The sequence below is a fragment of the Pristiophorus japonicus genome, chromosome 2, assembly GCF_044704955.1.
Source record: "Pristiophorus japonicus isolate sPriJap1 chromosome 2, sPriJap1.hap1, whole genome shotgun sequence".
NCBI lineage: Eukaryota > Metazoa > Chordata > Chondrichthyes > Pristiophoridae > Pristiophorus > Pristiophorus japonicus.
In genome coordinates, this window is record NC_091978.1 from 20,592,435 (window position 1) to 20,664,523 (window position 72,089).

The 72,089-nt window shown below is 46.4% G+C and overlaps 1 protein-coding gene across 1 annotated transcript; it reads right to left on the reverse strand.

Moving 5' to 3' along the window:
* Positions 1–2,779: 2,779 nt before the first annotated feature.
* Positions 2,780–59,999, reverse strand: LOC139229648 (5-hydroxytryptamine receptor 7-like). The gene is made up of 2 exons (XM_070861172.1): positions 59,494–59,999; positions 2,780–3,551 (listed from the first exon to the last, which is right to left on the reverse strand). The coding sequence occupies exons 1-2, from the start codon at positions 59,997–59,999 to the stop codon at positions 2,780–2,782; spliced, it is 1,278 nt and encodes a 425-aa protein (XP_070717273.1).
* Between the last annotated feature and the right edge of the window lie 12,090 nt (positions 60,000–72,089).

Below are 72,089 nucleotides of genomic sequence, written 5' to 3' on the forward strand. Positions count from 1 at the left end.
CCTCTGAGTCAGAAGGTTGTGGGTTCAAGTCCCACTCCTGGGACTTGAGCATAAAAAAAATCTAGGGTGACATTGCAGTGCAGTGCTGAGGGAGTGCTGCACTGTCGGAGGTACCGTCTGTCAGATGTGACTTTAAACTGAGGCCCTATCTGCCCTCTCAATTGGATGTAAAAGATCCCATGGAACTATTTCGAAGAAGAGCAGGGGAGTTATCCCCGGTGTCCTGGCCAATATTTATCCCTCAATCAACATAAAAAATTCACTAAATATATTCAAAAAGAAGTTAGATGTAGTCCTTACTACTAGGGGGATCAAGGGGTATGGCGAGAAAGCAGGAATGGGGTACTGAAGTTGCATGTTCAGCCATGAACTCATTGAATGGCGGTGCAGGCTCGAAGGGCTGAATGGCCTACTCCTGCACCTATTTTCGATCTTTCTAAGAACAGATTATCTGGTCATCATCATGCTGCTGTTTGTGAGAGCTTGCTGTGCGTAAATTGGCTGCTGCGTTTCCTATATCATAACAGTGACGACATTCCAAAAGTACTTAATTGGCTGTAAAGCACTTTGAGATGTCTGGTGGCCATGAAAGGCGCTATATAAATCCAAGTCTTACTGTTAAACCAATCAGAGTTTCTGAGGGAGACTTTCAACTTCCGGCTGCCTGTTTCTCACCTGAACAAACGGGCTGCAAGTTGCAAGTCTGGCGGAGGTCCTGGTGAACCCATTTGCCCGCCTACATCAACTGATTAGGCAGGCCTTTAAATGGGCGCCTGGCAACGAATCCCATTTCAGAGACTGGAACACATAATTCAGCCTCGCACTCCCAGTGCAGTACTGAGGGAGTGCTGCACTGTCGGAGGTGCCGTCATTCGGATGAGACATTAAACCGAATCCTCGACTGCCCTCTCAGGTGGACGTAAATGATCCCATGGTGCTCTTTTGAAGAGGAGCATGGGAGTTATCCCCGGTGTCTTGGCCAATATTTATCCATCAATCAACATCACCAATAAAACAGGTTATCTGGTCTTTATCACACTGCTGTTTGTGAGCAGTTTGGCTGCCGCCTTTCCTACATTACAACAATGAGTGCACTTCAAAAAGTACTTCATTGGCTGAGGACATGAAAGGTGATATATAAATGCAAGTTTTTCTTCTCCAATATACACCCTCAAAGCCTCTTTGATAAACTGAAATATCCCCAACGACACCTGGGAGTCCCTGGCCAGAGACTGCCCTAAGTGGAGGAAGAGCATCCGGGAGGGTGCTGAGCACCTCGAGTCTCGTCACTGAGAGCATGCAGAAAACAAGCGCAGGCAGCGGAAGAGCGTGCGGCAAACCAGACTCCCCACCCACCCTTTCCTCCAACCACTGTCTGTCCCACCTGTGACAGAGACTGTAATTCCTGTATTGGACTGTTCAGTCACCCGAGAACTTACTTTTAGAGTGGAAGCAAGTCTTCCTCGATTTCAAGGGACTGCCTATGATGATGACAGTATAAATGAGTTTCTGAACCTGTGCTCATGCAGATGCATTGTTTATTGCAATGAGTGACAGCCAAAGCTTTAGCCAGGGTCTGACAGCATGGTGTATCATAAGAACATAAGAAATAGGAGCAGGAATAGGCCATTTGGCCCCTCGAGTCTGTTCCGACATTTAATACAATCATGGCTGATCTGATCGTGGACTATCACCGCCTTAATTACATTCAATGTCCCAACCTCCACAGCTCACTGGGCAGAGAATTCCATAGATTTACAATCCTCCGAGAGAAGAAATTCCTCTGCTTCTCAGTTTTAAATGGGCGGCCGCTTATTCTGAGACTATGTCCCCGAGTTTTAGTTTCCCCTATGACTGGAAATATCCTCTCTGCATCCATCTTGTCGAGCCCCCTCATTATCTATATGTTTGTATGTATCCTTCTGGGTTATCCCGCACTTTGTGTCCAAACATCAAAAATTATCCATTGTCTTGACACAATAACGCTTGTGATTGGTAATATCAAAACAAAGGTAGAATTTTAACTTCAGTTTGTTCAATAGCAAATATTCAATGACCTCCCAGTCCAAGCCCCTAATACCTTCGAATGCAATGAATTTGTCCGTAAGGCTACTTTCTGTCTTCTGTGGTTTTGATCGCTTTTCACAAATAAATCCTGGTTTAGTATTTCAGGACATTACAAACTCCGAAAAAGTCTTCCAGCTTGGTTCAACAGCTGACTCTTCATTTTAGCCTCCTGCTTTCAGTCACTTTTCGACCTATTCTCCTCCATGATTCAGTCTCGCAATACTTTAAAAGTCCATTTAATCCAAAACTTGTTCGCTGTTTGCAATTCAGAACCTTTCCATTTTTCCTGGACAAGCTTGGCCCAGATCAATTGGCTGATCCACTTGATCTCTGGAGAAGGATTGAGATCAATCCAGAAGTTTGGATTCAGAGAGCTGTTCCCCCTTAGAGAGGTTCTGTTTGATCTTCTCATCATATGGCGTGGATGCCTCTCAGTGCAACGACATTCGCTTTTGCCATCTGTCAGTTCTATCGGCCAGCTTTTAAAAGTAAAAATAAATAAAGCGACAGCCTTCATGATGCCTGGCAGTGTTTGGGTCACTCGCAAAAAGAATCGCAGTTTCGTTTTTTGCAAATGTTTGCATCTATACAGGATCGAATGTTTTACGGAATCCCCTGACGGACTATCTGTGGTTCCGGTTCTCTTTTGAATCATTCCCCTTCCTGGTTGGTTGCTAAACTTCCGGATCTGCGGTGGTTAATAGGGCTCGGATTACAAGATGCAATCGTGTCTCTCGGTGGCTTTGAGTGCCTCGTGCATGCTGGCGGCCGACAGCCTCCTGTTGATGTTCCTGTACTTGCAACGCAGCAGGTTCCAGAAAGTAGTCCTCAGGTCCCGGTTGAAGAAGGCGTAGATGAGTGGGTTGATGAGGGAGTTGGTGTAGCCCAGCCACAGCAACGTTCTCTCCAACCTCAGCGGCATGCAGCTGCATTCGATCCCGCAGATGAAAGGACGAGCGGCGGAGAGCAGGAAGAAGGGCAGCCAGCAGAACGTGAAGGCCCCGACGATGATCCCCAGTGTCCGCGCTGCCTTTTGCTCCCTCTTAAAGATAGAAATGTTCTTGCGGTCGTGCCTGAGGAGCTTAGACAAGGTGGCGCATTCCTCTGCGGCCTTGGACCGCTTGGTGGCATGGTGGGCTCGGATGTCCTCCTCCATGTTGTAGACTCCGTCCTGCTCGTACTGCCGGGGAATACTTATGAACTTGTGCTTCTCCGCACTTATTTTAGCAGCTTTGTAGATCCTGTAATACATAATCAGCATGACAGTCATGGGGATGTAAAAGGCCACCCCTGTAGAGTAGACAGTGTAGCCAAAGTCTTGGCTGATGAGACACATCCTGTCCACCGTAACATTTTTGGCCCAACCAAACAACGGAGGTAAGGTTATGGATGCTGAAAGAAGCCAAACAGTGATCACCATTTTGGCCATCGACCTTCCATCTTGTCTCACCGGGTATGTCAGAGGACGCGTTATTCCCAAGTATCTGAAACACACAATCAGAGAAAGGCATTTATCAACTCTAATTGCTCTTTGAACATGTTAATGTAAAACAGAAGGCGCTGCGTATTTCACATCCTCACTCTAAGCTTTAGGCTTATCACTCTTGAATCGATGCCCGTATCTTTTTTTTCATGATGTAATTAAACAATGCAGTTTGATTAATATAACAGGCTCTGAGTCCCGAACTTCATTTAGCTTCTTGCCTGTACAGCATTCTGTAAGCAGGACAAAGCAGCCCGCTTGATTGGCACCCCACCCACCACCCTAAACGTTCACTCCCTCCACCACCGGCGCACCGTGCCTGCAGTGTGTACCATCTACAAGATGCACTGCAGCAACTCGCCAAGGCTTCTTCCACAACGCTTCCTAAATCAGCGACCTCTACCGCCGAGAAGGACAAGGGCAGCAGGCACATGGGAACACCATTGGCTCCAAGTTCCCCTCCAAGTCACACAGCATCCTGACTTGGAAATATATCGCCGCTGGGTCAAAATCCTGGAACTCCCTCCCTAACAGCACTGTGGGAGCACCTTGACCACAGGGACTGCAGCGGTTCAAGAAGGCGGCTCACCACCACCTTGCCAGCGACACCCACATCCCATGAATGAATAAATTCAAAAGAAGTACGGTGCCCAAGAGAATAACCACCTCCCTCACTCCAATCTGTATTCTCCATCATAAAAGTAGGCAACCAGCAACATCTGATAGCACCTTCAGGTTCTGATGAAAGCTGTAGGACAGTTTGAATCTGACACCAAATATTCCTTTTATTGCATTCAACCAAGTCCAGACACACACAAGGTCTTTGCACAGTAGGCAGTAGAGATACGGTAGCATAATGATTATGTTACTGGATTAGTAATTCAGAGGTTGTACTCACACCAACTTACCTTACACCTCCACCCATCCCTCTCTCTCTATCTACATTATCACATCCCCATCTCTCTAGCCACCCCTCACACTCACCTTCACCCTTGCCTAATCATATGAACTAACAACATATAAGGGTAGGGACTTGGGTCTTTTAGCCAATATTCACGTAAAGTTTCTGTTCCTGCGTTGTCAAACATTGAAATCTTTATTTTCAACACTTTGCCTTCTTGGACAGATTAGTGCGCAGCTTTGAAAGTGGCTTAGTGAGTTCTAGTGAATGGTGAGGCATAACGGTAATCCCCGCAATGGTAGAGTGTGAAAGGAACGGCTTGGGCATTGCAGGAATGCTTTATGGTGCTGGTGTGGGGTGGTGCCAACCTGGTGCATCATGTGGCAGCCAGGGTGTACAGCGTCAAGTGAAGTAAATCTGGCCATGGTGAGGCCATCCCTGGCCTCCCGGGCAGCAATATGGTCAGGTACTGATGCCCTGTGTCCTGGGCAGCATCAGTTGATGGCGGAGAAGGTTGGTGTTGGTGGTGGTGCTGCTGGTGCGACTAGTGATGCTGGTGTGCCTGGTGATGCTGGTGTGCCTGGTGATGTTAGTGTTGGGGCTGATCGTGGTGGGATTCTGAGGACCAAGGTGAGATTTTCTCAAGGGCACCGATGCTGCTGGAATAGATGGCAGCTGAAGTTGAGATGACAGAAGCGATCTGCCAATGGTGAGAGAGGTTGCTCCAAGGAGGTGACAAGGGATAGAGAGTTTACTCCAAATATTTCCAACCTGCATAAAGCTCAAAAGTGTCGTCCAAATCATGAAGACTCCAGCTTCTAAGATTGGAAAGTGAACAGCTGTGAAATAGCAGCGTTTATACCACTTTTGCAGCCTCGACTATTCAGAAGAATGGATACTCATTGAAGACCCGACCTATTTACCTGATGTGATCGCCGAGTGCCGTGAAAGCTGGAAAAATGGTAAGTGCATGATAAAATGCTGTTTAAGTACCTTTTAACAAGCTGTTAATGACGGTAATGGAGAAATACCACCAATGATGTCTGCGCAAGATCCTGCAAATTTCCTGAGAGGACAGACGCACCAACTTTAGCATCCTTGACCAGGACAACATCCCCAGCACTGAAGCACTGACCACACTTGATCAGCTCCGCTGGGCGGGCCACATCGTCCACATGCCAGACACGAGACTCCCAAAGCAAGCGCTCTACTCGGAACTCCTTCACGGCAAACGAGCCAAAGGTGGTCAGAGGAAACGTAACAGGGACACCCTCAACTCCCTGATAAAGCCCAACATCTCCACTGACACCTGGAAGTCCCTGGCCAAAGACCAGCTTAAGTGGAGGAAGTGCATCCGGGAGGGCGCTGAGCACATTGAGTCTTGTCGCCGAGAGCATGCTGAAATCAAAAGCATGCAGCAAACCAATCCCACCCACCCTTTCCCTCAAAGACTATCTGTCCTGCCTCTGACAGGGACTGTGGTTCTCGTATTGGACTGTTCAGCCAACTAAGGACTCACTTTTAGAGTGGAAGCAAGTCTTCCTCGATTCCGAGGGACTGCCTATGATGATGATGATGATGGTAAAATGCTGTTTAATAGCTTGTTACAAGGTACTTAATGATGTCAATTGCCTCCCCTGCCGCTTGCCGTCGGGTCTGTAAAGCGCTGACAGAACCGGCACTTGGGAGACGAGCATGGAGGCCGATCGGCAACTGGCTGTCGACCTGCTGTCAATCTTTCCCATTTTGACAGCGGATCTGCCGCCGAACCCGCCCTCACAGCGCAGGCAAAATTCCGGTCTGCGTGACTGAAATAGGAATGTTTTCCAATCTCTCGTACTAACATGCCTCAGTTTGACCGCTGCAAAAACTCACCACCCCAAAAAAAGGTTCAGAAATGGATCGCACAATTACGCAGCAGGATCAGAACTTAGACATATGAATCTCAGATGAAGAATGAAATGATGGAGCCACCAAATATTTATTCGCAGGCACCAACCATCAAATAAAATCCAAATCATCAATCTGATCTGTTTATCACAAACGTGTCATTTCTGATGAGATTATTACAATACATTTCTGTACCACATCAAAATGATATGTTTCCATATATATTTCCATTGTGCACTTGACAGAGATAAAGATACAGGTTTCACCATAACAACAACATAAAGCACCTTCAACAAAGAGAAACGCCCCAAGACACTTCACAGGAGCGACATCAAACAAGATTGTGACACCGAGCCACATAAGGAGATACGAGGAAAGACTTGGTCAAAGAGGTAGGTTTAAGAAGCAACTTACAGGAGGAAATACAGGTAGAGAGGCAGCGAGGTTTAGGGAGGGAATTCCCTAAGACCTGGGTGTCATGGTACATCAGTCATTGAAAGTTGGCATGCAGGTACAGCAGGTGGTGAAGAAGGCAAATGGTATGTTGGCCTTCATAGCTAGGGGATTTGAGTATAGGAGCAGGGAGGTCTTACTGCAGTTGTACAGGGCCTTGGTGAGGCCTCACCTGGAATATTGTGTTCAGTTTTGGTCTCCTAATCTGAGGAAGGACATTCTTGCTATTGAGGGAGTGCAGCGAAGGTTCACCAGACTGATTCCCAGGATGGCAGGACTGACATATGAGGAGAGACTGGATCGACTGGGCCTGTATTCACTGGAGTTTAGAAGGATGAAAGGGGATCTCATAGAAACATATAAAATTCTGACGGGACTGGACAAGTTAAATGCAGGTAGAATGTTTCCGATGTTGGGGAAGTCTAGAACCAGGGGACACAGTCTAAGGATAAGGGGTAAGCCATTTAGGACTGAGATGAGGAGAAACTTCGTCACTCAGAGAATTGTTAACCTGTGGAATTCCCTACCGCAGAGAGTTGTTGAAGCCAGTTCATTGGATATATTCAAGAGGGAGTTAGATATGGCCCTTACGGCTAAAGGGATCAAGGGGTATGGAGAGAAAGCAGGAAAGGGGTACTGAGGGAATGATCAGCCATTATGATCACCAATATTGAATGGTGGTGCAGGCTCGAAGGGCCGAATGGCCTACTCCTACACCTATTTTCTATGTTTTTGTTTCTAAGGTTTAGGGCCGAGACAGCTGAAGGCTAGACCACTAATGGTGGAACAATTAAAATCGGAGATGCGCAAGCGGCTAGAATTAGAGGAGTGCAGAGATCTCAGAGGTTTGTAGGACTCGAGGAGGTTACAGAGATAAGGAGGGGCGAGGTCATGGATGGATTTGTAAACAAGGATGAGGATTTTTAAATTGAGTTATGTTCAGAATAACTCCACAAGACTGTATTTTAAGTTCAAACTGTTGTGACCTTGGTCTCTTTATTCAGACTCCAGAGTGAGGAAGCAGCATGGTGAATCACCTTTTATACCTGATAGCCCAGGGTGCACAGGTGATCCTTGGATCTCCCACAGGTGTGCCCCCTAGTGGCAAGTCTTACATATTGGTGAGGTTTACATACATACATAACATCACTCCCCCACCAAAGTCTTATGTACAAGTTATTTGCAAGTTGAGGCGATCTGGCGCAGTGTGTTCCCGGGTCGATCGCCTGAGTTGAAGTCCTGGCATGGGTGAGTTGGTTGGATCATTGCTGCACGGCCGTGCGGCTGGTCTGATCGGACTGACGGGCATGGTGGGTTCATCCTCGTGGTTGATAGCGAGGTCGATTGAGTTAGTGGGTCGCTGGGGGCCAGGTCCTTTCACAGTGCTTCCTGGTTATCTGTAGTTCGCAGTTTGGTCTGGTCCAAATGCTTTTTGTGTTTGCCCATTACGTGGTTTCACAACAAACACTCCATTTTCATCACAAACACCCCATTCCTCTCTTTGGCTAATACAGTGCTAGCTGCCCACCTGGGGCCATGATCATGGTCCACATCATTTATTCTGATGTCGCGTGGAGGAGCCGTGTGATCATGGTACATTCTCTGTTGATAGCATATGAAAGGCTCAGTTCTGAGTGAGTCTGTCCGGTGACTGCGGAGCACCCGGGATAGCCGGGTCAGTAGGGAGTCTACCATGACACATATGCTGCAAGGCTTTATGATTTGGGCTACCCGCTCCGGACTATTGTCACTGACCCAAAGGTCTGGCAAGCCCAGGATGGCCGATATGGCCTTGAGACTTTCAGTAGTGGGTTGGAGGCCGTGTGGTCCTCGTGGATCCTGGGCCATGGTATGGAGGCCCCGGACCATCAACTTTGTGTAGCCTCCCTGCCTTTCTTTGCAACATTGCAGGATTGCCCCATCTGATGGGATGAGCATTTCGTCTTTGCGACTGATAAGTTGCAACATCCCGTCTAACGGTCCGCCGTTAGCAGGCGGTAACGTGGGATCCTGGCTGGTCCAGGTCCTAAACTGTTACGCTTGACCGCTCGCTTTCTATCACTTCCATAACAACAAGCAGGTATGCGGGCTGCGCCGTTTCCACCCCGGTGATGGGCAATGGAAGCCAACCGAGGGCATCAGTGCCGTTCTCAGTGCCTGGCCCGTGGCGGATCATGTTACAGTGCACAGACAGTGTTAGACATTTTCAAAACAAACCATTGATAATGGTGCCTCTGCTCTCCAAAAACTGTGAGATTTGCAGCTTCCCTGACTCAAGCAAGTATTGCGACACTCTTTGGTACGTCTTTTTTGTCCCATGAACACAGGCTACTGCCTTGGTTAGCTTATTGGATACATGTACAACCCGTTGGGGCTCGACCGCTACTTTGGCTTGCTGCACAACATGCCCGACCCCGTTGATAATACATCACTTGCAATGAATACTTTGTTAGATGCATATACAACTGGTTGGAGTTCGCCCACTACTTTGGCTTGCTGTAAGGTACCCCCGACCCCATATGATAATACATTATTGGCCGCGAAAGAGCGCTCACAGAGAGAGAGGGGATGGGTAACCAGAAGAGCAGTGGAAGGAAGGTAGTGCAGAGGTCCACTGCGGTCATCGCCTCCAAAACAGATACATCGTTTTGGGTATTGCTGGGGGGGATGACTCATCAGGGGAGGGCAGCAGCAGCCAAGTCCATGGCACCGTGGGTGGCTCTTCTGCACAGGAGGGCAGGAAAAAGAGTGGAAGAGCTAGAGTGGTCGGGAATTCGATTGTAAGGGGAATAGATAGATGTTTCTGCAGCCGCAATCGAGACTCCAGGATGTTATGTTGCCTCACTGGTACAAGGGTCAAGGATGTCTCAGAGCAGTTGCAGGACATTTTGGAGGGGGAGGGTGAATGGCCAGTTGTCGTGGTGCATATAGGTACCAACGATATAGGTAAAAAAAACGGGATGAAGTCAACAAGCTGAATTTAGGGAGCTAGGAGTTAAATTAAAAAGTAGGACCTCAAAGGTAGTAATCTCAGGATTGCTACCAGTGCCACTAGTCAGAGTAGGAATCGCAGGATAGTTCAGATGAATACGTGGCTTGAGCAGTGGTGCAGAAGGGAGGGATTCAAATTCCTGGGACATTGGAACCGGTTCTGGGGGAGGTGGGACCAGTACAAATCGGACGGTCTGCACCTGGGCAGGACCTGAACCAATTTCCTGGGGGAGTATTTTCTAGTGCTGTTGGGGAGGAGTTAAACTAATATGGCAGGGGGATGGGAACCTATGCAGGGAGACAAAGGGAAGTAGAATGGGGACAGAAGCAAAAGATAGAAAGAAGAAAAGTAAAAGAGGAGGGCAGAGAAACCCAAGGCAAAAATGAAAAAGGGCCACATTACAGCAAAATTCTAAAGGGGCAAAGTGTGTTAAAAAGACAAGCCTGAAGGCTCTGTGCCTTAGTGCGAGGAGTATTTGTAATAAGGTGGACGAATTAACTACACAGGCAGAAATTAATGAATATGATATAATTGGCATCACGGAGATATGGCTCGAGGGTGACCAAGGCTGGGAACTCAACATCCAGGGGTATTCAACATTCAGGAAGGATAGACAGAAAGGAATAGGAGGTGGGGTAGCGTTGCTGGTTAGAGAGGAAATTAACGCAATAGTAAGGAAGGACATTAGCTTGGATGATGTGGAATCTGTATGGGTGGCGCTACGGAATACCAAAGGGCAGAAAACACTAGTGGAAGTTGTGTACAGACCACCAAATAAGTAGTAGTGAGGTTGGGGCAGCATCAAACAAGAAATTAGAGATGCGTGCAATAAAGATACAGTAGTTTTCATGGGTGACTTTAATCTACATATAGATTGGGCTAACCAAACTGGTAGCAATACGGTGGAGGAGGATTTCCTGGAGTTTATTAGGGATGGTTTTCTAGAGCAATATGTCGAGCAACCAACGAGAGAGCTGGTCATCCCAGACTGGGTAATGTGTAATGAGAAAAGACTAATTAGAAATTTTGTTGGTGAGGCCCCTTGGGGAAGAGTGACCATAATATGGTAGAATTCTTTATTAAGATGGAGAGTGACACAGTTAATTCAGAGACTTAAGGAAAGGTAACTTTGATGGTATGAGATGTGAATTGGCTAGAATACACTGGCAAATGATACTTAAAGGGTTGATGGTGGATAGGCAATGGCAAACATTTAAAGATCACATGGATGAACTTCAACAATTGTAAAAAATAAAACAGGGAAGGTGGCTCAACCGTGCCTAACAAGGGAAATTAAGGAAAATGTTAAATCCAAGAAAGATGCATATAAATTGGCCAGAAAACCTGAGGACTGGGAGAAATTTAGAATTCAGCAGAGGAAGACAAAGGATTTAATTAGGAGGGGGAAAATAGAGTATGAGAGGAAGCTTGCCAGGAACATAAAAACTGACTGCAAAAAATTCTATAGATATGTGAAGAGAAAAAGATTAGTGAGGACTAATGTAGGCCCTTGCAGTCAGAATCAGGTGAATTTATAATGGGGAACAAATAAATGGCAGACCAATTGAACAAATACTTTGGTTCTGTCTTCAGGAAGGAAGACACAAATAATCTTCCAGAAATACTAGGGGACTGAGGGTCTAGTGAGGAGGAACTGAAGGAAATCCTTATTAGGCGGGGAATTGTGTTAGGGAAATTGATGGGATTGAAGGTCGATAAATCCCGGCAGCCTGAGAGTCTGCATCCCAGAGTACTTAAGGAAGTGGCCTGAGAAATAGTGGATGAATTGGTGATCATTTTCCAACAGTCTATGAACTCTGGATCAGTTCCTATAGACTGGAGGGTAGCTAATGTAACACCACTTTTTAAAAAAGGAGGGAGAGAGAAAACGGGTAATTATAGACTGGTTAGCCTGACATCAGTAGTAGGAAAAATGTTGGAATCAATTATTAAAGATGAAATAGCAGCGCATTTGGAAAGCAGTGAAATGACCGGTCTAAGTCAGCATGGATTTATGAAACGGAAATCATGCTTGACAAATCTTCTGGAATGTTTTGAGGATGTAACTAGTAGAGTGGACAAGGGAGAAACAGTGGAAGTGGTATATTTGGACTTTCAAAAGGCTTTTGCCAAGGCCCCACACAAGAGATTGGTGTGCAAAATTAAAGCACATGGTATTAGGGGTAATGTACTGACGTGGATAGAGAACTGGTTGGCAGACAGGAAGCAGAGAGTCGGGATAAATGGGTCCTTTTCAGAATGGCAGGCAGTGACTAGTAGGGTGCTGCAGGGCTCAGTGCTGGGACCCAGCTATTTACAATATATGTTAATGATTTAGATGCAGGAATTGAGTGTAATATCTCCAGGTTTGCAGATGACACTAAGCTGGGTGGCGGTGTGAGCTGTGAGGAGACGCTACTAGGCTGCAGGGTGACTTGGACAGGTTAGGTGAGTGGGAAAATGCAGTATAATGTGGATAAATGTGAGGTTATCCACTTTGGAGGAAAAACACGAAGGCAGAATATTATCTGAATGGTGGCACATTAGGAAAAGGGGAGGTGTAACGAGACCTGGTTGTCATGGTACATCAGTCATTGAAAGTTGGCATGCAGGTATAGCAGGCGGTGAAGAAGGCAAATGGTATGTTGGCCTTCATAGCAAGGGGATTTGAGTATAGGAGCAGGGAAGTCTTACTGCAGTTGTACAGGGCCTTAGTGAGGCCTCACCTGGAATATTGTGTTCAGTTTTGTTCTCCTAATCTGAGGAAGGACGTTCTTGCTATTGAGGGAGTGCAGCGAAGGTTCACCAGACTGATTCCCGGGATTGCAGGACTGACATATGAGGAGAGACTGGATCAACTGGGCCTGTATTCACTGGAGTTTAGAAGGATGAGAGGGGATCGCATAGAAACATATAAAATTCTGACGGGACTGGACAAGTTAGATACAGGAAGAATGTTCCCGATGTTGGGGAAGTCCAGGACCAGGGGACACAGTCTAAGGATAAGGGGTAAGCCATTTAGGACTGAGATGAGGAGAAACTTCTTCACTCAGAGAGTTGTTAACCTGTGGAATTCCCTAGCAGAGTTGTTGATGCCAGTTCATTGGATATATTCAAGAGGGAGTTAGATATGGCTCTTACGGCTAAAGGGTTCAAGTGATATGGAGAGAAAGCGGGAAAGGGGTACTGAGGTGAATGATCAGCCATGATCTTATTGAATGGTGCAGGCTCGAAGGGCCGAATGGCCTACTCCTGCACCTATTTTCTATGTTTCTATGTTTCTAAGCACAGTGCAAACAACTTAGTGGAATGTAATGCGTTCATGGCCTTCTCAGCGGCCGCCCCTTTACCTTTGTCCCAAGCCTAGTCATCTTCCTTGTGGGCAATACATGCCGCTGTTTCATTGCGGCAACGTCCCGTGGTCTGGACGCTCTCTAGTCCCATGGTCTGGGAGCTCTTGCGTTCCGTGGTCTGGACGCTCTCTAGTCCCATGGTCTGGGAGCTCTTGCGTTCCGTGGTCTGGACGCTTTCTAGTCCCATGGTCTGGGAGCTCTTGTGTTCCGTGGTCTGGACACACTCTCATCCATGTTCATGATGCCGTGATCTTCCTCCCCAGGGGTTTTGCCTCTGGCATCGGGAAGACGCATTCGGATCATTTCGGCCAGAGTCCCACTCTGCTTGGTCGAACTCGAGCCTTTTGCATCATCACAAAAAGGTCGTCGGCTTTGGATGGTCGTCCACTGCTCGGTCTTTACCTCCTCATGGTGGTGATGAGCGGCCTGTGCCTCAGGGATCTGCAAATGGATCTGCACTTCGATGTCTGGTTCAGCTGAAGGTGGCGGCTTGCTCAGCCTTTGAGCAAGGGAGACGTCGTTCACCGAAGAAGGTACACAGAGGTATTCCCAGAGGCGTTGCCAGTCTGGGAGCCAATGTAGGTCAGCGAGCACATGGATGAATGGAACTTGGTGAGAGAGGGGATACGGGCTGAAGAGTTTTGGATGAGTTCAAGTTTACGGAGGGTGGAAGATGGGAGTCCGGTCAGGAGAGCATTGGATTGTCATGTTTAGAGGTATAAGGTGCTTGGAATAGGGTTTCAGCAGCAGATAAACTAAAGCAATGACGGGCGATGTTATGGAGGTGGAAGGTAGACAGTCCTGGTGACTGAGCAGATATGTGGTCAGAAGCTTGGGGTCAAAGGTTGTGAACGGTCTGGTTCAGCCTCAGACAGTTGCCACGGGCTGGTTGGCTTGGGAACGGGGTTTTTGGCGGGGACCAAACACAATACCTTTGGTCTTTCCAATATTTAGTTGGGAGACATTTCTGCTCATCCAGTATTGGACGTCGGACAAACAGTCTGACAAATTAGAGACATTGAAGGGGTCGAGAGAGGTGGTAGTGAGATAAACTGTGTGTCATCAGTGTACATGTGGAACCTAATGTGTTTTTGGATGATGTCGCCGAGGGGCTTCAGCTAGATGAGAAATAAGAGAGGGTCAAGGATAGATCCTTGGGAGACTCTACAGGCAATGGGACAGGCGCAGGTGATTCTTTGGCTACAACTGGATAGGTAAGAATGAAAGCAGGCTGGACAAAGGTGGAGAAGCGTTGGAGGAGGATGGCATGGTCAACCGTGCACAAGGCCGCAGACAGCTCAAGAAGGACAAGGAGGAACTTATGAAGAAAAGTTGAGCAGGTTGGGCCTATACTCATTGGAGTTTAGAAGAATGAGAGGTGATCTTATTGAAACATATATGATGCTGAGAGGATGTTTCCACTTGTGGGGGAATCTTGAACTAGGGGACATAGTTTCAGAATAAGAGATCGCCCATTTAGAACTGAGATGAGGAAAAATTTCTTCTCTCAGAGGGTTGTAAATCTGTGGAATTCTCTGCCCCAGAGAGCTGTGGAAGCTGGGTCATTGAATATATTTGAGATGAGATTTTTTTGAACGATAAGGGAGTAAAATGTTATGGGGAGCAGGCAGGGAGGTGGAGCTGAGCCCAATATCAGATCAGCCATGATCTTATTGAATAGTGGAGAGGCTCTAGGGGCCAAATGGCCTACTCCTGCTCCTATTTCTTATGTCCTTATGTTCTTTACCACGGTCACAGACATAGGATGTCATTTATGACTTTCATAAGGCTGTTTCAGTACTGTGATAGTGGTGGAAACCTGATTGGAGGGACTCAAACATGGATTTCCGGGAAAGGTGGCCACGGATTTAGGAGACGACAGCACGTTCAAGGACTTTAGAGAGGAAAGGCAGCTCTCAATTTTCTTATATGGTCACTATTCTGATTTTGTAAAAGAGTTTTAAAATCAATTTTAGGATTAAAATCTGTACTGCACCTGTCCCGACAGTCTGGTGAGTTGAGTCACCACCCAATCTAACTCCAAACCGTGACTTCCAGAAGGTGCTTCGATTCCTATTCTTGATATTCTTGATATTCGATGATCCCCAGCTCTGGCAGCAGATGGGGAGCTAACATTGACCGCAACTGAAGTGGGTTAGGTTAAAATTACCCCCTGTGAGTCTAACTCCCAAAATACCAAGTTATGAAACTGAATTCAATTAATCTGGTGATTTGTAAGGTAATAGCAGAAATCTACTGGATTGTCAGTAACCTGGTCTGGATTGTCATTAACCTAACTGGATTGTCAGTAACCTGGTCTGGATTATCACTAACCTGGTCTGGATTGTCACTAACCTGGACTGGATTATCACTAACCAGGACTGAATTGTCACTAACCTGGACTGGATTATCACTAACCTGTCTGGATTGTCACTAACCTGGTCTGGTTGTCAGTGATCTAACTGGATTGTCACTAACCTGGTCTGGTTGTCACTAACCTTGTATGAATTATCACTAACCTGGTATGGATTGCCACTAACCTGGTCAGGATTATCAGTAACCTGGACTGGATTGTCCTAACCTGGCCTGGATTGCCACTAACCTGGTCTGGATTTCCACTAACCTAGTCTGGATTGTCAGTAACCTGGACCGGATTCACATCTGTCCCATTTCTTTCAGGATACCATCTGTGCCGGCAGTTCGATCTATTTTAAAGTTTCTCATTCTATCAAAGATGATATACTCATCTATTTTAATAATAACAATTTTCATGTCACCATCACAACTTAATGCTGTCAGTTGAGCATCAACTTCAACTTCAACTGTGCAGACTGATGCACTTGCTTAGAATCTATCCCAGCCATACACTGAGCATCCTTGTAATCTGTCCTTGGGCATTGTTCAATGGCCCACTACAGTCTGACTCTTAATGTAGCTAAAAAAATCTTTTACAATTACTAGCACATGCATCCACTGTGCTCGTTCCCACTGACCTTTCAGCTAACATAATAGAAGCCTTGGTTCTCTTTGACTGTTCATGGCTTTTGTATTTCATTTCAATCCGTAGAAACATTTTTCTTTCTGTCTTATTTGTCTTTGATGGGCTGAGTTCTGCTTCCTTTGGAACAGAGGAGGCTGAGGGGAGACCTGATTGAGGTGCATAAAATTATGAGGGGCCTGGATAGAGTGGACAGGAAGGACCTGTTTCCCTTAGCAGAGGGATCAACAACCAGGAGACATAGATTTAAAGTAACTGGGGGGCAGTTCAGAGGTGATTTGAGGGGATATTTCTTCACGCAGAGGGTGGTGGGGGTCTGGAACTCACTGCTTGAAAGAGTGGTAGAAGCAGAAACCCTCACCACATTTAAAAAGTACTTGGATGTGCACTTAAAGTGCCGTAACCTACAGGGCTACGGACCAAGAGCTGGAAAGTGGGATTAGGCTGGATAGCACTTTGTCAGCCGGCACAGACACGATGGGCCGAATGACTTCTTTCTGCACTGTAAATTTCTATGATTTGTATGTGACCATTCAGCCACCTTGACTTATTTTTGCCAAGCTCCCTTTCTTTGACCAGCATTGTGCACCTTTAAGTGAGAACTCGATGAGGAATCTCTCTGATCTGTATGCCTTAGAATAAAACCATAAAATATCAGTTCCCACATCACCCCCAACCAGCTTTTCAAGAGCACAAAACAAGCTAACAAGCATGAAGAAACTGTATACACACAAATATCTCTGTTACCACTTTTTAGATTATATTACCACATTCTAAATGATTTTAGAGTATGAGGACAGTTCCCTCAGAATGGAAGGCAGGCTGTTTAATTCACTTCTCCTTTAAACATAGTCAGAATTATACCTGTGTTACAGATTGTTGTGGATCTGTAAAGCATGCACTCCCATGTTCCGCCACCAGGGAATGCATCCCCTGAAGACCCAAGGGATCCCAGCATCCCTTGGGAGGATTGTATATAAGCCGGCCCCTCAGGCTTGTTCCTGATTCTGGAGTGTCTTAATAAAGACTGAGGTCACTGTTACTTTAACCTTCCTGTGTGCAGCCTCATCTGTGTTCGGAACACAATAACTGGCGACGAGTATACGTATCCAACGCAACGATGCAGCAAACCGTGGGCATCCTGGAGAAGTTCTCAGAGGGTGAGGACTGGGAAGCCTATGTTGAATGGCTAGACCAGTACTTTGTAGCCAACGAGCTGGACGGAAAAGGAAGCGCTGCAAAAAGGAGAGCGGTCCTCCTCACAGTCTGCGGGGCACCGACCTACAGCCTCATGAAGAATCTTTTGGCTGCGGTGAAACCCACAGATAAGTCATATGAGGAGCTGTATACACTGGTTCGGGAGCATCTTAACCTGAGGGAGAGCGTGCTGAAGGCGAGGTATCGGTTCTACACGTGCCAGCGATCTGAAGGTCAGGAAGTGGCGAGCTACGTCGCCGAGCTAAGGTGACTTGCAGGACAATGTGTGTTTGATGGTTACCTGGAGCAAATGCTCAGAGACTTTTTTGTATTGGGCATTGGTCACGAGACCATCCTACGAAAACTTTTCACTGTAGAGACACCGACCCTCAGTAAGGCGTTTATGTCCACCAGTGATAACACCAAACAAATCTCTCAGCACACAAGTGCTAGCAATGTTCATAAATTAACTGGAACTGTGTTTGCGAGCAGAAATGTACAGGGCAGAAACCACGAGTCTTCAACTGCCAGCAAGCCTCATGTGACCCATATGACTCAGAGTCCACAACAAAGGATGAATGCAAGGCAATTCACACCTTGTTGGCATTCTGGAGGCTTCCATTCAACCTATTCATGCTGCTTGAGTATGTTTGCAAGAGCTGTGGAACAATGGGGCACCTCCAACGAGCTTGTAGCCAGGCTGCAAGCTCTGCAAAACCAGCTAACCACCATTTGGCAGAGGAAGATCGGTCCATGGTGGATCAAAGCAATTTCAAGCCTCAGAGAGAGGAGGCAGATGCTGAAGTACATGGGATGCACACATTTTCAACGAAATGTCCACCTATAATGCTAAACGTAAAATTGAATGGCTTACCCGTAGCCATAGAACTGGACACTGGCGCTAGCCAATCCAACATGAGTAAAAAGATGTTTGAGAGACTGTGGTGCAACAAGGCACTCAGACCAGCCCTGAGCCCCATCCACACGAAACTGAGAACGTACACCAAAGAGCTCATCACTGTCCTGGGCAGCGCCATGGTCAAGGTCACCTACGAGGACACGGTGCACGAACTGCCACTCTGGATTGTCCCCGGCGATGGCCCCACACTGCTTGGAAGGAGCTGGCTGGGCAAAATCCGCTGGAACTGGGATGACATCCAAGCAATATCACATGTCGATGAGGCCTCATGTACCCAGGTTCTGAACAAATTTCCTTCCCTTTTTGAGCCAGGTTCTGAACAAATTTCCTTCCCTTTTTGAGCCAGGCATTGGAAACTTTTTTGGGGCGAAGGTGTGGATCCACTTGGTCTCAGAGGCAAGACCCATTCACCACAAGGCGCGAGCGGTACCTTAAATGATGAGGGAGAGAGTGGAAATCGAGCTGGACAGGCTGCAACGCGAGGGCATCATCTCCCCAGTGAAATTCAGCGAATGGGCCAGCCCGATTGTTCCAGTACTCAAAAGTGATCGCACGGTCAGGATTTGCGGCGATTAGAAAGTAACTATTAATCGTTTCTCGCTACCGAAGGCAGACGACCTATTTGCGACGCTGGCAGGAGGCAGACATTCACCAAGCTCGACCTGACTTCGGCCTACATGACGCAGGATCTGGAAGAATCTTCGAAGGGCCTCACCTACATCAACACGCACAAGGGACTGTTCATCTACAACAGATGCCCGTTTGGAATTCGGTCGGCTGCAGTGATCTCCAGAGAAACATGGAGAGCCTACTCAAGTCGGTACCACGCATGGTGGTTTTTCAGGAAGACATATTGATCACAGGTCGGGACACCGTCGAGCACCTACAAAACCTGGAGGAGGTCCTCCAGCGACTGGATCACGTAGGGCTGCAGCTGAAGAGGTCGAAATGTGAATTCATGGCAACAGAAGTGGAGTTTTTGGGGAGAAAGATCACGGCGGAGGGCATTCGGCCCACAGACACCAAGACAGAGGCTATCAGGTATGTGCCCAGGCCACAGAACATCACGGAGTGGTCGTTCCTCAACAATTTTGGTAACTTCCTACCGGGGTTAAGCACCCTCTTAGAGCCCCTACATGTGTTATTGTGCAAAGGTGAGAACTGGGTATGGGGGAAAAAAACAAGTAATTGCTTTTGAGAAAGCCAGAAACATTTTATGCTCCAACAAGCTGCTTGTATTGTATAACCCTTGTAAACAACTTGTGCTAGCATGTGATGCATCGTTGTATGGAGTCGGGTGTGTATTATAACAAGCAAACATTGCGGGGAAGTTGCAATCTGTCACCTATGCCTCCAAGAACTTATCTAAGGCCGAGAGGACCTACAGCATGATTGATAAAGAAGCATTAGCATGTGTGTTCGGGATAAAGAAAATGCCTCAAATTTGAGCTGGAAACCGATCACAAGCCCCTCATATCCCTGTTCGCTGAAAACAAGGGGATAAATACTAATGCCTCAGCCCGCATACAAAGGTGGGCACTCGCGCTATCAGCGTATAACTATACCATCTGCCACAGGCCAGGCACCGAGAACTGCGGATGCTCTCAGTCGGCTACCATTGCCCACCACGGGGGTGGAAATGGCGCAGCCTGCAAACTTGTTGATGGTGGCACAGCCCGCAGACGTGTTGATGGTCATGGAAACGTTTGAAAATGATAAATCACCTGTCACGGTCACGACCAGCCAAGATCCTCTGCTATCCCGAGTAAAAAACTGTGTACTGCATGGGAGCTGGACCAGCATCCCTGTTGAAATGCAAGAGCTAATCAAGCCGTTCCAGCGGCGAAAGGATGAACAGTCCATTCAGGCAGACTGCCTGTTCTGGGGTAACCATGTAGTACTACCAAAAAAGGGCAGGGAGACGTTCATCTCTGATCTCCACAGCACACACCCGGGTATAGTAATGATGAAAGCAATCGCCTGCTCCCACGTGTGGTGGCCCGGTATCAACTCTGACTTAGAGAACTGTGTATGGCAATGCAGCGTGGGTGCTCAATTGAGCAACGTGCCCAGGGAGGCACCACTAAGTTTGTGGTCCTGGCCCTCCAGACCATGGTCGAGGATCCATGTCGACTATGTGGGCCCGTTTCTCGGTAAAACGTTCCTGGTGGTGGTGGATGCTTTTTCAAAATGGATTGAATGTGAAATAATGTCGGGAAGCACCGCCACCATTGAAAGCCTGAGGGCCATGTTTACCACCCACGGCCTGCCTGACATATTGGTCAGTGACAACGGGCCATGTTTCACCAGTGCCGAATTTAAAGAATTCATGACCCGCAATGGGATCAAACATGTCACCTCGGCCCCGTTTAAACCAGCCTCCAATGGGCAGGCAGAACGGGCAGTACAAACAATCAAACAGAGCCTTAAACGAGTCACAGAAGGCTCACTCTAAACTCGCCTGTCCCGAGTACTGCTCAGCTACCGCACGAGACCCCACTCGCTCACAGGGGTGCCCACGGCTGAGCTACTCATAAAAAGAACACTTAAAACCAGACTCTCGCTAGTTCACCCCAACCTGCATGATCAGGTAGAGAGCAGGCGGCAGCAACAAAATGTAAACGATGGTCGTGCCACTGTGTCACGGGAAATTGATCTGAATGATCCTGTGCATGTGCTAAACTATGGACATGGTCCCAAGTGGATCACTAAAGCTAAAGAAGGGAGTAGGGTAATAGCTAAAGAAGGGAGTAGGGTGTTTGTAGTCAAACTAGACAATGGACAAATTTGCAGAAAGCACCTGGACCAAATGAGGCTGCGGTTCAGAGACTACCCTGAACAACCTACAGCAGACACCATCTTTTTCGAGCCCACAACACACACCCAAAGGATCAACGACACCACTCCGGACCAGGAAATCAAACCCATCACACCTAACAGCCCAACAAGGCCAGGCTCACCCAGCAGCCCTGGAGGGCCAACAACACGCGAGCCCAGCGAGAGCACAGCCAACACACCAGAACAGACATTTGTACCGAGGTGGTCCACCAGGGAAAGAAAGGCTCCCAACTGCCTCACGTTGTAAATAGTTTTCACTTTGACTTTGGAAGGGGGCGAGTGATATTGTGTATCTGTAAAGCATGCACTCCCATGTTCCGCCACCAGGGAGCTCATCCCCTGAAGTCCTCAGGGATCCCAGCATCCCTTGGGAGCACTGTATATAAGCCGGCCCCTAAGGCCTGTTCCTCACTCTGGAGTGTCCCTTAATAAAGGCTGAGGTCACTGTTACTTTAACCTCCCTGTGTGCAGCCTCATCTGTGTTAGGAACACAATACAGAGTTACCCCTATCTCTGTAATCTCCTCCAGCCCCAAAACCGCCTGAGATGTCTGCGCTTGGATAGGTTAGGTGAGTGGGCAAATGCATGGCAGATGAAGTATAATGTGGATAAATGTGAGGTTATCCACTTTGGTGGTAAAAACAGAGAGACAGACTATTATCTGAATGGTGACAGATTAGGAAAAGGGGAGGTGCAACGAGACCTGGGTGTCATGGTACATCAGTCATTGAAGGTTGGCATGCGGGTACAGCAGGCGGTTAAGAAAGCAAATGGCATGTTGGCCTTCTTAGCGAGCGGATTTGAGTACAGGGGCAGGGAGGTGTTGCTACAGTTGTACAGGGCCTTGGTGAGGCCACACCTGGAGTATTGTGTACAGTTTTGGTCTCCTCACCTGAGGAAGGACATTCTTGCTATTGAGGGAGTGCAGCGAAGGTTCACCAGACGGATTCCCGGGATGGCAGGACTGACATATCAAGAAAGATTGGATCAACTGGGCTTGTATTCACTGGAGTTCAGAAGAATGAGAGGGGACCTCATAGAAACGTTTAAAATTCTGATCGGTTTAGACAGGTTAGATGCAGGAAGAATGTTCCCAATGTTGGGGAAGTCCAGAACCAGGGGTCACAGTCTAAGGATAAGGGGTAAGCCATTTAGGACCGTGATGAGGAGAAACTTCTTCACCCAGAGAGTGGTGAACCTGTGGAATTCTCTACCACAGAAGGTTGTTGAGGCCAATTCACTAAATATATTCAAAAAGGAGTTAGATGAAGTCCTTACTACTCGGGGATCAAGGGGTATGGCGAGAAAGCAGGAATGGGGTACTGAAGTTGCATGTTCAGCCATGAACTCATTGAATGGCGGTGCAGGCTAGAAGGGCCGAATGGCCTACTCCTGCACCTATTTTCTATGTTTCTATGTCTATGCTCCTCTAATTCTGCCTTGAGCATCCCTGATTATAATCACTCAACCATTGGTGGCTCTGCCTTCTGTTGCCTAGGGCCCAAGCTCTGGAAGTCCTTCCCTAAACCTCGCCATCTCTTTAACTCTCTTTCCTCCTTCTTAAACGGGTCCTTTTCAGAATGACAGGCAATGACTAGTGGGGTACCGCAAGGTTCAGTGCTGGGACTCCAGCTATTTACAACATATATTAATGATTTGGATGAAGGAATTGAGTGTAATATCTCCAAATTTGCAGATGACACTAAGCTGGGTGAGTGTGAGCTGTGAGGAGGATGCTAAGCGGCTGTGGGGTGACTTGGACAGGTTAGGTGAGTGGGCAAATGCATGGCAGACGAAGTATAATGTGGATGTGAGGTTATCTACTTTGGTGGCAAAAACACGAAGGCAGAATATTATCTGATTGGTGACAGATTAGTAAAAGAGGAGGTGCAACGAGACCTGGGTGTCATGGTACATCAGTCATTGATAGTAAGCATACAGGTACAGCAGGCAGTAAAGAAAGCAAATGGCATATTGGCTGATTCCCAGGATGGCAGGACTAACATATGAAGAAAGATTGGATCGACTAGGCTTATATTCACTGGAATTTAGAAGAATGAGAGGGGATCTCATAGAAGCATATAAAATTCTGACGGGATTGGACAAGAAGAATGATCCCGATGTTGGGGAAGTCCAGAACTAGGAGTCACAGTCTAAGGATAAGGGGTAAGCCATATAGGACCGAGAGGAGGAGAAACTTCTTCACTCAGAGAATTGTGAACCTGTGGAATTCTCTACCACAGAAAGTTGTTGAGGCCAGTTCGTTGGATATATTCAAAAGGGAGTTAGATGTGGCCCTTATGACTAAAGGGATCAAGGGAGTATGGAGAGAAAGCAGGAATGGGGTACTGAAGTTGCATGATCAGCCATGATCATATTGAATGGCGGTGCAGGCTCGAAGGGCCGAATGGCCTGCTCCTGCACCTATTTTCTATGTTTCTATGTTTCTATGTTTCTATGTTTCAAGGCGCTCCTTAAAACCCACCCCTCTCACCAAGCTTATGTAGTTCAGTGTCAAATTTATTAATCTCATAATACTCCTGTGAAGCGCCTTGGGACGTTAAAGGCGCTATATAAATACAAGTTGTTGTTGCTTTAATGCTTCATCTGAAAAGGGATATATTCTTGTCTTTACCATTTGGGTGTTGAGCTTCAACTGGGAAGAATGACAGGGAGGGAGGTTCGGTGGGAAAGGTGGTGGACGAGGAGCAGAACCGGGACAACCTTCCTTCAGTTGAACATAAGCTTATGTCAAGTGGGTTCTGTGATCCTCCTCCACACCAGATTCCCCATCTCCGCACCCTGCTCAGGCCATGATTAACACCTACGTGCTAAAGCCAAATACCTACCCCGCTATATTTTGCTAGACCGTCAAATTAAATGGCTTCATCCATAACGCAGGTCATGAGCCACAGTGGAGTGAACTTTGACTTTGTGTAAAACACATAATAGCGAATCAGTAGCAAGCTCCTTTTGCATTGCTCCCAATTTTTATTTCCTTTGAAGTCTAATAAAAAGCCACACATTCAATAACTAATCTGCCCTTTCCTCCTTTAAAGGCTGCTCAACCTGTTGTGCATTTGAAACGGTTTCTGATTTTAAAGCCTTGCAAAACAAATGAGGCTACAAGGTACGATGGGTGATAACAACAACGACTTGCATTTATATTGTGCCTTTAATCTAGAAAAACATCCCAAGGCACTTAACAAGAGCGACAGCAATATAAAAACATTTATGACACCGAGCCACATAAGGAGATATCCGGACAGTTGACCAAAAAGCTTGGTCAAAGAGGTAGCTTTTAAGGAGCGTCTTAAAAGAGAGAGAAGGTAGAGAGGCGGGGAGGTTTAGGGAGGGAATTCCGGAGCTTAGGGCCAAGGTAGCCGAAGGCACGACCATCAATGGTGGAGCGATGAAAATCGGAGATGCACCACAGGCCAGAATTGAAGGCATGCAGACATTTCGGAGGCTCGTAGGACTGGAGGAGGTTACAGAGAGAAGGAGAGGCAGAGGCCATGGAGGGATTTGATGACAAGATTTGGAGGTTCAACCTGTTAATTCGATGTCCCGCCAGCCATTAATTTAATAAAGAAAGACTTGAATTTATATAGTGCCTTGCACGACCACTGGACGTCTCAAAGCGCTTTACAGCAAAAGTACTTTTGGAGTGCAGTCACTGTTGTAATGTAGCAAACATGGCAGCCAACTTGCGCGCAACAAACTCCCACAACAGCAATGTGATAATGACCAGATAATTTGTTTTCATTATGTTGATTGAGAGGTAAATATTGGGCAGGATAACTCCCCTGCTCTTCTTCAAAATGGTGTCATGGGATCTTTTAACATCCACCTGAGAGAGCAGACAGGGCCTCGATTTAACGTCTCATCCGAAAGACGGCACCTCCCAAAGTGCAGCGCTCCGTCAGCACTGCACTGGAGTGTCAGCCTAGATTTATGTGCTCAAGTTCCTGGCGTGGGATTGAACCTACAACATTCCGACTCAGAGGCGAGTGTGCTACCCACTGAGCCACAGCTGACACAATAAGGGGTTATGGGGAGCGGGCGGGGAAGTGGACCTGAGTCCATGATCGGATCAGCCATGATCGTATTAAATGGCGGAGCAGGCTCGAGGGACCGTATGGCCTACTCCTGCTCCTATTCCTTATGTTCTTATATGAAGCTTGGCAGTATTCACTGGGATAGCAGAGGAGCAGACCCCAAAGTTACACTGGTGAAGAGAGAGAGTTTGCGGCACCCTTTCTCTCCTTCCATTTCTGGCCCCAGCACTTCACTGTTGAAGGCCTCGGTTTTGGTCTCTCCGAGCAGTATTTCCGTTTTAAATGGGCGACCCCTTATTCTGAATTCTCAGTTAGTTTTGCAATCTGAGTGTGCAAGGTGCTGGGGTGGGGGGCTGTGCCGTGGGACTGTGCCTTGAAACGGACAGTGCCTCTGTTGCCGAGTGCAGGCTGTGGGTCCGGCTGCCTTGTGTGTGGGACGATTGGCTGGAGCCAGTCAGTCAGACAGTCAGTCAATCTTTTCTGCACTCTCTCTAAGGCCTTCACATCCTTCCTAAAGTGTGGTGCCCAGAACTGTACACAACACTCCAGTTGAAGCCGAACAGGTTTATCATCATTTCCACACTTTTGTACTCGATGCCTCTATTTATGAAGCCCAGGATCCCACATGCTTTTTTAACCACTTTCTCAGCCTGCCCTGCCACCTTCAACGATTTGTGCACATAAACCCCCAGGTCTCTCTGTTCTTGCACCCCCTGGAGAATTGTACCCTTTAGTTTATGTTGCCTTTCCTCATTCTTTCTATCAAAATGTATCACTTCTCACTTTTCTGCGTTAATTTTCATCTGCTATGTGTCCGCCCATTCCACCAGCCTGTCTATGTCCTCCCGAAGTCTATCACTATCCTCCTCACTGTTCACTATACTTCCATGTTTGGTGTCATCTGAAAATTTTGAAATTTTGAAATTTTGAAATTTTGAAATTGTGCCCTGTACACCCAACTCATTAATATATATCGAGAAAAGCAGTGTTTCTAGTACCTTGCACCATATTTTACATACAATATATAACTTCTTTGTATTCAAAAAATCATTCTGATTTCTCAGAACCCACAATCTTAAACCTTTTCTCATTCCCATCCATAGAATCATGGAATGATACAGCACAGAAGGAGGCCATTCGGCCCGTCATGCCAGTGCCGGCCCTTTGAAAGAGCTAATCTGATTGGCTCAGATAGCCTCCAGCCCTGATCTCCAGCCAATCTGATGGGCTCCAGTTCCACTCTCTAACAATTGCTTCATTCCGACAGCCTTCAATCCCACCTTCAAGCTGATCTGATCTCGACAACTTTTGATTCACGTGAAAAATGAGTATTTTTCTTATGAAACACCAACAAGTTGACACATGGATTAAAAGGCTGTCAGCTTAAAATAGTATTTTTTGGCAGTATACACATGTTCAGTTCAATCGGTCTGTCAGGTTGTATGGTTGGGTTCTTTAGTCTTGAAAGATAAGTGAGAGGTGACCTTACAGACTATCAAACTGCCCCGCCTGCCATTCACCACGATGTGGAGCTCTTTCACAGCAAACGAGCCAAAGGTGGGCAGAGGAAACGTTACAAGGACACCCTCAAAGCCTCCCTGAAAAAGTGCAACATCCCCACTGACACTTGGGAGTCCCTGGCCAAAGATCGCCCTAAGTAGATGAAGTGCATCCGAGAGGGCGCTGAGCATGCAGAAATCAAGCGCAGACAGCGGAAGGAGCGTGCGGCAAACCAGACTCCCCACCCACCCTTTCCTTTAACGACTATCTGTCCCACCTGTGACAGAGACTGTGGTTCTTGTATTGGACTGTTCAGCCACCTAAGGACTCATTTTAAGAATGGAAGTAAGCCTTCCTCGATTCCGAGGGACTGTCTAAGATGATGATGATGGAGTTGAGTCCATGATCAGATCAGCCATGATCTTATTGAATAGCAGAGCAGGCTCGAGGGGCTGAATGGCCTACTCCTGCTCCTATTTGTGATGTTTTTATGTGCTCCGTGAGAAGGAAAAAAAATCATGAGCAACATCAACCTTTCTATTCACGAAGACTTGAAAAACCGACCACGAAAGCGCTTAAAATGGCGGCGGCTATCCCGGAAAACAGCAGCCAATATTCACGCAGCTGGTATCGGCCCACTGTTCAGACGGACGGAATCGTGGGACGCAGGCAATGTAAAGTACCAACACCTCAACACTGACCCAACAGCAGAGGTCCCTGGCTCCGACCTCCCTCGAACGTTGGGCAGTGCTCCCCAATCTGCACAGGGCACGGACGATGCGACCATCTGCTCCACAGGTGGAAGGTGAGGGGCGACCCGAAGTGCGACTATGGCCGTGAGTCCCTGTTGTAGGGCACTTTCAAAGGCGAAGGCACCTGCAGAATGTATGTCTATAAATGTGTAAAATGGCTGCCAGACATAAGATGGCTGCCAGCGATTCCGCAAAGCACTAGGGGTATTCAGCTAACCAAGTTGGCTAACTTTCTGGATAGCTGATGACACTGCAGTTCAGCAGAATGTCTTTAATCAACAACCCCAGGCAAGATGTCCCAGCAGAACACTGAACAAAGAAATCCCTAAAACTATGTTAAGATAAGAAAGTCAGGCACAGGCAGAACCCAAGGACAACAGAGATAAGGGGGGGGGGGGTCTGGAAAACATCACAAAGACATAAATCAGCTCCAGCTAAACATGAGCTTACCATGCAGCCCCTTGATGCTTGAGGGTCAATTCTATTGGCCTAAAGAAACCTGTACGTAATCTATAATCGTTACGATTGGATTGTGTCTGGCTGACATAGGTTGAGTAATTATAGTGAACTGTTGTAAAACATATAAACATAGAAACATAGAAAATAGGTGCAGGAGTAGGCCATTCGGCCCTTCTAGCCTGCACCGCCATTCAATGAGTTCATGGCTGAACATAGAAACATAGAAAATAGGTGCAGGAGCAGGCCATTCGGCCCTTCTAGCCTGCACCGCCATTCAATGAGTTCATGGCTGAACATAGAAACATAGAAAATAGGTGCAGGAGTAGGCCATTCGGCCCTTCTAGCCTGCACCGCCATTCAATGAGTTCATGGCTGAACATGAAACTTCAGTACCCCATTCCTGCTTTCTCGCCATACCCCTTGATCCCCCTAGTAGTAAGGACCTCATCTAACTCCTTTTTGAATATATTTAGTGAATTGGCCTCAACAACTTTCTGTGGTAGAGAATCCCACAGGTTCACCACTCTCTGGGTGAAGAGATTCCTCCTCATCTCGGTCCTAAATGGCTTCCCCCTTATCCTTAGACTGTGTCCCCTGGTTCTGGACTTCCCCAACATTGGGAACATTCTTCCTGCATCTAACCTGTCGAACCCCGTCAGAATTTTAAACGTTTCTATGAGGACCCCTCTCATTCTTCTGAACTCCAGTGAATGCAAGCCCAGTTGATCCAGTCGTTCTTGATAGGTCAGTCCCGCCATCCCGGGAATCAGTCTGGTGAACCTTCGCTGCACGCCCTCAATAGCAAGAATGTCCTTCCTCAGGTTAGGAGACCAAAACTGTACACAGTACTCCAGGTGTGGCCTCACCAAGGCCCTGTACAACTGTAGCAACACCTCCCTGTCCCTGTACTCAAATCCCCTCGCTATGAAGGCCAACATGCCATTTGCTTTCTTAACCGCCTGCTGTACTTGCATGCCAACCTTCAATGACTGATGTATCATGACACCCAGGTCTCTTTGCACCTCCCCTTTTCCTAATCTGTCACCATTCAGATAATAGTCTGTCTCTCTGTTTTTACCACCAAAGTGGATAACCTCACATTTATCCACATTATACGTCATCTGCCATGCATTTGCCCACTCACCTAACCTATCCAAGTCGTTCTGCAGCCTCATAGCATCCTCCTCGCAGCTCACACTGCCACCCAACTTAGTGTCATCCGCAAATTTGGAGATACTACATTTAATCCCCTCGTCTAAATCATTAATATACAGTGTAAACAGCTGGGGCCCCAGCATAGAACCTTGCGGTACCCCACTAGTCACTGCCTGCCATTCTGAAAAGTCCCCATTTACTCCTACTCTTTACATCCTGTCTGACAACCAGTTCTCAATCCATGTCAGCACACTACCCCCAATCCCATGTGCTTTAACTTTGCACATTAATCTCTTGTGTGGGACCTTGTCGAAAGCCTTCTGAAAGTCCAAATATACCACATCAACTGGTTCTCCCTTGTCCACTCTACTGGAAACATCCTCAAAAAATTCGAGAAGATTTGTCAAGCATGATTTCCCTTTCACAAATCCATGCTGACTTGGACCTATCATATTACCTCTTTCCAAATGCACTGCTATGACATCCTTAATAATTGATTCCATAATTTTACCCACTACCGATGTCAGGCTGACCGGTCTATAATTCCCTGTTTTCTCTCTCCCTCCTTTTTTAAAAAGTGGGGTTACATTGGCTACCCTCCACTCCATAGGAACTGATCCAGAGTCAATGGAATGTTGGAAAATGACTGTCAATGCATCCACTATTTCCAAGGCCACCTCCTTAAGTACTCTGGGATGCAGTCCATCAGGCCCTGGGGATTTATCGGCCTTCAATCCCATCAATTTCCCCAACACAGTTTCCCGACTAATAAGGATTTCCCTCAGTTCCTCCTCCTAACGAGACCCTCCGACCCCTTTTATATCCGGAAGGTTGTTTGTGTCCTCCTCAGTGAATACCGAACCAAAGTACTTGTTCAATTGGTCCGCCATTTCTTTGTTCCCCGTTATGACTTCCCCTGATTCTGGCTGCAGGGGACCTACGTTTGTCTTTACTAACCTTTTTCTCTTTACATATCTATAGAAACTTTTGCAATCCGTCTTAATGTTCCCTGCAAGCTTCTTCTCGTACTCCATTTTCCCTGCCCTAATCAAACCCTTTGTCCTCCTCTGCTGAGTTCTAAATTTCTCCCAGTCCCCGGGTTCGCTGCTATTTCTGGCCAATTTGTATGCCACTCTTGGCTTTAATGCTATCCCTGATTTCCCTTGATAGCCACGGTTGAGCCACCTTCCCTTTTTTATTTTTACGCCAGACAGGAATGTACAATTGTTGTAGTTCATCCATGCGATCTCTAAATGTCTGCCATTGCCCATCCACAGTCAACCCCTTCAGTATCATTCGCCAATCTATCCTAGCCAATTCACGCCTCATACCTTCAAAGTTACCCTTCTTTAAGTTCTGGACCATGGTCTCTGAATTAACTGTTTCATTCTCCATCCTAATGCAGAATTCCACCATATTATGGTCACTCTTCCCCAAGGGACCTCGCACAACGAGATTGCTAATTAATCCTCTCTCATTACACAACACCCAGTCTAAGATGGCCTCCCCCCTAGTTGGTTCCTCGACATATTGGTCTAAAAAACCATCCCTTATGCACTCCAGGAAATCCTCCTCCACCGTATTGCTTCCAGTTTGGTTAACCCAATCTATGTGCATATTAAAGTCACCCATTATAACTGCTGCACCTTTATTGCACGCACCCCTAATTTCATGTTTGATGCCCTCCCCAACATCACTACTACTGTTTGGAGGTCTGTACACAACTCCCACTAACGTTTTTTGCCCTTTGGTATTCTGCAGCTCTACCCATAAAGATTCCACATCATCCAAGCTAATGTCCTTCCGAACTATTGCCTTAATTTGCTCCTTAACCAGCAATGCTACCCCACCTCCTTTTCCTTTTATTCTATCTTTCCTGAATGTTGAATACCCCTGGATGTTGAGTTCCCAGCCCTGATCATCCTGGAGCCACGTCTCCGTAATCCCAATCACATCATATTTGTTAACATCTATTTGCACAGTTAATTCATCCACCTTATTGCAGATACTCCTTGCATTAAGACACAAAGCCTTCAGGCTTGTTTTTTTAACACCCTTTGTCCTTTTAGAATTTTGTGTACAGTGGCCCTTTTTGTTCGTTGCCTTGGCTTTCTCTGCCCTCCACTTTTCCTCATCTCCTTTCTGTCTTTTGCTTTTGCCTCCTTTTTGTTTCCCTCTGTCTCCCTGCATTGGTTCCCATCCCCCTGCCATATTAGTTTAAATCCTCCCCAACAGCACTAGCAAACACTCCCCCTAGGACATTGGTTCCGGTCCTGCCCAGGTGCAGACCGTCCGGTTTGTACTGGTCCCACCTCCCCCAGAACCGGTTCCAATGCCCCAGGAATTTGAATCCCTCCCTGCTGCACCATTGCTCAAGCCATGTATTCATCTGCGCTATCCTGCGATTCCTACTCTGACTATCACGTGGCACTGGTAGCAATCCCGAGATTACTACTTTTGAGGTCCTACTTTTTAATTTAGCTCCTAGCTCCTTAAATTCGTTTCGTAGGACCTCATCCCTTTTTTTAACCTATGTTGTTGGTACCAATGTGCACCAAGAAAACTGGCTGTTCTCCCTCCCTTTTTAGAATGTCCTGCACCCGCTCCGAGACATCCTTGACCCTTGCACCAAGGAGGCAACATACCATCCTGGAGTCTCGGTTGCGGCCGCAGAAATGCCTATCTATTCCCCTCACCATTGAATCCCCAATCACTATTGCTCTCCCACTCTTTTTCCTGCCCTCCTGTGCAGCAGAGCCAGCCATGGTGCCATGAACTTGGCTGCTGCTGCCCTCCCCTGATGAGTCATCCCCCTCAACAGTACCCAAAGCAGTGTATCTGTTTTGCAGGGGGATGACCACATGGGACTCCTGCACTACCTTCCTTGCACTGCTCTTCCTGTTGGTCTTCCATTCCCTATCTGGCTGTGGACCCTTTCCCTGCGGTACGACCAACTCGCTACACGTGATACTCACGTCATTCTCAGCATCGTGGATGCTCCAGAGTGAATCCACCCTCAGCTCCAACTCCGCAACACGGATAAATATCACTGAATTTCCTTGTTCAACGGAGCATAGTGCCTGGTGTAACCCAGAAGCTTTCTCCCCGCTGGCGCAATAAAGGCTGTTTTGATGTTGGAACCGACCCAGAGTGTTGAGTGATTCTTCCTGGGAAACATTCGCGCTAACAGTCCCAGACCACGGAACATGTCTCATCAACCTGCCACTGAGGTCTGTTGCACGACTCACCACATTTCCCCACTCGGTACCTCAGGAGGCCATTGAATGGACCGCCAAACTAGACATCCCATTATACGCTTTTCCTGTCATATGAAATAACAACTACTTCAAAATAAACCCTGACAGTAAGTCAAGAAAGCGCAGTTTTCAATTAGCAACGGGCAAATTTAAAACTGGTGTCAGAAAATTCTTCACCTAAAGAGTGAACAACACGTGGCATGGACTTCTGAGTAATTGGGACAAGAATCCTGGAATTATTTAAGAAACAATTCAAGATCATGGGGTGGGGGGGGGGTCTAGCCAAAGTTGATAGAGAGAAACTGTTCCCATTGGTGTAAAAGTCAAGAACCAAAGGACACAGATTTAAGGGGTTAGCAGAAGATCCAATTGCAACAAATGAGGAAAAACCTTTTTACGCAGCGAGTGGTTAGGATCTGGAATGCGCTGCCTGAGAGGGTGGTGGAGGCAGACTCAATCAAAGGGGAATTGTATAAGTACCTGAAGGAAACAAAAATTGCAGGGCTACGGGGAAAGGGCGGGGGAATGGGACTAGCTGAAGTGCCCTTGCGGAGAGCCGGCACGGGCTCGACGGACCGAATGGCCTCCTTCTGTGCTGTAACCGTTCTCTGATTCTATTAGATGCTGCGCTTATTATACTGTAAAGTACATATTTCTGAATGTACAAGTTCTGCCTTGTGATCTTGTTTTGGTCCAACTCTGCAATAAGTCTTGAACATGGCTTCGTGATTTGAGTGCACTGCCCACAACTCTGTAGTTGTGATTAAAAATGAATTATCCTTGCAGTACAGTACTGGGTCACAGCAGTTTAATTGTGAGCTGATCTCATTAATAATTACCACTCCTAATCAACTATCAGCCATGATCTTGTTGAATGGCGGAGCAGGCTCGAGGGGCTAGATGGCCTACTCCTGTTCCTAATTCTTATGTTCTTATGTTCTTATCTAGTTATTTAATGATCTAATTGTATTTTAATCCTTGCTCCTACATGATTCAGACACTTGCTGGAAGAGGACCTCACCAAATACATCAGAAATTAAGTCTGCTGCACAAAACCTGCTATCCTGCTTCAGGATGTCACTGAGGAACAGCTGCATGATACCAAAGAAGTTTATCCTTTGTGGATCAAAGATGAAAATATGCATTGGGTCACTAATCGGCTGCATAGAATAATGGAAAAGATTTGCATTTATATAGCACCTTTCACAACCACCGGACATCTCAAAACACTTTTCAGCCAATGAAGTATAATCACTCTTGTAATGTGGAAATTACAGCAGCCAATTTGCACACAGCAAGCTCCCACAAAACAGCAATGTGATAATGACCAGATAATCTGGGGTTTTTTTGTTGTTGATTGAGGGTTAAATATTGGCAAGGACACCAGGGGTAACTCCCCAGCTCTTCCTCGAAATAGTGGCAGGGGATCTTTTACGTCCACCTGAGAGGGTAGATGGGGGCCTCGGTTCAACGTCTTATCCGATCGATGGCACCTCCGACAGTGCAGCACTCCATCAGCACTGCACTGGAGTGTCAGCCTGAATTTATGTGCTTAAGGCCTGAAGTGGGACTTGAACTCACAACCTTCTCACTCAGAGGCAAGTGTGCTACCCACTGAGCCACCGGCTGACACGCCATTAATTATTAATGGAGAGAAAATGCCCAGCTTAGCGCTAAGCCACACAGACCAAAATGCCCCGAGCTTCGATCCCTAGTTATTCGGGTTGCAGTCCAGGGAAGCCTCGGCCTCTCTCGGCTAGAGGGGTTTATCCAGTGCTGTAAACTGCGCAAATGTGGACAATCAGAAGAGTGCGGGATCAGGCTGGGCTGGGATGTCCTTCACCATCAAATAAAGTGGTAACACTTAACACCTGAAGGCTGGCCTCTTGGGCTTAGCACCAGATGGAGTAAGCAGCTCTGAGCGAGAGTTGCGCCTTCGGGAGAGGAACAGGTTGAAAAATAAAGGAAGCAGGGGGCACTAATGAAAAATATTTGTTCCAATTCGGGAACTGTAATCACCAGAATCTCCAAGGGCTTTGTAATATCTACTACTGACTTCATAGAGGATCTTGTGAGTACAGCTGGCAGTGGATTTTAATTTGGGAGGGTAGATTCTAAGCAGATAGAATTCAAAGAATGATATGCATAAATAGTCACTGCGAAATGAATGCTATTTACTAACAAGAGATGCAGGAAATCCTTACTGTAGCTAAAAACTGCAGCAACGATTAGTTAAGAATGTGAAGAATTGAAAGGCTGAATGCAGAGAAATTCATTCAAACCCAGAAGGTTTGATACTAACTCAAAGAAGCCATCAACTGAATTAATTCAAGAGCTTCTTCAGATGTGCACATGATACATTAAGGAATATGCTGACACCTAGTGCACTGAATGCTAACTTGGTCGAGGATATCGAAAAGCAGATTGGCAAGTTTCAGATTCAAAAGGGAACAATGAGATATAGACCGGGCACAATGGGTGACACACTGGGTGATAATATTGGGAGGGGCGGCGGGGGGGGGGGCAGAAATTGCGGTCGGAGGCTTCTTTCGTACAAACGCTTCCGACCCGAAAAAAAATCTCCGAAAGTACTTGGTGGTCCCGGAGGAACATAAAATCCCGGTCGGAGACCTAGATTCACTGCGCAGCGCACGGGAAGATGTCTTTCAGGTACGTACGTACGTACATGCTGGAGTCATGTGGGCCTGAACCACCAGGCAGTATTCTCATTGATAAAAATGGGAGCTCTGTTTGTACGGACTCCCATTACTATCAATTGAGAATAACCCCCTAAAACACTGAAACACAGCATAATAAGCAAATAAAACACCTCACATATTTAAAATTCATTGAAATTAAATGTAATTAAATGTTTTAGAAAAAATGTATCCTTTTGGGAATTTTTTTAATGTGTTAAAAATAAACTTACCATAATGGAGAGGGTTTTTAATATAAAATTGAGTGTTTAAATTTCATTTTAATATGTTTTAAAACTCTTATGCTGGTAAAAGTAAGCTGAGATTAGAAGCATTACTGAGGCATAGAAGGACCTTTTCCATTGCATATAACTCGTATGCCTATGTGGGAGTACTTGATGCTGACACTATCTACCAAAAGCCTTACAATAATAAACATTTGCATCCTTATCCTTGATGAGAATGAACAATGATTCAATGAGAAGTAAAAGAGGCTTATAATGTTGGCAAAAACAGCAGTAAGCCCGAGGATAGGGAGGATTTTAGAATTCAGCCAAGGTGGGCCAAGAAGTTGACGAAGGGAAAATGGAATTTGAGAGTAAACTAGCAAGAGACATAAAAACAGATTGTTAAAGCTTATATAGGTATGCAAAAGGGAAAAGATTAGCAAAAGTAAATGTGGGTCCTTTGCAGGCTGACACAGGAAAAATGATCATGGGGAATAAGGGAATGGCAGAGAAATTAAACAAATACTTTGTGTCTGTCTTCACGGAAGAAAATGTAAAAGACCTCCTGGAAATAGTGGAGAACCAAGGGCCCGAAATTGGTGAAAGCTAAGCTCCATCCAAGTATCGTCCAAAGGAGCGCTAAGATCCTGTCGTCGAACTACAGTATGCGGACGACGCCTACGTCTGTGCACATTCAGAGACTGAACTCCAAGTCACAGTCAACATCTTCACCGAGGCGTATGAAAGCATGGGCCTTACACTAAACATCCGTAAGACAAAGGTCCTCCACCAACCTGACCCCACCACACAGCACTGCCCCCCAGTCATCAAGATCCACGGCGCGGCCCTGGACAACGTGGACCACTTTCCATACCTCGGGAGCCTATTATCAGCAAGGGCAGACATCGACAACGAGATTCAGCACCGCCTCCAGTGCACCAGTGCAGCCTTCAGTCGCCTGAGGAAGAGAGTGTTCGAAGATCAGGACCTCAAATCTGGCACCAAGCTCATGGTCTACAGGATTGTAGTGATACCCACCCTCCTGTGTGGCTCAGAGACATGGACCATATACAGTAGACACATCCAATCACTGGAGAAATACCACCAATGATGTCTCCGCAAGATCCTGCAAATCCCCTGGGAGGACAGGCGCACCAACGTTAGCGTCCTCGATCAGACCAACATCCCCAGCATCGAAGCACTGACCACACTCAAGCAGCTCCGTTGGGTGGGCCACATTGTTCGCATGCCTGACACAAGACTCCCAAAGCAAGTGCTCTACTCGGAACTCCTACACGGCAAGCGAGCCCCAGGTGGGCAGAGGAAATGTTTCAAGGACACCCTCAAAGCCTCCTTGATAAAAAGCAACATCCCCACCGACATCAGGGAGTCCCTGGCCAAAGACCGCTCTAAATGGAGGAAGAGCATCCGGGAGGGCGCTGAGCACTTTGAGTCCCATCGCCGAGAGCATGCAGAAATCAAGCGCAGGCAGCGGAAAGAGCGTGCGACAAACCAGTCCCACCCTTTCCCTCAACGACCACCTGTGACAGAGACTGTAATTCCCGTATTGGACTGTTCAGTCACCTGAGAACTCACTTTTCGAGTGGAAGCAAGTCTTCCTCGATTTCGAAGGACTGCCTATGATGATGATTTTGAGTGGAAGTTTCATGAAAATATCTGGGCAAGACCGTCCGGTGGCAAAAATGGGCCTTGCACGCCAAATCAGGATGGCAGCGGGCGGTAGCTCCCATTTCGGCGGCAAATGCAATCCTCGGCAAAGTACCGCAGAGGATTGAGTTAGGCCATCAAAACATTAAAAAAAACACCAGAAATCCTTCAGGGGACCCCATCCACCTGCAAAAAAAATGTTTTGCAGGTGTTCATACTTACAATTGAGGTAAGACCTGCCTCCAAGCGACGGTCTTTTCCCCTGCTGCTGGAGCGGAGGACCACCCGGACCGAACTGGCAGCTCGGCGGGCGGGAGGACTCTTTTGGGCGTTGCATGTCGGCGCACGCCATCGGACGGTTCCCAGCAGTCTTCTCTCCCCACTGGCGGGAGGCCTCCACCAAACTCGCTTGGAGGGGAGACCACACAGAAACCAGGGAGACCGCCAAGAAAACTCGGTGGCAGCGGACAGTATGTCCACCAATTTCTGCCCCAAGGGTCAAGCGAGAATGAGGAACTGAAAGAAATTAGTATTAGTAAAAAAATAGTTACTGGAGAAATTAATGGGACTGAAAGCCAATAAAAGGAAAAGGAGGTGGGGTAGCATTGCTGGTTAAGGAGCAAATTAAGGCAATAGTTCGGAAGGACATTAGCTTGAATGATGTGGAATCTATATGGGTAGAGCTGCAGAATACCAAAGGGCAAAAAACGTTAGTGGGAGTTGTGTACAGACCTCCAAACAGTAGTAGTGATGTTGGGGAGGGCATCAAACATGAAATTAGGGGTGCGTGCAATAAAGGTGCAGCAGTTATAATGGGTGACTTTAATATGCACATAGATTGGGTTAACCAAACTGGAAGCAATACGGTGGAGGAGGATTTCCTGGAGTGCATAAGGGATGGTTTTTTAGACCAATATGTCGAGGAACCAACTAGGGGGGAGGCCATCTTAGACTGGGTGTTGTGTAATGAGAGAGGATTCATTAGCAATCTCGTTGTGCGAGGCCCCTTGGGGAAGAGTGACAATAATATGGTGGAATTCTACATTAGGATGGAGAATGAAACAGTTAATTCAGAGACCATGGTCCAGAACTTAAAGAAGGGTAACTTTGAAGGTATGAGGCGTGAATTGACTAGGATAGATTGGCGAATGATACTTAAGAGGTTGACTATGGATGGGCAATGGCAGACATTTAGAGACCGCATGGATGAACTACAACAATTGTACATTCCTGTCTGGCGTAAAAATAAAAAAGGGAAGGTGGCTCAACCGTGGCTATCAAGGGAAATCAGGGGTAGTATTAAAGCCAAGGAAGTGGCATACAAATAGGCCAGAAATAGCAGCGAACCCGGGGACTGGGAGAAATTTAGAACTCAGCAGAGGAGGACAAAGGGTTTGATTAGGGCAGGGAAAATGGAGTACGAGAAGAAGCTTGCAGGGAACATTAAGACGGATTGCAAAAGTTTCTATAGATATGTAAAGAGAAAAAGGTTAGTAAAGACAAACGTAGGTCCCCTGCAGTCAGAATCAGGGAAAGTCATAACGGGGAACAAAGAAATGGCGGACCAATTGAACAAGTACTTTGGTTCGGTATTCACTGAGGAGGACACAAACAACCTTCCGGATGTAAAAGGGGTCGGAGGGTCTAGTAAGGAGGAGGAACTGAGGGAAATCCTTATTAGTCGGGAAATTGTGTTGGGGAAATTGATGGGATTGAAGGCCGATAAATCCCCAGGGCCTGATGGACTGCATCCCAGAGTACTTAAGGAGGTGGCCTTGGAAATAGTGGATGCATTGACAGTCATTTTCCAACATTCCATTGACTCTGGATCAGTTCCTATGGAGTGGAGGGTAGCCAATGTAACCCCACTTTTTAAAAAAGGAGGGAGAGAGAAAACAGGGAATTATAGACCGGTCAGCATGACATCGGTAGTGGGTAAAATGATGCAATCAATTATTAAGGATTTCATAGCAGTGCATTTGGAAAGAGGTGATATGATAGGTCCAAGTCAGCATGGATTTGTGAAAGGGAAATCATGCTTAACAAATCTTCTGGAATTTTTTGAGGATGTTTCCAGTAGAGTGGACAAGGGAGAACCAGTTAATGTGGTATATTTGGACTTTCAGAAGGCTTTCGACAAGGTCCCACACAAGAGATTAATGTGTAAAGTTAAAGCACATGGGATTGGGGGTAGTGTGCTGACATGGATTGAGAACTGGTTGTTAGACAGGAAGCAAAGAGTAGGAGTAAATGGGGACTTTTCAGAATGGCAGGCAGTGACTAGTGGGATACCGCAAGGTTCTTGCTTAGGCCCCAGCTGTTTACACTGTACATTAATGATTTAGACGAGGGGATTAAATGTAGTATCTCCAAATTTGCGGATGACACTAAGTTGGGTGGCAGTGTGAGCTGCGAGGAGGATGGTATGAGGCTGCAGAGCGACTTGGATAGGTTAGGTGAGTGGGCAAATGCATGGCAGATGAAGTATAATGTGGATAAATGTGAGGTTATCCACTTTGGTGGTAAAAACAGAGAGACAGACTATTATCTGAATGGTGACAGATTAGGAAAAGGGGAGGTGCAAAGAGACCTGGGTGTCATGGTACATCAGTCATTGAAGGTTGGCATGCAGGTACAGCAGGCGGTTAAGAAAGCAAATGGCATGTTGGTCTTCATAGCGAGGGGATTTGAGTACAGGGACAGGGAGGTGTTGCTACAGTTGTACAGGGCCTTGGTGAGGCCACACCTGGAGTACTGTGTACAGTTTTGGTCTCCTAACCTGAGGAAGGACATTCTTGCTATTGAGGGCGTGCAGCGAAGGTTCACCAGACTGATTCCCGGGATGGCGGGACTGACCTATCAAGAAAGACTGGATCAACTGGGCTTGTATTCACTGGAGTTCAGAAGAATGAGAGGGGACCTCATAGAAACGTTTAAAATTCTGACGGGGTTCGACAGGTTAGATGCAGGAAGAATGTTCCCAATGTTGGGGAAGTCCAGAACCAGGGGACACAGTCTAAGGATAAGGGGGAAGCCATTTAGGACCGAGATGAGTGGTGAACCTGTGGAATTCTCTACCACAGAAAGTTGTTGAGGCCAATTCACTAAATATATTCAAAAAGGAGTTAGATGAAGTCCTTACTACTAGGGGAATCAAGGGATATGGTGAGAAAGCAGAAATGGGGTACTGAAGTTGCATGTTCAGCCATGAACTTATTGAATGGCGGTGCAGGCTAGAAGGGCCGAATGGCCTACTCCTGCACCTATTTTCTATGTTTCTATGTTTCTATATTTCTAAATCCCCTGGACCTGATGACCTACAGCCTCGGGTTTTGAAAGCAGTGGATCTAGAGAGATGCGTTGGTTGTCATCTTCCAAAATTCCATAAATTCTAGAACGGTTCCCACAGATTGGAAGGTAGAAAATATAACCCTACTAGGAGGGAGAGAGAAAACAGGGAACTACAGACCAGTTCGGCTGAAATCAGTAGTAGGGAAAACGCTAGAATCTATTATTAAGGACGTGGTAAAGCGGCACTTAGAAAATAATAGGATTGGGCAGAGTCAACACAGATTATGAAAGGGAAATCATGCTTGACAAATCTGTTTTTTGAGGTTATAACTCACAGAATAGATAAGGGGTAACCAGTGGATGTGGTGTATTTCGATTTTCAGAAGGCATTTGATAAGGTGCCACACAAGAGGTTATTAAACAAAATTAGGGCTCATGGGATTGGGGGTAATATACTATCATGGATTGAGGATTGGTTAACAGACAGAAAACAGAGAGTAGGAATAAACGGGTCATTTTCGGGTTGGCAGGCTGTAACTGATTACTGCGGTAAGGGTTAGAAACATAGAAACATAGAAAATAGGTGCAGGAGTAGGCCATTCGGCCCTTCTAGCCTGCACCGCCATTCAATGAGTTCATGGCTGAACATTCAACTTCAGTACCCCATTCCTGCTTTCTCGCCATACCCCTTGATCCCCCTAGCAGTAAGGACCTCATCTAACTCCTTTTTGAATATATTTAGTGAATTGGCCTCAACAACTTTCTGTGGTAGAGAATTCCACAGGTTCACCACTCTCTGGGTGAAGAAGTTCCTCCGCATCTCGGTCCTAAATGGCTTACCCCTTATCCTTAGACTGTGACCCCTGGTTCTGGACTTCCCCAACATTGGGAACATTCTTCCTGCATCTAACCTGTCCAAACCCATCAGAATTTTATATGTTTCTATGAGGTCCCCTCTCATTCTTCTGAACTCCAGTGAGGATCAGTGCTTGGACCTCAGCTATTCACAATCAATATCAATGATTTGGATGAGGGAACCAAATGTAATACAGGTGCAGCGGGAGTTCCGTAATCCGGATTGTTCTGGAATCCGGACTCCGGGACAATCGGTGGCAGGGTCATCTGGAATCCGTAAAATGGTCCGGAATCGGACCCGACGACCCTGCCAAACTCGGGCCTCGCCTCGCCGCTGCTCGCCTCGCCCCCACTGCCCTTACCTCGGGGCCTCCTCGCCGGCCTGCCTGACGATCTCCTTGGCGCGGCCCACCCGTCGACAACCTCCTAGGTGGGGCCCAACCGCCCGACAACCTCCTTGGCGGGGCCGGATGGCCCGAACAGCTCCTCGGCGGGAATCCCCCCCCCCCCCCCACCCACCCTTTCTGACGTTCTGAGATCCGGAAATACCCAAACCTGGACTCAGGTGTTTCTGGATTCGTGGCGTCAGGAAGCAAATCGAAAGTCCAGAAAAGTCTGGAATCCAGACCCGCCTCAGTCCCAAGGGTTCCAGATTTTAGACGCTGCACCCGCATATCCAAGTTTGCTGATGATAGAAATCTAGGTAGGAATATAGGTTGTGAGGAGGATGTAAAGAGGCTTCAAGTGGATATAGACAGGCTAAGTGAGTCGACAAGAACATGGCAAATGGAATACAAAGTGGAGAAATGTGAAGTTATCCACTTTGGTAAGAAACATAGAAAAGCAGAGTATTTTTTAAACGGTGAAAGATTGGGAAATGTTGGAGGGCAGAGGGACCTGGGTGTCACTGAATCACTGAAAGTTAACATGCAGGTACAGCAAGCAATTAAGAAAGCAAATAATATGTTGGTCTTTATTACAAAAGGATTTGAGTACAAGAGTAAAGTCATCTTATTGCAATTATATAAGGAGAGAGGCCAACACGTCAGCCAAGGTTCCCAGTTACCATTGCACTTCATTGATTGCTAGATAGTGCAATAATGTAAATGTTGGGTAAGGAGAGAATCTGTCTCAGCAATGATATCTCATAAGAACATATGAAATAGGAGCAGGAGTAGGCAATACGGCCCCTCGAGCCCTCTCCACCATTCGACAAGGTCATGGCTAATCTTCTAACTCAACTCCACTTTTTCACTCTATCCCTTGATTCCCTTAGTGTCCAAAAATCTATCGGTCTCAGTCTTGAATGTACTCAACAAATGTGTCATCCATAGCCCTCTGAGGTAGAGAATTCCAAAGATTCACAACCCTCTGAGTGAAGACTTTTCTCCTCATCTCCATCCTAAATGGCCAACCCCTAGTCCTGAGACTGTGACCTCCTAGTTCTCGACTCTCCAACAAAGAAGCCTTCTTCCCCATTTCTCCGATCGAATAGACTGTCCACACTCATGATAACGGCCAATTGGGCAAAACCCACAGAATAGCCGGCACCTGTGGAAACATACTGAGGTCACGGTCCGAGATGTCTGAGCTCCTATAATTCTGCACTCCTGAGCATCCCTGATTATAACTGCTCAACCATTGATGACCGTGCCTTCAGCTGCATGGATCTCAAGCTCTGGAACTCCCCCACTAAATCTCTCCGCCTCTCGACCTCTCTTTCCTGCTTTAAGACGCTCCTTAGAACATACCTCTTTGACCAAGCTTTTGATCATCTGTCGGAATTTCTTCTTATGTGGCTCGGTGTCAAATTTATTTGTTTTGTCTTAAAACACTCCTCTTCTGTGAAGCGCCTTGGGACATTTTACTATGTTAAAGGCGCTGTATAAATACAAGGTTTTGTTGTTGTTGATGAATTAAGGGTCAGTGCCTAGAGGAGAAGAAGGGAGAAAATTGGTGGGAAAGCTGATTGAGAAAGTAGAATGGACTTTAGCTCCTGTTTGCATTCTAACCACAAATTCAATCATCCCTCGCAATCTTTTTCCCCATGATTTTAGTGCCCATTTAATTTGCAATTTTAATTAGCATTATTTGCATTTTATTGAAAATAATTTAAAAAATAAAATTGCTGCTTGCAGTGAGCCATAACTGTCATTTAATTGTGGTTCAAGTAACAGTAAACCAACTGAGCAAAACTTCATCATTCCTGGCATCTCGTGAATCCTTCAATTAAATTCCAATCTTTTGAGTGACTCAACCATATTATCTCCCGCATTTACCATCAGGAGAGTTTACACTTGGTTAAATTAACTTAATAGTTTTGTTAATACTGTGAGTCAGCACAAGTTAAAAATAAGGAACAAATGATCGTCACAGAGCTAAAACAATCAGGCATTTCCACATCAGATTGGGTGAGGGAAGGGAACGCAGGGAAGATTACAGGGACCAAAGAGGGAAGGGAAAGAGACAGTAGGTTCCTCCGAGAATATTTAATCACTGAATATAGTGAATGCTCAACTATTGCTCCCGCCTGTAGTAATTTCTCTCCCCCATTTTTCAAACCAAGCTTTACTGCCTAACTTTACTAAAAGTCCTGTTCAACATCAATTTGCATTTATATAGCGCCTTTAAAGTAGTAAAACATCCCAAAGCGCTTCACGTGAACATAATCAGATACATTGACACCACACTATAAGGAGATAACTAGGATAGGCTGCCACAGAGGTGGGTTTTAAGGAGCGTCTTAAAGAAAATCTATTACAATTCTTATTAACCAACATTTTACAATTTGTTCTTGTTTCTCTTTTTTTCTGATTTGATCCCCATGCTGACTATTTGTGGTAGTGGGGAGAGGGAGGGGGGGTTGCTGAGGGGTGGGGAGAGGGGGAGGAGGTGCACTCCACAGCTTCCAGTACCCCCCACAGGGTCTCAGCCAATTTGTGAACTGAGAATTTCGGCAAGCTGTCCAGGAAAGAAAGAACAAAGAAAGACTTGCATTTATATAGCGCCTTTCACTACCACCCGATGTCCAGACGCAGTTTACAGCCAATGAAGTACTTTTTAAAGCGTAGTCACTGTTGTAATGTAGGCAGTGCGGCAGCCAATTTGCGCACAGCAAGCTCTCACAAACAGCAATGTGATGATGACCAGATAATCTGTTTTTATTATGTTGATTGAGGGATAAATATCAGCCAGGACACTGGGGATAATGCCCCTGCTCTTATTCGAAATAGTGCCACGGGATCTTTTAAGTCCACCTGAGAGGGCAGACGGGGCCTCGGTTTAATGTCTCATCCGAAAGACGGCACCTCTGACAGTGCAGCGCTCCCTCAACATTGCACTGGAGTGTCAGCCTAGATTTATGCGCTCACTTTCCCCACGAACCTATACTTTCCTGCAGCAGTGTCTCGGGAGTGATCAGGAATGACGGATTTCTCCCCCACCCTGAGGCCAACCACAATCTGGATCGTCGGACTTGCATGATTCTGTTGCACATAAACTTTATCAACGTGCCTGGAAAAAAATTAATTAAGGAAGAAATCAGATGATGACCATTGGGAAAACTGGCTCATAGGAGATACTGAGGACTGCAATGTGAGGGATCTAAGCTAAACTGCACGATTCAAATGTGCTGAACATTTCCATCGCCCCCCAGCATCCACAGCCTTTTGGGGGATTTCCACTATCCTTTGTGTCAGAAACTGCTTCCTGATTTCATTCCAAAATGCTCTAACTTTCATTTCAATATTATACCATATTGTTCTGGCTCTATCATCATTATCATCATAGGCAGTCCCTCGGAATCGAGGAAGACTTGCTTCCACTCTAAAAGCGAGTTCTCAGGTGACTGAACAGTCCAATATGGCAATTACAGTCTCTGTCACAGGTGGGACAGATAGTCGTTGAAGGAAAGGATGGGTGGGACTGGTTTGCCGCACTCTCCTTCCGCTGCCTGCACTTGAGTTCTGCATGCTCTCGGCGACGAGACTCGAGGTGCTCAGCGCCCTTCCGGATGCTCTTCCTCCACTGAGGGAGTCTTTGGCCAGGGACTCCCAGGTGTCAGTGGGGATGTTGCACTTTATGTATATATATAATATAAATATAGCCATATATATACATATATATCCATTGCTCATGGTGAGTCAAATATACTGTATAACATATAACTTTTATAGCAGTGTAATTTTATCAACATACATAATATCAGTGTCATGTATCTTACATTATTATATATAACTGTATCCTAACATGCTATACATGACTGTAATAAGATATGACCTGTAACCACCAGCATACCTTACCACCAGAGGTGCACTTGCAAGAGACAGGTATATAAGGACAGGTCTCAGGCAAGTGCAGCATTCCAGAGCTGTGAAATAAAGGTGCAGGTCCAGAGTGACCTTGACTTCACTACATGCCTTGTGTGAATCTGAACTGAGGGGACAGGACTTAACAGTGGCAACGAGTTACGGGATTACAGAATCCACAGAATGGCGAACAACGGATCAGATGAAAAGTACAATGCGGGAGACAATTGGGAGGACTTTATAGAAAGGCTCCAGCAAAGCTTTGTAACCAAAGACTGGTTAGGCGACGATAAGGCAGACAAGAGAAGAGCCCATCTCTTGACCAGCTGTGACTCGAAAACATATGCTTTAATGAAGGATCTGTTGGCACCCGAGAAACCAGCAAGCAAGTCGTTTGAAGAATTGAGCACACTGGTAAGAGACCACCTGAAGCCAGCGAGCAGCCTACACATGGCCAGACACAGGTTCTACAACTACAGACGCTGTGTGGGCCAGAGCATACCTGACTTCGTGGCAGAACTTCGGAGGTTGTCTAGTTTATATGAGTTCTCCGATGAACTGAGGAGAGAAATGCTGAGAGCCTTTTTCATTGAAGGAATAGGCCACACAGGCATATTCCGAAAGTTAATAGAGACCAAGAACCTGACCTTAGAGGCAGCAGCACTGGTTGCACAGACATTCTTGGTAGGGGAAGAAGAAACGAGGTTGATTTACAATGCAGGCACGACAACTAACGAAATATCGGAACAAGAAGTTCACAGCACTAAACAAGCTGCTACCCCCACACACAGACAAAACCGGGAGAACAGGCTCTCGACAGCAGGCAGAAGCCATCAAGGGCCACAGGAACGGCCGTTCACACCTCATCAATCCACAATGAGAGCAATCAACTACAAACTGAGAGAAGCTCAAGAGAGATCAGCCAGATGCAGCTCATTCTTTGGGAACACTTTGAACAATGGAACAGGTCTGTGCTGGAGGTGTGGGGGTGGGCACTCGTCAAGGGGATGTCAATTTCAGCAGGCTGTTTGCAGAAATTGTGAATATACAGGGCATTTGGCCCGCATGTGCAAAAAAACAACAGCTCGGCTGGTATACGAATCGGATGGGTCGGAAAGCAGACCAGAAGATGGTGGGGACAGTACCCGGGATACCGATGTACAGCGGATCAACACGATCAATGGCCGCTGCTCCTACAACAGGACGCCTCCTATAATGATGAGGGTCCTACTCAACGGGATATCTGTCAACATGGAGCTGGATACGGGAGCGAGTCAATCTCTCATGGGCGCTCAACAATTTGAACAACTGTGGCCTCATAAAAGAGACAAAACTCACAAGGGTCGACACCAAACTAAGGATCTATACCAAAGAAAACGTACCAGTCCTTGGCAGCGCCATGCTTTCTGTAACACACAAAGGGACAGTGAACCGACTTCCCCTGTGGATTGTCCCCGGAGACCCACCAGCACTGCTGAGGAGAAGCTGGCTGGCAAAACTAAACTGGAAATGGGATGATGTCCATGCCATGTCATTAGAGGAACGGACCTCCTGCTCAACAGTTATAAAGCGATTTCAACATCTCTTTCAGCCAGATGTGGGCACTTTCAAAGGGGCCAAAGACAAAATCTACATCACAAAGGATGCTAGACCGGACATTACAAGGCCAGAGCTGTACCCTATGTGATGAGGGAAAAGATTGAACACGAACTAGACAGGCTTCTGCGGGAAGGCATTATATCACCTGTGGAATTTAGCGACTGGGCAAGTCCCATCATCCCAGTCATGAAGCCTGATGGATCTGTACGAATCTGTGGGGACTACAAATCTACCATAAACAGAGTCTCCTTACAGGACCAGTACCTGCTGCCCAGAGCGGAGGACTTATTAGCCACATTGGCTGGAGGTAAACTTTTCTCAAAATTAGACCTCACATCTGTGTATATGACGCAAGAATTGACCAAGGAATCCAAGCTACTCACCACCATCAATACACATCGAGGCCTTTTCATGTACAATCGATGCCCATTCGGCATCAGGTCGGCAGCTGCCATATTCCAGCACAACATGGAGAGTCTGCTCAAGTCCATCCCGGGGACGGTTGTATTTCAAGACGACATACTTATCACGGGCAGGGACACCGACTCCCATCTCCGTAATTTGGAGGAAGTACTGAAGCGATTGGATCAGGTAGACCGACGAGTCAAGAAATCCAAGTGCCTGTTTCTCGCACCCGAGGTTGAATTTTTGGTCAGAAGGATTGCCGCTGATGGAATCCGCCCAACAGAGTCCAAAACAGAAGCAATTCGCCTGGCACCCAGGCCCCGGAATGTCTCAGAACTGCGCGCCTTTCTCGGGCTACTCAATTACTTTGGGAATTTTATGCAGAGCTTAAGCATGCTGCTGGAGCCTCTCCATGTGCTACTCAGGAAGGGGTGCGATTGGTTTGGGGGGACGCCCAGGAACTTGTCTTCAATAAGGCACGCAACCTTCTGTGTTCCAACAGTGTTTTGACTTTCTTTGACCCAGGTAAAAAGCTAGTTCTCACATGCGATGCGTCAGCGTATGGGGTCGGGTGCGTTTTGCAACATGTCAATAGTGCGGGCAAATTACAACCCATAGCTTATGCCTCCAGGTCACTTTCGCGGGTGGAGCGCGGGTACGGAATGGTAGAGAAGGAGGCGCTTGCGTGTGTGTACGGTGTCAAAAAGATGCACCAATACCTTTTCAGGGCCAAGTTCGCGTTAGAAACCGACCACAAGCCCCTCACGTCCCTCCTATCTGAGAGCAAGGCAATAAACGCCAACGCCTCAGCGCGAATTCAACGGTGGGCACTCATGCTGGCATCCTACGACTATACCATAAGGCACAGACCAGACAGAGACAACTGTTCCGACGCGCTCAGCAGGCTACCCCTGGCGACCACAGAAGGGTCTGACGAACAGGACTGTGAGATAGTCATGGCAATCAATGCCTTTGAGTCCACAGGTTCGCCCATGACGGCTCGCCAAATCAGAGCCTGGACGGCCAGCGACCCCACGTTAGCCTTAGTAAAAAGATGTGTCCTAACCGGTGACTGGGCAGAGGCTCGCGATGCCTGCCCCGAGGAATTAAAACCCTTTCACAGTTGCATGCATGAGCTATCACCACAAGCAGACTGCCTGATGTGGGGCAGCCGAGTAGTCATGCCTCTGTGAGGCAGAGAGGCATTTGTCCGGGAGCTCCACCGCGAGCACCCGGGGATCATTCTCATGAAGGCCATAGCCAAATCCCATGTCTGGTGGCCTGGTATTGACGCGGACTTGGAGCTCTGCGTCCGAAGGCGCACCATTTGTGCCAACTCAGCAATGCCCCGAGGGAGGCTCCACTGAGCCCCTGGCCCTGACCTACCAAACCGTGGTCGCGGGCGCACGTAGACTATGCGGGCCCATTCATGGGCAAAATGTTCCTCGTAGTTGTAGATGCATTTTCAAAGTGGATCGAATGCACCATTTTAAACTCGAGCACACCGTTCAAGCCGGCCTCCAACGACCAGGCGGAGAGAGCAGTACAAATCATTAAACAAGGCATGCTTAAAATCCAAGGTCCCACGCTGCAGGGTCACCTGTCGCGACTGCTGCTGGCATACAGATCTCGTCCGCACTCACTGACTGGGATCCCCCCCGTGCAACTGTTGATGAAAAGGACTTTAAAAACAAGGCTCTCATTAATCCTCCCAGACATGCACGAAATCGTTGAGGCAAAGCGCCATAAGCTGACTGAGTACCATGACAGAAATTCGAGGGGGAGATGGAATGAGATAGGGAACAAAGTGTTTGTATTAAACTATGGCAGGGGTCCCAAATGGCTTGCAGGGACAGTAACGGGCAAGGAAGGAAACAGGCTACTGGTAGTACAAATGGACAATGGCAAAACATGACAGAGGCATGTAGACCAAGTCAAAATCAGATTTATCAACAACACTGCGGAACCAGAGGCAGACTACAATGTGGAACTCGCACCACACCTGGTGGACAGACAGAGGGAAAAACCTGAGGAAAGGGCAATCCCAACAGCCAGCCCAGGCGAGTCAACAACAATCACACCAATCGAAACAGACAGCCCAGGCGAGATACCAGCAACCACACCCAAAGAAAAACCGGCACCATGGCAAACAACTGAACTACAACTCAGACGCTCCAGCGAGAGCGTAGACCACCTGAGAGAGTGAACCTATAAAGACAATAAGACCTTGGGGGATGGTGATGTCATGTATCTTACATTATTATATATAACTGTATCCTAACATGCTATACATGACTGTAATAAGATATGACCTGTAACCACCAGCATACCTTACCACCAGGGGTGCACTTGCAAGAGACAGGTATATAAGGACAGGTCTCAGGCAAGTGCAGCATTCCAGAGCTGTGAAATAAAGGTGCAGGTCCAGAGTGACCTTGACTTCACTACATGCCTTGTGTGAATCTGTACTGAGGGGACAGGACTTTACAATCAGGAGCACTGATTTACTTGAACCAATTAATGTAGTGTGGCAAGGAAAGTGTAACAGGGAAAATTCACTGGAAGTGTGACATTTGAAGGAAGTGAATCATAGAATCATAGAAATTTATAGCACGGAAGGAGGCCATTTCAGCCCATCATGTTCGTGCCGGACAACCAAGAGCTATCCAGCCTAATAATGTAATGAAAGGTGACATAGAATTGAAAAGGAAGAAAGTTATGCTAAACCTGTATTGAGCCTTGGTGAGACCACATGTGGAGTCCAGTACTGAGTACTGATGATGACTGTGTACAGTTCTGGTCGTCATATTATAAAAAGGATATAGAGTCCCCAGAGAGGATGCAGAGACGATTTACATGGATGATATCAGAAATGCAATGGTAGATATATCACGAATGGATAAACTGGCTGGGTCTCTTTCCTCTTAAAAAAAAGGTTGAGGAATTACCTAATAGAGATCTTTAAAATTATGAAAGGTTTCGATAGAGTGGATACAGAGAGAATATTTCCACTTGTGGGGAAAAGCATAACTAGAGGCCATCAATATAAGATAGTCACCAAGAAATCCAGTAAGAAATTCACAAAATATTATTGCAAATCCACACTCAACCTTATCCTCCTGTGCCACTCCTCACATCCCCATCACTCTGCCTTCCCTACACTACCCCTGCACATCCTTACTCACACCAACTTACCTTGCACCTCCACCCATCCTTCTCTATCTACATTATCACTTCCCCATCTCACTAGCCACCCATCACACTCACTCTCATCCTTGTCCAATCATACCAACTATCAACACACAAGGGTAGGCACTTGGGTCCTTTAGCCAATGTTCATGTGAAATTGATGTTGATGTGTTGTCAAACATTGAAATATTTATTTTCAGCAGTTCGAGTCCTTAAGACAGATTTGTGGCCACCTTTGGAAGTGGCTCAGTGAGTTGTTTTGAATGGTGAGAGATAAGGGTACTCCCAGAATGGTGATGGAGTGTGAAAGGTATAGCTGGTATACCAATTCCGCAGCTGTCAACTAGCGAAAGTACTGGGGAGTCACGGAGAACCCGACTCCACTTATCTGGCGTGTTCGCCAAGGAGCGGCAAACCCGTGAAAAGGTTGGTAAAATTGTACTTTTAATCCTCTTAAGTAGCATTCAACTACGTCCTAACTATCTTAATTAACTGGCCCGCCACTTGCTATCGGGTCTGTGATCCGCATGCAGTCCTGATAGGTCAGAAACTGACACGGAAGAAACTGACTTGGAGGCGGGTTTAGAGCAGGATCCTGATCCGATGGCAATCTCGGCTATTTTGATTGCTGGCCCACCTCCAAACCCGCACTCACAGGGCTGGGAAGATTCTGACCATAGCGTGTTACTGGAGTCGCGTGTATGCAGACCAGGGAGGTGTTGGCAGCTTACCCCGAGTGAACTAGTTGAGTTTATATCATAACAACAAGCTTGGTGACTATTTTCTGCAGCCAGGCCACAAATGAGCAGATGTATTGAATTCGATTTCACAATTGGACCATGGTAGGATTGTGAACTAGTTCCAGGATCCTAACCACTCGGCCACCACACTCATAGTCATTATTGTTTAAAGATTGCCTACTGCTCAAAGAAAAAGATTTAAACAATTGATAGAAATTAGTTGTCTAAGATAGCCACAGCTCTTTATAACTTTTTGATTTTAACCCATGTATCAATTGCAAAAATTTCCCTTTAAAGAGCTATTGTTGCCTTTCAGATTTACTAGAATGGTACTAGGGATGTGGGACTTCAGTTATGCGGAGAGACTAGAGAAACTGGGATTGTTCTCCTTAGAGCAGAGACGGCTATGGGGACATTTAATAGAGGTGTTCGAAATCAAAAGGGTTTTTTGATTGATTCCACTGGCATGAGGGTCAGTAACCAGAGGACACAGATGTAAGATAATTGGCAAAAGAACCAGAGAGGAGATGAGGAGAATTTTTTTTATCAGCGAGTTGTGATCTGGAATTCACTACTTGAGAGGCTGGAGACAGATTCAATAGTAACTTTCAAAAGGGAATTGGATATGTACTTGAAAAGGAAAAATTTGCAGGGCTACGAGGAAAGAGCAGGGGGAAGTGGGGCAAATTGGACAGCTCTATCAAAGAGGCAGCACAGACACAGCGAGGGGGACAGGATCAAAAAACAAATAATAGTAAAGGAAAGAATAACACAAGAGAGAGCACACAGGAAAGGATGAGCTAAACAGAGACGCAAACATATAAGAACATAAGAAATAGGAGTAGGAGTAGGCCATTTGGCCCCTCGAGCCTGCTCCACCATTTAATAAGATCATGGACTCAGCTCCACTTCCCTGCCCACTCCCCATAACCCATTATCCTCTTATCGCTCAAAGATCTATCTATCTCCGCCTTAAATATATTCAATGACCCATCCTCCACAGCTCTCTGAGGCAGAGAATTCCACAGATTTACAACCCTCTGAGAGAAAAAATTCCTCATCACAGTTTTATATGGGCGGCCCCTTATTCTTTATGTGGTATGATTCTATGATAAGATTTATAGTGCGAAGCTTTCCTGTTAGCCATGTGAACACTTAATAATATAAGTCCCAACATAAATTGTCACCGTAAGCTTCCCCCAAATTGGCTCAGTTAGTGATTGCACTGCCTAGTGTCAAAATGTGCCAGGCAGACCAAGAACATAGGTACACGAGTAGGCCATTCAGTCCATCAAGCCTGCTCCACCATTCAACAAGATCATGGCTGATCTGGCCGTGGACTCAGCTCCACTTACCCGCCCGCTCCCCGTAACCCTTAATTCCTTTATTGGTTAAAAATCTATCTATCTGTGATTTGAATACATTCAATGAGCTAGCCTCAACTGCTTCCTTGGGCAGAAAATTCCACAGATTCACAACCTCTGGGAGAAGAAATTCCTTCTCAACTCGATATTAAATTGGCTCCCCCGTATTTTGAGGCTGTGCCCCCTAGTTCTAGTCTCCCTGACCAGTGGAAACAACCTCTCTGCCTCTATCTTGTCTATCCCTTTCATTATTTTAAATGTTTCTATAAGATCACCCCTCATCCTTCTGAACTTCAACGAGTAAAGACCCAGTCTACTCAATCTATCATCATAAGGTAACCCACTCATCTCCGGAATCAGCCTAGTGAATCGTCTCTGCACCCCCTCCAAAGCTAGTATGGCCTTCCTTAAGTAAGGTGACGAAAACTGCATGCAGTACTCCAAGTGCGGCCTCACTAATACCCTATACAGTTGCAGCAGGACCTCCCTGCTTTTGTACTCCATCCCTCTCGCAATGAAGGCCAACATTCCATTCGCCTTCCTGATTACCTGCTGCACCTGCAAACTAACTTTTTGGGATTCTTGCACAAGGACCCCCAGGTCCCTCTGCACTGCAGCATGTTGTAATTTCTCCCCATTCAAATAATATTCCCTTTTACTGTTTTTTTTCCAAGGTGGATGACCTCACATTTTCCAACATTGTATTCCATCTGCCAAACCTTAACCCATTCGCTTAACCTATCTAAATGTCTTTGCAGCCTCTCTGTGTCCTCTACACAACCCGCATTCCCACTAATCTTTGTGTCATCTGCAAATTTTGTTACACTACACTCTGTCCCCTCTTCCAGGTCATCTATGTATATTGTAAACAGTTGTGGTCCCAGCACCGATCCCTGTGGCACATCACTAACCACTGATTTCCAACCCGAAAAGAACCCATTTATCCCGACTCTCTGCTTTCTGTTAGCCAGCCAATTCTCTATCCATGCTAATACATTTCCTCTGACTCCGCGTACCTTTATCTTCTGCAGTAACCTTTTGTGTGGCACCTTATCGAATGCCTTTTGGAAATCTAAATACACCACATCCATCGGTACACCTCTATCCACCATGCTCGTTACATCCTCAAAGAATTCCAGTAAATTAGTTCAACATGATTTCACCTTCATGAATCCACGTTGCGTCTGCTTGATTGCACTATTCCTATCTAGATGTCCCGCTATTTCTTCCTTAATGATAGCTTCAAGCATTTTCCCCACTACAGATGTTAAACTAACCAGCCCATAGTTACCTGCCTTTTGTCTGCCCCCTTTTTTAAACAGAGGCGTTACATTAGCTGCTTTCCAATCCACTGGTAACTCCCCAGAGTCCAGAGAATTTTGGTAGATTATAACGAATGCATCTGCAATAACTTCCACCATCTCTTTTAATACCCTGGGATGCATTTCATCAGGACCAGGGGACTTGTCTACCTTGAGTCCCATTAGCCTGTCCAGCACTACCCCCCTAATGATAGTGATTATCTCAAGGTCCTCCCTTCCCACATTCCCGTGACCATCAATTTTTGGCATGGTTTTTGTGTCTTCCACTGTGAAGACTGAAGCAAAATAATTGTTTAAGGTCTCAGCCATTTCCACATTTCCCATTATTAAATCCCCCTTCTCATCTTCTAAGGGAACAACATTTACTTTAGTCACTCTCTTCAATTTTATATATCGGTAAAAGCATTTACTATCTGTTCTTATGTTTTGCGCAAGATAACTTTCGTAATCTATCTTTCCTTTCTTTATTGCTTTCTTAGTCATTCTTTGCTGTCGTTTAAAATTTTCCCAATCTGCTAGTTTCCCACTAACCTTGGCCAACCTATACGCATTGGTTTTTAATTTGATACGCTCCTTTATTTCCTTGGTTATCCACGGCTGGTTATCCCTTCTCTTACCGCCCTTCTTTTTCACTGGAATATATTTTTGTTGAGCACGATGAAAGAGCTCCTTAAAAGTCCTCCACTGTTCCTCAATTGTGCCACCGTTTAGTCTGTGTTTGCAGTCTACTTTAGCCAACTCTGCCCTCATCCTACTGTAGTCCCCTTTGTTTAAGCATAGTACGCTTGTTTGAGACACTACTTCCTCAGCCTCAATCTGTATTACAAATTCAACTATACTGTGATCATTCATTCCGAGAGGATCTTTTACTAGGAGATCGTTTATTATTCCTGTCTCATTACACAGGACCAGATCTAAGATAGCTTGCTCCCTTGTAGGTTCTGTAACATACTGTTCTAAGAAACAATCCCGTATGCATTCTATGAATTCCTCCTCAAGGCTACCCCGTGCGATTTGATTTGACCAATCGATATGTAGGTTAAAATCCCCCATGATTACTGCCGTTCCTTTTTCACATGCTTCCATTATTCCCTTGATTATTGCCCGCCCCACCGTGAAGTTATTATTTGGGGGCCTATAAACTACGCCCACCAGTGACTTTTTCCCTTACTATCTCTAATCTCCACTCACAATGGTGCAACATTTTGTTCATTAGAACCAATATCGTCTCTCACAACTGCCCTGATATCATCCTTAATTAACAGCACTACCCCACCTCCTTTCCCTTCTTGTCTATCTTTCTGAATTGTCAGATACCACTGTATGTTTAATTCCCAGTCTTGGTCACCTTGCAACCACGTTTCTGTCATGGCCACCAAATCATACCCATTTGTAATGATTTGTGCCGTCAACTCATTTACTTTATTTCGAATGCTGCGTGCGTTTAGGTAGTTTTAATACTAGTTTTCAAACCATGATTTTTAGTTTTGATCCCTCCTGCAGCCCCTTTATATTCATACATATTGTCCCTTCCTATCACCTTGTGGCTTACACTTACCCCAGTGCTACTCTGCTCTGTTGCCTCCTGTCTTTTGCATTCTTTCTTGGGGTCCTGTTCATCTGAGCTCTCACCCACTCTAACTAGCTCAGAGCCCTCTCCTGGGTTCCGAATACTCCTTGCATTGAGGCACCGAGCTTTCATGCTTGCCTTTTTATTACACTTTGACCCTTTAGAATTTTGCTGTACAGTGGCCCTTTTTGTTTTTTGCCTTGGGTTTCTCTGCCCTCCACTTTTACTCATCTCCTTTCTGACTTTTGCTTTTGTCTCCATTTTGTTTCCCTCTGTCTCCCTGCATTGGTTCCCAACCCCCTGCCATATTAGTTTAACTCTTCCCCAACAGCACTAGCATTTATATAGCGCCTTTCACTACTACAGGACATTCCAACATGCTTCATACTTTTGAAGTGTAGTCACTGCTCTAATGTAGAAAAGCACGGCAGCCAACTTGCAGACAGTAGTGTCCTGTAAACAGCATTTGATGTGTCTACTGTATATGGTCCACATCTCTGAGCCACACAGGAGGGCGGGTATCACTACAGCCCTGTAGACCATGAGCTTGGTGGCAGATTTGAGGGCCTGATCTTCGAACACTCTTCCTCAAGCGGCCAAAGGCTGCACTGGCGCACTGGAGGCGGTGTTGGGCCTCGTCGTCGATATCTGCCCTTGCTGATAATAGGTATGGAAATGGTCCACGTTGTCCAAGGCCACGCCGTAGATCTTGATGACTGGGGGGGCAGTGCTGTGTGGCGGGGTCAGGTTGGTGGAGAAATTACACCAACGATATCTCCGCAAGATCCTGCAAATCCCCTGGGAGGACAGATGCACCAACATTAGCGTCCTCAATCAGGCCAACATCCCCAGCATCGAAGCACTGACCACACTCGACAAGCTCTATTGGGCGGACCACATTGTTCACATGCCTGACACAAGACTCCCAAAGCAAGAGGTCCACTCGGAACTCCTACACAGCAAGCAAGCCCCAGGTGGGAGAGGAAACGTTTCAAGGACACCCTCAAAGCCTCCTTGATAAAGTGCAACATCCCTACCGACACCTGGGAGTCTCTGGCCAAAGACTGCCCTAAGTGGAGGAAGTGCATCTGGGAGGGCGCTGAGCACCTTGAGTCTCATCGCCGAGAGCATGCAGAAACCAAGCACAGGCAGCGGAAGGAGCGTGCGGCAAACCAGACTCCCCACCCAGCCTTTCCTTCAACTACTGTCTGTCCCACCTGTGACAGAGACTGTAATTCCCATACTGGACTGTTCAGTCACCTGAGAACTGACTTTTAGAGTGGAAGCAAGTCTTCCTCGATTTTGAGGGACTGCTTATGATGATGATGATAAACAGCAATGAGTATTGGCCAGATAATAAGTTTTTAGTGATGTTGGTTGAAGGCTAAATATTGGCCAGGACACCAAGAATAACGACACCTGAGAGGGCAGATAGGGCCTTAGCTTAACGTCTCATCCAAAAGATGGCACCTCAGACAGTGCAGCACTCCCTCGGCACGGCGCTGAAGTGTCAGTCTGGGTTATGTACACAAGTCTCTGGAGTAGGACTTGTCCCCAGAAACTTCTGATTCTGAGGCGAGAATGCTACCCACTGATTCACAGCTAACACCTAAAAGAAGCAGATTTGAAACCATAAGTGTGACATTTAAAGGGACGTGAATGTTTTATTATACAGTACTTACTGCCATAGCAACAGAGAGTAGCAGGAAACAGCTACTACAAGACACTTCACGAGTTTCACCCTGATGGTCCCAGTATTTGGAAAGATCACACTGGAGTACAATGAGCAAATCCTTGATTTTACATATTTCGACAATCATCTCTGCTCTTACCCTAAGCTTCCCAGTGCGTTATCCAGATGATATAACTGAAAGTGAAATATTCAGCTATCGAAGAAGGTTTCTTTCTGTTTGAAGTCACTATTCACAATCTCACAATCTCATATACAATCTCTGAGTATATATCTAAAAATAATATACTCAGAATATAGTATTTATCATAAAGATCATTTCCACCTGCTTTCCCCAGTTCTTTGCACACTTTCCCACTGTCATATATACTATATAACAATATATGGAGTATGCCAGCAAATGAAAACAGGAGCTGTTTTAGATTGAGTTCTGTGCAGGTTGCTCCTGGAGACATCAGTAACGATCAGCTGGAGAGATTCACTCTATGGAGGGAGTGGGGGAAACATACCTCTTATAGTGAGCATTCCCCCTTGCCCTTTCACCATCCTGCAGCTTACCCCATCTCCTTGAAAGCAAATCCTTGACCACATCTTTGATCAGCGCCGTTCGCTCGTCCTACTCCAGCTATGGTCTGACACAAAAGCAGTGGGATCATTTTGCTATGTTGTAGGTACCAAATAAGTGCAAGTTGGTATTAGTTAGTGCAGCCAGTCTGCCCACTAAGCTGGCATTCCTTAAGGGATGGGATTCCTGTGTGATTCGTCAAGACCTTAGCTATATATAAGAACAAAAGAAATAGGAGCAGGAGTAAGCCATTTGACCCCTCGAGCCTGCTCCGCCATTCAATAAGATCATGGTTGATCTTATACCTCAACTCCACTTTCCCGCTGGGTCTCCATATTCCTTGATTTCCTTAGTATCCAAAAATCTATTGACCTCTGTCTTGAATACTCAAGGACTGAACTGCCACAACCCTCTGGGATAGAGAATTCCAAAGATGCACAACCTCTGAGTGAAGAAATTTCTCCTCATCTCAGCCCTAAATGGCCGCCCCCCTTATTCTGAGACTGTGACTTCCTGGTTCTAGACTCTCCAGACAGCGGAAACATCCTCTCAGCATCTACCCTGTGGCTCAGAAGGGTGCAGGTTCAAGTTCCACTTCAGAGACTTGAGCATAAAAATCTAGGCTGACACTCCAGTGTAGTACAGTGCTGAGGAAGTGCTGCACTGTCGGAGGTGCCGTCTTTCAGGTGAGAAGTTAAACTGAAGCCCCCTCTGCCCACTCAGGTGGACGTAAAAGATTCGATGGCACTATTTCGAAGAAGAGCAGGGGAGTTATCCCCGGTGTCCTGGTCAATATTTATCCCTCAATCAACATAACAATAAAACAGATTATTTGCTCATTATCACATTGCTGTTTGCTGTGCGCAAGTTGGCTGCCGCATTTGCCACATTACATAAGAACGTAAGAAATAGGAACAGGAGTAGGCCATACGGCCCTCGAGCCTGCTCCGCCATTTAATAAGATCATGGCTAATCTGACCATGGACTCAGTTCCACTTCCCCGCCCGCTCCCCATAGCCTCTTATCGTTTAAGAAACTGTCTATCTCTGTCTTAAATTTATTCAATGTCCCTGCTTCCACAGCTCTCTGAGGCAGCGAATTCCACAGATTTACAACTCTCTGAGAGAAGAAATTTCTCCTCATCTGTTTACAACAGTGACTACACTCCAAAAGTATTCCATTGGCTGGAAAGTGCTCCCGTGGTGGGGAAAGTCACTATATAAATGCAAGTCTTTCTTTCTTACCCTGTCATATATATGTGTGTATAAGTCCGCATGCCAGACATGAGACTCCCAAAGCAAGCGCTCTACTCGGAACTCGTCCACGGCAAACAAGTCAAAGGCGAGCAGAGGAAACGTTACAAGGGCACCCTCAAAGCCTCCCTGATAATGTGCGACATCCCCACTGACACCTGGAAGTCCTTGGCCATAGACCACCCTAAGTGGAGGAAGTGCATTCGGGAGGGCGCTGAACACCTCGAGTATTGTCGCCGAGAGCATGCAGAAATCAAGCGCAGGCAGCGGAATGAGCGTGCGGCAAACCAGTCCTACCCACCCCTTCCCTCAACGACTTTCTGTCCCACCTGTGACAGAGACTGTGGTTCTGTATTGGACTGTACAGCCACCTCAGGACTCATGCTAAGAGTGGAAGCAAGTCTTCCTCGATTCCGAGGGACTGCCTATGATGATGATGATGTGAGTGTTTTTGTTAGGACACAAGAAAGAAGCGCTCACCTGTCCACGCTGATCACACACAAGGTCATGATCGAAGCCGTGCAGCACATTACATCCATGGCGATGAAGACGTTGCAAAAGACTTTGCCGAAGAGCCATTCGCCCCCCACCAAATCGGTGATGATCACAAAGGGCATGACAGCCACGGCCACCGACAGGTCTGCGGCGGCCAGGGACACCACCAGGTAGTTGGAGGGCTGCCGCAGCTTCTTGACCACACACACCGAGATGATGACCATGGAGTTGCCGGCCAGGGTCCACAGGGTGATGACGGACAGCACCAGCCCGATGATCACCTTCTCCACCTCGCCGTACAGCAGGATCTCCTCGCCGCAGTCGGTGGCGTTGCTGGCGTTGGCGCTCAGCTGCTCTCCCTCCAAGGTGGGGTCGGGGTGAGGGCTGGGGGCGGTGAAGGGCGATACCGCCACCTCCTGCCACAGGCGCAGGGTCTCGGCGTTGCCCAGGGAGCGGTAAGTGAGCAGGATGGGGTCGGCGAGGAGCACCATCCTGGGACGCTCTGCGGGCTGGAGGCAGCGATAGGCAACTGGTCCATGCAGAAAGTATCTCGGGGCTCCGGGGATGGGACGGGGCGCCTCTTAAGACTCAGTTGAAGAGGATCACATTCCACATTCTTCCCATTGCTTCTCACTGATGGAGACCCAATTCCTGGTGCAAAGAGAGAGCGACACATACATACACCCACCTGGGGCAGCCCCGGTGTCTTCCTCTCCCTGGTAGAAAATCCTTACGATACATAACAAGATCCCAACTCAAATCCGATGGGAGGGGAGCGGGGGTTGCCTGAAGTCCACAATCAGAATGATGTTGCTACATCTTTTTGTTCAACAGATTTTTTTTACAAATACAAACACATCAAACTCTCAGAGCCTGAGTACGATGGCTTGTGCGATACCCGCTCTTCTTCCAGACCTGTACATAGAGCGATAGATAGATAGATAGAGATAGATAGAGAGAGAGAGATAGATAGAGAGAGAGATAGAGATAGAGATAGAGATAGATAGATAAATAGAGAGATAGTGATAGATAGTAAATAGATAGATAGATAGATAGATAGATAGATAGATAGATAGATAGATAGATAGTAAATAGATAGTTAGATAGATGGATGGATAGATAGATAGATAGTTAACAGGGGCTTCCTGGGGATATCCGGTGACCAGTGACTTCAGCGCTCGCTCAAGACCACCCGAAACGCCAAATGCCACTAACCAACCTGGCGCAAAGTTGGCGGGCAGCTTCAAAGTCCAAAGGCTTTCCCATTGTGTCTGTGACTCCCGTCACTTTCTGTCGCCGAACCAAACTGGCTGGATTCACACAAGCGTCACAACAACACGAGAGAGAGAGAGAGAGAAAGGTTCGACGAGGGTGGTGTTTCTCTTTAATCTTGCTCAGAGCAGCCCCGGACCACTGCCTTCAGTCCCCGCTCCGCTCCCTCAGCTCAGACGCCACATCTCAGCGACTTGGCGCCGGGGCAAACCGCGTCCCTTGCACAAGGCATTGCAGAAATGTGGTCGGGAGCTGGCAAATCCGGCACACACACAGCAAACTGCTGGCGATCCTCTTCCCCTTCAAGCTGACAGCCCCGCGGAAAGCTTCAGGGAAGGGAGGGAGTGGGAGAAAGAAGCGACCCCTCTATATGTATATATATATATAAGCCAAGAGCCAACAATCTGTTAATGTGCTCACAAATCCATCACCAATAAGCCTGAGAGTGGAGCTAAAAAAATACACATTAACCCCGTGTGGGAATGATTATGAATTAAAATACTTAAAGAAATAGGAGAAAACAAATCAGATTTCTGCACAGCAAAATGTTTAGCTATCCAATAACCCCATTGCAACATTTGGTAGTGGGATATAACCTTGTCGTTGTCGGTGCGGCTAGAATAAGATTTTTTATGACCGCCTGTTTTTATGAAATGCGCATGTTTCAGCCAAGCTATGATCTAAATATCAGAACCGATGGGCTCTGCTTTTCCGGTAGAATGGTTCAATGCCCAATGTACTGCCAGCGGCTGAGTGCTTTCTGAACTATTGTTCAGAAGTCACTCCATCCTCAGTCTCGGCAATGTCTGAACTGCACCCCCTCGCAACTCAAAGCACCCCGATATTTCCAAAACTTCAAATGCTTCTTTTTGTCCTTTGCGCTGGTGAAATATCTCGGGTTCCAATACGCTCATTTCAGAGTTGAAGCTGGCAGGGTTGAGGGGTGGCTTGCAAGAGTTTGCTACACACCTGGCAGCTGGGGATGCTGGCCTAATATGTGACTCCAGACCCTGAAATGGCCCGGGCAGCAGAGCAGGTCTCCAGTCGTCCTGGTTAACCCTTGCCACTGGATAAAGACATAGCTCTGTCGAAGCCCGTGTGGTGGCTGATGTGCAACGGTCACCACACGTTAAAAAATCCATGCACAGGCAACTTCCACCCCCTCAACTGGAGATCAGGTCTGGAACATCGGGTCCTTCATTGAAACATCTGTGAACTCTCGTGGAAGCAAGTCATGGTCTCAAACTGCAAGGATAGTGGATCGCGGGGAAGAGATGTTAGGATAAATCCATGTGGGTCTTGACTTGATATCTATCCAGCTAACTGCAATTCATAGCAAGGCATTGGCTTTGTACAGGAAGGCGTCCTCATTCTCAACCAGAGGCAATGCCCCAAGATTATGCAGGAATGAAAAAAGAAAGATTTGCATTTATATAGCACCTTTCACAACCAGTGGACGTTTCAAAGCGCTTTACAGCCAATGAAGTACTTTTGGAGTGTAGTCACTGTTGTAATGTGGGAAATTCAGCAGCCAACTTGCGCACAGCAAGCTCCCTCAAACAGCAATGGGATAATGACCAGATAATCTGTTTTTTTTTTGTTATATCGATTGAGAGATAAATATTGGCCAAGACACCAGGGATAACTTCCCTGCTCTTTTTTGAAATAGTGCCATGGGATCTTTTCTGTCCACCTGAGAGGGCAGACAGGGACCTCGGTTTAACATCGCATCTGCAATACGGCACCTCCGACAGTGCAGCACTCCCTCAGCACTGCACTGGGAGTGTTAGTTTAGATTTTTGTGCTCAAGTCCCTGGAGTGGGGCTTGAACCCACAACCTCCTGACGCAAAGGCACGTGTGCTACCCACTGAGCCACAGCTGACACTGACACACTGAACTACAGGGATTTCCCAAATCTCCTTCGATCATGTGGGTGGTTGATAGGAGACATTTTCTTTTCAAGTTGCAATACAATACAACACAAAAATAAACTCTGATGGAAGGTAACCGACCTGAAACGTTAACTCTGTTTCTCTCTCCGCAGGTGCTGCCTGACTTGCTGAGGATTTACTGCATTTTATGGGTTTTTTTCAGCCTACACTCCTTGGGTCATGATGCTTCCATTGAAAGTGCTCGGTAGGGAATTCAAGGGTAATGACCCAGCAATAGAGGGACCAATAGAATATGTCCAAGTCAAGATGGTGTCTGACCTGGATGGGAACCTGCAGGTTATGGTGTTCCCATAAAGGTATTAATGCCCTTGATGGTAGAGGGTGAGGAGAGGCTGAGGTGCTGCTGCAAGAGCTTGGTAAATTATTATAATACTTGTAATAACTTAACCGGGAATGATAGCATAGTGTTACTGGACTGGTAATCCAGAGGCCCGGACTAATGATGCGAAGACATGAATTCAAATCCTACCACGGAAGCTGGGGAATTTATAATTCAATTAATTAAATAAATCTGGAATAAAAAGCCAGTATCAGTAATGGTAACCATGAAACAATTGGATTGCTGTAAAAACCCATCTGGCTCACTGATGACTTTAGGGAAGGAAATCTGCCGTCTTTATCTGGTCTGGCCTATTTGTGACTCCGGACCCACAGCAACGTGTAGATTCATAACTTCCCTCTGAGTTGTACCAAACCACAGCAAAGAGGTATCACCACACAGACTGCGGCGGTTCAAGAAGTTGGCTCACCACCACCAATGAGCGATAAGGGAGTCAAAGGGTTATGGGGAGCGGGCAGGGAAATGGAGCTGAGCCCATGATCAGATCAGCCATGATTGTATTAAATGGCGGAGCAGCCTCAAGGGGCCAAATGGCCTACTCCTGCTCCTATTTCTTATGTTCTTATATTCGCCTTCTCAAGGGCAATTAGGGCTGGGCAATAAATTCTGGCCTTGCCAACGACGCCCACATCCTGTGAATGAATACAAAATAATACATCTGCTATATAGTACATACCACAGCCACAGTTCGCCAGAGGTGGAGGAGGTGGATGTTGAGTTCAGTGGCAGGGTGTTGAGCTTGTTTGGTACTGGTGCAGCTGAACCCATCCAGCTTAGTGTTGAATAATCCATCACACCCCCAACGAGCCTTGTAATTGAAGTATTTGAAGAGTCCGGAGGTGGGTCAGTAACTGCAGAATATCCAGCCTCTGCCCTGTAGCCACAGTGCTGGTCCCGTTGAACCCCTGGTCAATGGTGAGCTCCAAGATGTTGGCAGTGAGGGAGTTGGCAATGGTGGTGTCATTAAATGTTGGTGGAGGTGGCTGTGCCTTTCCCGTCTTTTGGAAGAGACATTAAACCGAGGCCCTGTTTGCTCTCTCAAGTGGACGTAAAAGATCCCATGGCACTATTTCGAAGAAGAGCAGGGGAGTTATCCCCGGTGTCCTGGTCAATATTTATCTCTCAATCAACAGAACAAAAACAGATTATCTGGTCATTATCACAGTGCTGTTTGTGGGAGTTTGCTGTGTGCAAGTTGGCTGGCATGTTTCCCACATAACAACAGTGGCTGCACTCCAAAAGTACTTCATTGGCTGTACAGCACTTTGAGACATCCGGCGGTCAGGGAAGGCGCCATATAAATCCAAGTCTTGCGTCCTTTCTTTCCTTGTTAGTTATAGTCATTACCTGGCACCAATGTGGAGTAAATGTTACCTGCTATTGTGAATCCAAGACTGGACATTATCCAAATCCTGCCATTGTCAGCAACAAGATACTTCATGATCGAGGAGTTGTGAATGAATCTGAACACTGTACAATCATCAGCTAGCAGCTGAAGCAGCTGAAGATCTTTGAGTCAAGGACTCTGCCTTGAGGAAATTTGGTGGTGATGTCCTGGGGCTGCCTGTGTGTCGGATGTGACAACAGCCACTGGTGTGCTTTCCCATTAACCTCAAGTTTTGCCAAGGTTCCATGGTGATTGAATAGCTGGCCTGAAGATCTCTGCTCTGTCATTATCTGTCAGACAATGGCTATAAAATAAATCAATGGTGGTAAATAGTGCAGAAAGTTAACATGTACAATTGCACAACATTGGGAAAGATAGCTTGTTGTTTTAAGTCTTTCCAGAATCTTGTAAACAAAGATGCAATTTTTGACTGTTAACAAAAAGTTATTTATTTCATTCATTCACAGGAAGTGGGCTTCGCTGTCAAGGCTGACATTTATTGCCCATTCCTAATTGCCCTTGAGAAGGTGGTGGTGAGCCGTCATTTCAGAGGGCAGTTACGTGTCAACAACATTGCTGTGGGTTTGGAGTCACATGGAGAGCAGATCAGGTAAGGATGGCAGGTTTCCTTCCCTAAAGGACATTAGTGAAGTAGATGGGTTTTCCCGACAATCCGGCAGTTTCATTGTCGCCATTACTGATACATGATTTTTATTTCAGATTTATTTAATTAAATGAATTTAAATTCCCCAGCTGCCGTGGTCGGATTATGAACTCAGGTCTCCAGATCATTAGTCCAGGCCTCTGGATTAAGAGTCCAGTAAGATAACCATTAGGCTATATTCATTATTTTTCAATCTTTTTTAGTATAGTGGTTCATTATTATAATCCGCGTAAAACAATGTGTACACAGTAGACGTTGCTCTTGCAGGTCTCTATCACTGATGTGTATCATACAAGGTGTCAGCTGTCATCCAAAAGTGCAAGTAAACCTGCTTGACTTAGCATTTAAACACCAGACTGACAACCTGAAAACTATGACTCAGAACCTTCTTGATAATGTAAGCAAAGACTCAGTGGTAGAAGTACAATTTACATTTGCAAAGATCAGTTGAAGTGGCTTCCATTGCAGCTCCCAGAACGAACAGTAATAGACAAATTCCACATAATCCAAGCTTCTGAAATCCAGTTTCTCTTCTGGTTATGGACCTTACAGGAAAGGTCCACATAGGCCAGCAGATGGGAGATTGCAGGGTTGTTTCTATAGGCTGAGGGCTTGGAGATTTTCTTTCTTTGTTCCTGAGATGTGGGCATCATTGGCAAAGCCAACCCTAATTGCCCAAACCTAATTGCCCCCGAGAAGGTGAGGGTGAGCCGTCTTCTTGAATCGCTGCAGTCCGTGTGGTGAAGGTACTCCCACAGTGTTGTTAGGGAGGGAGTTCCAGGATTTTGACCCAGTGACGATAAAGGAACGGCAATATACTGTGTAACTTGGAGGAGAACTTGCAGGTGACAGTGTTCCCATGCGCCTGCTGCCCTTGTCCTTCTAGGTGGTAGAGGTCACGGGTTTGGGAGGTACTGCCAAAGAAGCCTTGGCGAGTTGCTGCAGAGCAAGTTGTAGATGGTACACACTGCAGCCAGGGGGCGCCAGTGGTGGAGGTAGTGAATGTTTAAGGTGGTTGATGGGGTGCCAATTAAGCGGGCTGCATTGTCCTGGATGGTGTCGAGCTTCTTGAGTGTTGTTGGAGCTGCACTCATCCAGGCAAGTGGAGAGTATTCCATCACACTCCTGACTTGTGCCTTGTAGATGGTGGAAAGACTTTGGGGAGTCAGGAGGTGAGAAATGCAAGATCCAGAAATGAGGATCCAGAATGTAGCAATGTTTCCGTTTACCACCAACAGCGTAACGTCTTGGAAAGAAATGCAGGAAAACCAGTCAGTTAGTTCTTTGCCCATCTGGAAGCAATAGGTTCTCCTAATGTCGGAGCAGGCACTTAATGCAAATGTTGCAATGCTTTCTATCTCTGGGGGCCGGCTTAAGCAGGGAGCCATGTAATAGGATAACCATTGTGTTCCAATCCCTCCATGGCCTTGCATCTTCCTGAGACCCCCTCCAGCCCTGAAACCCTCTGCAAACTCTGCATTCCTCCAATTCTGGCCTCTTGTTCATCCCCACCATTATGGGCCGTGCTTTCAGTTGTCTAGACCCTAAGCTCGGGAATTCCTGCCCTAAATTTCTCCGCATCTCCTCCTTGCTCATTTAAACCTACCTCTTTGATCAAGATTTTGGTCGCCTGTCCTAATGTCTCCTTCTTTGGCTCGGTGTCAATTTTATTTTGTCTGATTTCGCTCCTGCGAAGCATCTTGGGACATTTTACTACGTTAGAGGCGCTATATAAATAAAAGCCGTTGTTATGTATTGGTGATGTAAGGTTGCGTTTACACCACATACAGCAAAACATTCTTGATGCTGCTGCAGGTTTGGAAATCATATTTACGATCCTGCAAAGTGCCCTGAGTTATGATTTGAAACTTCGGCTAGCAGGCTTGGCTTTTGAGTTCCCAGTGTGATGGGAAGCCAGATTACTAACGTAACTCCTTGTATGCAGTCCAATTTTAGCATCACAGGGAAGTGGAAACTGCTTCACATTGATGCTAAAACATAGATTATAAGTGTTATATTAAATGGTAATGTACAGGACCAGCAAAAGCTCTGCAGACCACCAGGCCAGTACCAAGACAATAGTATCGCTCAGTCACATAGTTCCTCAAGTCTGTCTGAAACAAAAGAAAGACTTGCATTTATACAGCACCTTTCACAACCACCAGACGTCCCAATGAAGTACAGGTTGAATCTCCCTTATCTGGAACCCTCAGGACCTGGCCTGTTCTGGATAAGGGATTTTTCCGGACAAGGGGTGGTCACGTTAAAACAAATAGTACAGGTACTGAACTAGGAGATATCGGGGCTAGCTGGCTTGGGGCTGGGAGTGCGGCAGAGAGATCATGGGGGTGGGGTGGGGTGGGGGGGGTGCGGTGGATCGCGGGGTCAGGCCAGCGATTGTCGGAGTCGGCAGCGAGGAAGGACTTCAATTTGTTCATGTCGGAGTTCTGCGCGTGCGCCACCCGGTGGCTGGGAATGGTTCTGGACGAGAGGTGCTTCTGGATAAGAGAGTTCTGAGTAAGGAAGGTTCAACCTGTACTTTTGAAGTGCAGTCACTGTTGTAACATAGGAAACACAACAGCCAATTTGTGCTCAGCAAGCTCCCACAAGTAGCAATGTGATAATGGCCAGATAATTTGTTTTTAATGATGTCAGCTGAGGGATAAATATTGGCCAGGGCACTGGGGAGAACTCTCCTGCACTTCTTCGAAATAGTACCATGGGATCGTTTGCATCCACCTGAGAGCAGACGGGGCCTCTGTTTAATGTCTTATCCAAAAGACAGCACCTCCGATAGTGCAGCACTCCCTCGGTACTACAGTGGAGTGTCAGTCTAGATTTTTGCGCTCAAGTCTCTGAAGTGGGACTTGAACCACAATCCTCTGACTCAGAGTCGAGAGTGCTATCAAATGAACCACTGGCTGACCCTGTCTGTTTGTCTATCATAGAACCATAGAATGGTCATAGCACGGAAGAAAGCCCTTCAAGCCTGTTGAGCCTGTGCCGGCACTCTGCAAGAGTACCTCAGCTAGTCCCCCACCCTTTCCCCATAGCCCTGCAAATGTTTTTCTTTCCAGGTACTTATCCAACTCACTTTTGAAAGCCATGATTGAATCTGCCTCCACCACCCTTTCAGGCCGTGCATTCCAGATCCTAACCACTCACTGCGTAAAAAAAAGAATTGTTATGTCGCTTTTGGTTCTGATCAAGCTTTCGGCCAACAGTCCTAATAACTCCTTACATAGTTTGGTGTCAAATTTTGTTTGATTCTCGTTCCTGTGATAGACCTTGGGACATTTTAACCGTGTTAAAGACACCATATAAATACAAGTTGCTGTTATTGGAGTCTCCAAGAACTAGAGATTAATCTCCTGGATACTGCTGCAAGCAATACAGGAGAAAAGTAATTTGGGGCATTAGCAAAGAAATTGTGTTTTTTCTCAATTTTCTTTGAGCACTTTGATTTATTAGTTATAATAGTTTGGTAGATGGAGAATAGAAAGGTGGTTTGATCGAGCGAGGCGGTTGGAAATAAAGAAAGAAAGACTTGCATTTATATAGCACCTTTCACGACCATCTGACATCTCAAAGTGCTTTACAGCCAATGAAGTACTTTTGGAGTGTAGTCACTGCTGTAATGTAGGAAAAGCTGCAGCCAATTTACGCACAGCAAGCTCCCACAGACAGCAATGTGATAATGACCAGATAATCTGTTTTTGTTATGTTGATTGAGGGATAAATATTGACCAGGACAGCGGGGGGGAACTCCCCTGTTCTTCTTCAAAATAGTGCCATGGGATCTTTTACATCCACCTGAGAGAGCAGGGGAGGCCTCGCTTTAATGTCACATCCGAAAGACGGCATCTTCGAGAGTGCAGCGCTCCCTCAGTACTGCACTGGAGTGTCAGGCTAGATTTATATGCTCAAGTCCCTGGAGTGGGGCTTGAACCCACAACCATCCGACTCAGAGGCGAGGGTGCAGGAGGTCATGTGACGAAACCTCCAGGGATCCATCCAATCAGAGTTGGCAACCCGGGAGTAGTGGTGACTTTGCTACCAGGCCGAAGCTGTGGTGAAATAGGTCCAGGGACGGGAGGAGCGATATTGCATCTCTGGGCTCTGCAAGGATACCTTGAGTTTCCCCCCTCCCCCTTCCTCCCGACTGCGATACCTGTCGGGTCCCCTCCCCCACCCCTTCTCTCTCAAACTCACCTGAGTGCTGGGGACCATACCCCACCCCCCCAGTCCGAGGCAGCAACCACTTGCCACTTCCCGGTGATTGGGGTCGTGAGGCCGGCCAGCGGAATGTTAATGACGTCAACCAGTAAAATCATCTGGGTCTTCCCCCTGCCACAACCGGACTGCTCTCTGGCTGCATTCCCGATCTCTATAATCTCCTTCAGCCCCACAACCCCCTGCCTCGATTTCAAAATTGTTTACAAATCCCTCCATGGCCTCGCCCCTCCCTATCTCTGTAATCTCCTCCAGCCCCAAAACCCCCTGAGCTGTCTGCGCTCCTCTAATTCTGCCCTCTTGAGCAAATCTGATTATAATCACTCAATCATTGGTGGCCGTGTCTTCTGTTGCCTGGGCCCCAAGCTCTGGAACTGCCTGCCCAAACCTCTCCACCTCTCTACCTCCCTTTCCTCCTTTAAGACACTCCTTAAAACCTACCTCTTTGACCAAGTTTTTGGTCACCTGCCCTAATTTCTCCTTATGTGGCTCAATGTCAATGATTTTGTCTTCTAATAATACTGCTGTTAAGCGCCTGGGGACAGTTCACTATGTTAAGCAGGGAAGTCTTGCTACAGCTATATAAATTATTGGTGAGGCCACACCTGGAATACTGTGTGCAGTTTTGGTTTCCATATTTACCAAAGGATATACTTGCTTTGGAGACAGTTCAGAGAAGGTTCACAAGGTTGATTGCAGAGATGAGGGGGTTGACTTATGAGGAAAGGTTGAGAGGTTGGGCCTCTACTCATTGGAATTCAGAAGAATGAAAGGTGATCTTATTGAAATGTATAAGATTATGAGGGGGCTTGACAAGATGGTCGCAGAGAGGATGTTTCCACTGATGGGGGAGACTAGAACTAGAGGGCACAATCTTAAAATAAGGGGCCGCCCATTTAGAAGGAGATATAAGGAGAAATTTCTTCTCTCTGAGAGATGTAAACCTGTGGAACTTGTTGCCTCAGAGAGCTGTGGAAGCTGGGACATTGAATAAATTTAAGATAGAAATAGACAGTTTCTTGAGCGATAAGGGGATAAGGGGTTTTGGGGAATGGGCGGGGAAGTGGAGCTGAGTCAATGATCAGATCAGCCATGATCTTATTAAATGGCGGAGCAGGCTCGAGGGGCAGTATGGCCTACTCCTGCTCCTATTTCTTATGTTCTTATGTAAAGGTTCTATATAAATACAAGTTGGTGGTGTTGTTGTTGATGTGCAATATCTCCTTAGAGAGCAAAATTACTTCAGGTGTCAGTTCTTTTGAAGATAATAATCTTGGTTTAAGGAAAACCTCAGCTGTTAGTGTTTCGAATTTGTAGGTTGGACAGGTATAATGAAAGCAAATTCAAAAACACTTCTGCAGGAAATTAATTTGCACATCTTTGCACTGCGTAAGGGGATGGAACTATGTACATTTTATGAGTGTAACCTTCTAGCACATCAACATAATTAATATTTTACTTAGCTGCACCTTTTTTCTGTGTTTTCATTTCCTTAATGCAACACAGAGTCAATAATCCAAGACAAAATCAATTGCCACTTGGGAAAATATGGGTTGATAAATGACATCCAGCACAGATTTGTTGAAGGCAAATCATGATTGGCTAACCTGATTGAGTTCTTTGATGAAGTAACGGAGAGACATGATGAAGGTAGTGCAGTGGATATTGTGTATATGTACTTTCAAAAGGCATTTGATAAAGTGCCACATGATGGACTTGTTAGCAAAACTGAAGCCCGTGCGATTAAAGGTGCAGTGGCTGCGTGGATACGAAATTGGCTCAGGGACAGAAAGCAGAGAGTAGTGATGAACGGTTATTTTTCATACTGGAGGGAAGTATTCAGTGGTGTTCCCCAGGGTCGGTAATGGACGACTACTCTTTTTGATAATGGGTATACAGAGTGCAATTTCAAAGGTTTCAGGTGACACTAAAAACTCAGAAATGTAGCAAACAGCATAGTGGTAGCATACTGGGCTAGTAAAACAGAGGCCTGGATTAATGATCTGGAGATGCAAGTTCAAATCCCATCATGGCAGCAGTGGGGAATTTAAATTCAATCAATTGAATAAGGTCTGGAATATAAAAAAAATCTAGAATATAAAAAAAAATGGTGACCATGAAACTACCGGATTGTTGTAAAAACCCATCTGGTTCACTAATGTCCTTTTGGGAAGGAAATCTGTCGTCCTTACCCAGCCTGGCCTATATGTGACTCCGTCTGAAATGGCAGCTCACCACCACCTTCTCAAGGGCAATTAGGGATGGGCAATAAATGCTGGCATTGCCAGCGATGCCCACATCCCATGAATACATTTTGTTTTTTTAAAGTGAAGAGGTTAGTAACAGACTTCAGGAGGATGTAAGCAGACTCGTGAAATTGGCAGTGACATGGCAGGTGCAATTTAATACAGAGAAGAGTGAAGGGATGCATTTCGGTAAGAAGGATGAGGAAAGGAAATATAAACTAAATATTACAATTTTAAAGAGGGGTGCAAGAACATGGAGACCTGGGGGTGTACGTACACAAATCTTTGAAGGTGGCAGGACAGGTTGAGAAGGCTGCTAAAAAAGCATGCGGGGTCCTTGGCTTTATAAATAGAGGTATAGAATACAAAAGCAAGAATGTTTTGCTAAACCTTTCTAAATAGTTAGGTCCCAACTAAGGTAATGGCCCAGAAATCCCGCTTTCTCCTTCCCGCGGACATTCGATTAGATTTTGAGGAAAAAAATGC

What these genes read in the sequence shown, in the direction of transcription:
- LOC139229648 (XM_070861172.1), bottom strand. Translation starts at nt 59,999, where the DNA reads ATGGTGCTCCTCGCCGACCCCATCCTGCTCACTTACCGCTCCCTGGGC. An exon ending in TGTGTGATCAGCGTGGACAG is followed by an intron (nt 3,552 to 59,493) that starts GTGAGCGCTTCT and finishes TGTGTGTTTCAG; the next exon opens with ATACTTGGGAATAACGCGTC.